General features: G+C 43.5%; 2 long non-coding RNA genes across 2 annotated transcripts; both read left to right on the top strand.

Moving 5' to 3' along the window:
* The first annotated feature begins 25,966 nt into the window (after window positions 1-25,966).
* On the top strand, window positions 25,967-29,443 carry LOC125512385. The gene is made up of 3 exons (XR_007285342.1): window positions 25,967-26,584; window positions 26,706-27,673; window positions 28,752-29,443. It is a non-coding gene; the product is annotated as an uncharacterized LOC125512385 (long non-coding RNA).
* A 20,703-nt stretch (window positions 29,444-50,146) lies between these two features.
* On the top strand, window positions 50,147-51,463 carry LOC125513192. The gene is made up of 2 exons (XR_007285738.1): window positions 50,147-50,663; window positions 51,358-51,463. It is a non-coding gene; the product is annotated as an uncharacterized LOC125513192 (long non-coding RNA).
* Window positions 51,464-72,089: the final 20,626 nt, after the last annotated feature.

Here is a 72,089-nt window from a genome sequence, read left to right as displayed (position 1 = left end):
AATGGCTAATGTGAAAGATTTGATCAATTTATGCATAATGGGGGGAGGGAGAGTTCATTGAGAGAACAACACTCCCCCCTATGTCCATGCCTACATCTAAACAAGACAACAAGTTGAGTATGGTGGGGTGTGCAAGGGTTCAAGCAACATCGCTCAAATCAATGATATTTAACTCATGCCTTAACTCGCGAAATCTTGCTTCATCCAACGGCTTCGTGAAAATATCTGCACGGTTATCATGAGTGTTGACGTAGTTGGGCTCGATCTCCCCTCGCCTAATGTGATCCCGGATGAAGTGATACTGAATCTCAATATGCTTCGTCTTGAAGTGTTGCACCGTGATGAGAGAAATCTTGGTGGCACTTTCATTGTCACACCAAAGAGGCACTTTGTCACAAATGACACCGTAATCCTTTAAAGTTTGCCTCATCCATAAGAGTTGTGCACAACAACTACCGGCCGCTACATACTCCGCTTCGGTGGACGAGAGAGACACACAACTTTGCTTTTTGGAAGACCAACTCACCAAAGAGCAACCAAGGAATTGGCACCCTCCGGAAGTGGACTTCCTATCCACTTTGTCTCCCGCCCAATCGGAGTCCGAATACCCTACAAGCTTGAAGTTTGCTCCTCTTGGGTACCATAAGCCAAAGTTTGGGGTATGAGCCAAATATCGAAAGATTCGCTTGACCGCCACATGATATTCGGTCTAGATGCACAAAGGTAAAGCAAGGATCCAATCATGGAGCGATATACCTTTCGATCCACCGCTTTACCATTGGGATCTATGTCAAGTTGGCACTTGGTGGGCATTGGAGTGGAAGCCGGCTTGACATCACTTAGCTTTAATCTCTTGAGCATGTCTTGAGTGTATTTGGCTTGGTTGATGAAGTTTCCTTCTCTTCTTTGCTTCACTTCGAACCCTAGAAAGAACTTCAACTCTCCCATGGAAGACATCTTGAACTTGGAGGTCATGAGAGCGGCGAATTCCTCATTGAAAGCTTTGTTAGGGGAACCAAAGATAATGTCATCAACATATAGTTGGCATACAAACAACTCCCCTTTGACCTTCTTAGTAAAAAGAGTGGGGTCGATTAGCCCAACTTCAAACCCACGATCTTGTAACAACTCGGTAAGGTGTTCATACCATGCACGTGGGGCTTGTTTAAGCCCATAGAGTGCCTTATCGAGTTGATACACATGATCGGGAAAGTAGGGATCCTCAAACCCGGGGGGTTGCTTGACATAGACCAACTCATTAATAGGACCATTAAGAAAGGCACTCTTCACATCCATTTGTTGCAACTTAAAGTTTTGATGAGAAGCATAAGCAATCAACAAACGAATGGATTCAAGGCGAGCAACGGGAGCAAAGGTTTCACCGTAGTCGATACCCTCGACTTGGGAGTAGCCTTGTGCCACCAATCTTGCCTTGTTGCGAATGATGGTCCCATGAGCATCTTGCTTGTTCTTAAATATCCACTTGGTTCCAATGACATTGTGGTTCCCCGTTGGCCTTGGCACCAATCTCCACACCTTGTTGTACTCGAAGTTGTTGAGTTCTTCATGCATGGCATTAAGCCAATCCGGATCTTCGAGTGCTTCATATACCTTTTGGGGTTCAACACAAGAGACAAATGCGTGATGTTCACAATAGTTTGCCAATTGTCTACGAGTGCTTACCCCCTTTTGAATGCTTCCAAGTACATTCTTCATGAGATGACCCTTGATGGAGAGATTGGAAGCAATCTTGGCGGCACGACGCTCCAATTCCTCCTCGGTGGTGAGTTGAGGAGCGGTCACTTGATCATCTTGAGCGACGTCTTGAGCTTGTTCTTGATCTTGAACTTGCTCGGAGGAGAGAACTTGACCTTGGGCATCACTTGGTGTGTCAACACCGTCTTGAGCATGATCTTGCCCTTGGTCTTGTTCACGAGGATGAGGGCCTTCACTTTGTTCTTCGGAAGCATGTGGGCCTTGGTTTGGTGATGGCTCCACTTGAGTGGAGCATTGTCCTTCTCCTTCGGCCACAAGGGGTTCCTCAATGGGTAGGATAAAACCAACACCCATTCTTCTTATGGCTTGAGGAGGAATTTCATCACCTACATCACAAGTGCCACTTTGCTCCACTTGGGAGCCGTTATTCTCATCAAACTCCACGTTACATGTCTCCTCAATAAGTCCTGTGGATTTATTGAGGACACGGTAAGCATGAGAGTTTGTAGCATAACCAACAAATATGCCCTCATAAGCTCTAGCCTCAAATTTAGACAACCGAACACCTTTCTTGAGAATGAAACACTTACACCCGAACACCCGAAAGTACTTAAGGTTGGGCTTGTTACCGGTGAGTATCTCATATGGAGTCTTGTTCAAGCCCTTGAGGAGGTAGAGCCGATTGGATGCATGACACGCGGTGTTTATGGCTTCGGCCCAAAAGTTGTATGGAGACTTGAACTCCGCCATCATGGTCCTTGCCGCATCCATCAATGTCCGGTTCTTCCTCTCCGCAACACTGTTTTGTTGAGGGGTGTAAGGTGCGGAATATTGATGCTTGATCCCCTCATCACTATGAAACTCATCCAAGGTGTAGTTCTTGAACTCGGTGCCGTTGTCACTTCTTATTGTCAAGATCTTTGCACTGTGTTGACGTTGTGCTTCATTTGCAAAGTCAATGACAGTTTGTTGGGTCTCGCTCTTCCTCTTGAAGAAATACACCCAAGTATATCTTGAGTAGTCATCCAGAATCACCAAGCAATACTTCCTACCCCCAAGACTATCAAAGGATGGAGGCCCAAAGAGATCCAAGTGAAGGAGCTCCAAAGGCCTCTTTGAGTAAATGATAGTCGTGGGAGGGTGAGCCTTCTCATGAAGCTTTCCTTCGATACAAGCACTGCAAGCACGATCTTTAGCAAAACTAACATTCGTTAGTCCACGGACATGGTCCCCCTTGAGAAGACTTTGCAAAGATCTCATATTGACATGGGCTAAACGGCGATGCCAAAGCCATCCCACATCAACTTTAGCCATTAGGCACGTCGCGGTCTTAGTGGGTCGCTCCGAAAAGTTAATCACATATAGACCATTCTCGACATGCCCAACAAAGGCTACTTTAAGAGTCTTGCTCCACAAGAGGGCCACTGTATCAATATCAAAGAAAGTGGCAAAGCCCATGATTGCAAGTTGACGAACGAAAAGTAAATTGTATGCAAGGGACTCAACAAGCATGACCTTCTTGATCGTGAGATCATGAGAGATGACAACCTTGTCAAGTCCCAATACCTTATAAGATGAGGCATCACCCCACTCGACATTGGTGGGCATAGATGGAATCTTGTGCACGTCCACCACCAAGTCCTTGCTTCTGGTCATATGATTTGTAGCTCCACTATCGAGCAACCATGATCCCCCACCGGAAGCAAACACCTACAAGAGATCAATGCTTGGTTTTAGGTACCCATTTTGTAATGGGTCCTTTGATGTTAGTAACAAGTGTCTTGGGAACCCAAATAGACCATTCAATGTACTCATGAGGAGAACCAACAAATTTGGCATAGACATGCCCATCACTAGCACAACATAACACATAAGAAGGATTAAAGTCATCGGCTTTGTTGGGAGGGGTGGCATTGCCCTTTTTGACACCGCCACCCTTCGCATTGTTCTTCTTCTCCTTGGAAGCACTCTCTCCCTCCTTCACAAACGTTTGCTTGAGAGGAGGAGGTCTTTTGGTCTTGTTATCCTTCTTCTTGTTCTTGGGGTTGGGTGCGAACCCAATCCCCTCCTTGGCCACAACTCCCTTTTGATTTCTCAAAAGGTCGTTTAGGTTCTTCTCACCTTGTATGCATGACACAAGGCCTTTCTAAAGTTTCTCCTTCAACTTAACATTCTCCTCAATAAGATGCACATGCTCACAACAAGGGTTAGTAGCATTTGCATTATCCATTAACACCATATGAGGAAAAGTGGCTTTCTCCTTGGTTAGCTTCACTTGGAGTTGATCATGAGACTCCTTGAGGGTAGCATGAACACCCTTAAAGAATTTGTGAGCCTTGTTGAGAATGTCAAACTCCTCTTTGAGTCTAGCAAGATCAACCCCAAGCTTTGCCTTCTCGGAGTTTAGCACACGAGAAACAACAAGCGCATGATCAAGATCTTTCTTTAATTTAGCATGATCATCGTTGTGAGACTCCTCAAGAGCCAAACGAAGACCACGCTCTTCCTCAAGAGCATTGGAAAGATCCGAAATCTCATCGGCATAGTCACGACTATGCCCCTCCATCTTAGAGATGGTATCTTCGTGAGCCTCGATCATGTCATTGGCTTCACCAAGTTGTTCCAAGAGAGCAAAAAAGTGCTTCTTGGATTTACCCTTGAGTTTACCCATAAAGGCCTCAAACTCATTCACCTCCACATTATTTCTCTCATGTTCATCAATGCTATCCATCGAAGAAGGATGATTAATGATGGTAGTTTTGATGTTGGGGGTTACCTTGTTGGTGGCTTTAGCCATGAGGCACTTGGCGGTGATGCTCTCATTGGGTGAGTCGAAGAGAGACACTCGTGGAGTCGTTGCAATGGCAACGGAGGCCATGGCAACCGACTCACCATCTACATCATCGTCATCATCCTCATTGTACTCTTCTTGTACCACCAATGCCTTGGGAGGAGTCTTCTTGGTGAAATTGCTCTTGTTGGGGAACGACTTGGCCTTGTCCTTTCGGATGAGCTTGCCACCATTTTCTTCCCTCTTCTCATAAGGGCACTCCGCAACAAAGTGGCTTACATTGCCACAATTGAAACAAGTCCTCACTCGTTGCTTGCCCTTTGTGCCATTTGAATTGTTCTTGTTGAAGTTGGGCCTTGAGTTCTTCTTGCTCCAAAATTTCCTTGAAGCAAGGGCCATGTGTTCATGATAGGCATACTTCGTATCTTCGAGGTTGCTCTCCTCTTCTTCCTCTTCGTCCTCTTCCTCCATACTAACCTTGGCCTTTAGAGCAAGGTTGGGTTTCTTTACTCTTTGAGAGCGAAGTACCGCATTGTCGGCGGTCTTGTCCAAGATGCTCATAGCAACGAAATCATCCAACACATCACTTGAGGACAAGGTGTGGAAGTCCGGCCTTTGACGAATGACGGAGGACATGGCTTTGTGGTAGGGCATCATTGCCTTCGGGAATTTGCGCTTGATCCAATTGTCATCCGTGTCCTTGCTTCCATGATCTCGGAGCGAGACCGCGAGTTTGGTTACCCTCCCATAGAGCTCACAAGGTTCTTCATCTTCTTTCATTGCAAACTCATCGGCTTCATCTTGCACCACTTCATAGTTGGAGCGTTGAATGCTTGCGCTTCCCCGGTAGAGGGAAACCACTTGGCGCCAAGCATCTTTGGCCAAGGAGTAAGGCTGGAGATGAGGAAGGTCTTCGGGTGGGATAGCTTCTTGAATGATGAAGAGAGCATTCTCATTGAATTGATTATCCACGGCTTCTCTAGGAGTGAAGTTGCTTCGGTCATGCGGATAGAAACCTTCTTCAATGATTCTCCAAAGGTTAGTGTTCACATGATTTAAATGACACTTAAAATGATAGTCCCAAGAGTCAAATTCAACATTCTTCTCAATCTTAGGGGCCGGCCCGGCATGATTAAAATGAGTGGAAGGGAGAGGTCCACCATAGACAAGTGAAGGTTCCACATGGGCAAAGATGCCGGTGCCACTCTTACCACTAGTAGGAAGGGCTTTCTCGCTAGTAGCTTCCCCATTTTCGGAGGTAGCATCCGTCACCTTGTTGGCGGGATCACCCATTTTCAACGGTGCGGTGGAAAGTTTATGCTCTTCTAAGAAATCTTTAAACATGCTTTTGACCTCGGTCATCATGGAGGTTTTCAATGTGTCCAACGCCACATTGAACTCCTCACGAGAGACCACGGTTCCCCCATCTCCAGTAGAAGATACCGGATTTGCACCGGAGTGCTCCTCCTCACCTTCTACGACGTCAACCATACTCTTCGGATGGTAAAGTCCTTAATAAAGAGATGAGGCTCTGATACCAATGGAAAGGATCGATATAGTTGACTAGGGGGGGGGGTGAATAGGCAACTAACAATTTTTAGCTTTTCTTTAACAATTTAAACTTTGCATCAAAGTAGGTTGTCTAGATATGCAACTAAGTGAGCAACCTATATGATGCAACAAAGATAAGTACACAAGCAAGCTAGAGATATATCACAAATAAGCTTGCACAAGTAAAGGCAAGAGATAACCAAGAGTGGAGCCGGTGGAGACGAGGATGTGTTACCAAAGTTCCTTCCCTTTGAGGGGAAGTACGTCTCCGTTGGAGCAGTGTGGAGGCACAATGCTCCCCAAGAAGCCACTAGGGCCACCGTATTCTCCTCACGCCCTCACACAATGCGAGATGCCGTGATTCCACTATTGGTGCCCTTGGAGGCGGCGACCGAACCTTTACAAACAAGGTTGGGGCAAACTCCACAACTCAATTGGAGGCTCCCAACGACACCACGAAGCTTCACCACAATGGACTATGGCTCCGCGGTGACCTCAACCGTCTAGGGTGCTCAAACACCCAAGAGTAACAAGATCCGCAAGGGATTAGTGGGGGGAATCAAATTTCTCTTGGTGGAAGTGTAGATCGGGGCCTTCTCAACCACTCCCGAGCAAATCAACAAGTTTGATTGGCTAGGGAGTGAGATCGGGCGAAAATGGAGCTTGGAGCAACAATGGAGCTTAGGGTTGGAAGAGTAGTCAACTAGAGGAAGAATACACCCCTTTTATAGCTTAGGACAAAAATCCAACCGTTATCCACCTACCAGCCCGCGACCAGCGGTACTACCGCCCCAGACTAGGGTACTACCGCAAGGCCATGCAGTACTTCTGCTCCTGACGAGCAGTACTACCGCAAGGCCATGCGGTACTACCGTGAGGAACCGCGGTACTACCGCAGCAGCAACAGTAGCTAGGGCAGACCTGAAGCACAAGGGCTGAGGACGGTACTGCCGCAGGCGCGGTACTACCGCTCCCCCTTGCGGTACTACCGCAAGGCAGGAAACCCCTAGCCTGGGAAGAGCGCGGATATAAATACATCCGTGCCTACTTCCGCTGGAAAACGGACGAAGCAAAAATCCGATACAATACTACCGCAGAGGAGCGGTACTACCGCCTGGCAGCTGAGCCAGGCCGCGCACGGTACTACCGCGCAAGGGATGCGGTACTACCGCGGTGGCGTGGATGTAAAAAATTACATCCGCCCCTACTACCGCGAAGGAGCGGTACTTGGCCTGGGGGCCACGGTACTACGACTCCAGAGAAGCGGTACTACCGTGGGCACCTGCGGTACTACCACGCCGAAGTATGGTACTACCGCTCAAGAAGGAGCGGTACTACCGCAAGCCCATCAACAGCAACCAGGACACGGTAAAGAGGATAAACGGAGGATGCTCCAAAGTGCAGGGGAAAGGAGGGGACAAGGAAGAAAATGTGTACGTGATGATTCCACCCAAACCTTTCTGACGCGGACCCCCTCTTAATAGTACGGCTTTCCTACGACTCAAATCCATCAAAAAGAAATGTAGAGAAAACACCGTCTTCAATAGTCTTCGAGGCGCACCAAACCGTCTTGTGCCTAGCGATGAAACATCTGGGAAACTAAAGGCACACGATTAGTCCGCAAAATCATTGTCATCAATCACCAAAACACCTTAGGGATAAATATGCCCTTACAGATGACAACATACATCTCATCAAAATATCGAACGAATTCCAAATTCACATGACTACTAATCGCAAGACTTCTCCCATGTCCTCAGGAACAAACGTAACTACTCACGAAGCATATGCATGTTCATAATTAGAGGGGTGTTAATATGCATAATGGATCTGAACATATGATCTTCCACCAAGTAAACCAACTAGCATCAACTACAAGGAGTAATCAACACTACTAGCAACCCACAGGTACCAATCTGAGGTTTGGATACAAAGATTGGATACAAGAGATGAACTAGGTTTTGAGATGAGATGGTGCTGGTGAAGATGTTGATGGAGATTGACCCCCTCCCGATGAGAGGATCGTTGGTGATGACTATGGTGATGATTTCCCCTACCCAGAGGGAAGTTTCCCCGGCAGAACAGCTCCGCCGGAGCCCTAGATTGGTTCCGCCAAGGTTCCGCCTCGTGGCGGCGGAGTTTCGTCCCGTAAGGTTGCTTATGATTTTTTTTCTCGGATGAAAGACCGCATATAGCAAAAGATGGGCATCGGAGGGCCACCAGGGGGCCCACGAGGCAGGGGGCGCGCCCAGGGGGGTAGGGCGCGCCCCCACCCTCGTGGCTAGTGGGTGGCCCCCCTCTGGTACTTCTTGCGCCCAATATTTTTTATATATTCTGAAAGGTGCTCCCGTGGAGTTTCATGACTTTTGGAGATGTGCAGAATAGGTCTCTAATATTTGCTCCTTTTCCAGCCCAGAATTCCAGCTGCCGACATCCCCCCTCTTCATGTAAACCTTGTAAAATAAAAGAGAAAAGGCATAAGTATTGTGACATAATGTGTAATAACAATCCATAATGTAATAAATATCAATATAAAAGCATGATGCAAAATGGACGTATCAACCACTCTGGTGCGGATCTTACTCTGGTTGACCTACGAGGTTCGGTAGTAACTTGATCTGAATATTCATGATCAACATCATTAACTTCCTCACTAATTGGTGTAGGTGTTACATAAACCGGTTTCTGTGATGAACTACTTTCCAATAAGGGAGCAGGTATAGTTACCTCATCAAGTTCTACTTTCCTCCCACTCACTTCTTTCGAGAGAAACTCCTTCTCTAGAAAGGATCCATTCTTAGCAATGAATGTCTTGCCTTCGGATCTATGATAGAAGGTGTACCCAACGACACATTTCTCCGATTTGGGTTCGAGCTTATCAGGTTGAATTTTTCACATAAAAATCGCAACCCCAAACTTTAAGAAACGACAACTTTGGTTTCTTGGCAAACCACAATTCATAAGGCGCCGTCTCAACGGATTTAGATGGTGCCCTATTTAACGTGAATGCAATCATCTCTAAAGCATAACCCCAAAACGATAGCGGTAAATCAGTAAGAGACATCATAGATCGCACCATATCTAGTAGAGTACGATTACGACGTTTGGACACATCATTACGCTGTGGTGTTCCAGGTGGCGTGAGTTGCGAAACTATTCCGCATTGTTTCAAATGTAGACCAAACTCATAACTCAAATATTCTCCTTCACGATCAGATCGTAGAAACTTTATTTTCTTGTTACGATGATTTTCCACTTCACTCTGAAATTCTTTGAAGTTTTCAAATGTTTCAGACTTATGTTTCATTAAGTAGATATACCCATATCTGCTCAAATCATATGTGAAGGTGAGAAAATAACGATACCCGCCGCGAGCCTCAATATTCATCGGACCACATACATTAGTATGTATGATTACCAACAAATCCGTTGCTCGCTCCATTCTTCCGGAGAACGGCGTTTTAGTCATCTTGCCCATGAGGCATGGTTCGCAAGTACCAAGTGATTCATAATCAAGTGATTCCAGAAGTCCATCAGTATGGAGTTTCTTCATGTGCTTTACACCAATATGACCCAAACGGCAGTGCCACAAATAAGTTGCACTATCATTATCAAGTCTGCATCTACTATCGAGATTCATCACAAATAGACCACTCTTCAAGGGTGCATGACCATAAACGATATTACTCATATAAATAGAACAACCATTATTCTCAGATTTAAATGAATAACCATCTCGCATCAAACAAGATCTAGATATAATGTTCATGCTTAACGGTGGCACCAAATAACAATTATTCAGGTCTAAAACTAATCCCGAAGGTAGATGTAGAGGTAGCGTGATGACAGCGATCACATCAACTTTGGAACCATTTCCCACGCGCATTGTCACCTCGTCCTTAGCCAATCTTCACTTAATCCGTAGTCCCTGTTTCGAGTTGCAAATGTTAGCAACAGAACTAGTATCAAATACCCAGGTGCTACTGCGAGCTCTAGTAAGGTACACATCAATAACATGTATATCCTATATACCTTTGTTCACCTTGACATCCTTCTTATCCGCCAAATACTTGGGGTAGTTCCGCTTCCAGTGACCAATCTGTTTGCTGTAGAAGCACTCAGTCTCAGGCTTAGGTCCAGACTTATGTTTCTTCTCTTGAGCAGCAACTTGTTTGCCGTTCTTCTTGAAGTTCCCCTTCTTCTTCCCTTTACCCTTTTTCTTGAAACTGGTGGTCTTGTTAACCATCAACACTTGATGCTCCTTTTTGATTTCTACCTCCGCAGCCTTTAGCATTGCGAAGAGCTCGGGAATTGTCTTATCCATCCCTTGCATATTATAGTTCATCACGAAGCTCTTGTAGCTTGGTGGCAGTGATTGAAGAATTATGTCAATGATACTATCATCCGGAAGATTAACTCCTAGTTGAATCAAGTGATTGTTATACCCAGACATTTTGAGTATATGTTCACTGACAGAACTATTCTCCTCCATCTTGCAGCTGTAGAACTTATTGGAGACTTCATATCTCTCAATCTGGGCATTTGCTTTAAATATTAACTTCAACTCCTGGAACATCTCATATGCTCCATGACGTTTAAAATGTTGTTGAAGCCCCGGTTCTAAGTCGTAAAGCATGGCACACTGAACTATCGAGTAGTCATCAACACGTGATTGCCAGGCATTCACAATGTCTGTAGTTGCCGGCGTAGGTGGTACACCTAGCGGTGCTTCCAGGACGTAATTCTTCTGTGCAGCAATGAGGATAATCCTCAAATTATGGACCCAGTCCGTGTAATTGCTACCATCATCTTTCAACTTTGCTTTCTCAAGGAACGCATTAAAATTCAACGGAACAATGGCATGGGCCATCTATCTACAACAACATAGACAAGCAAAATACTATTAGGTACTAAGTTCATGGTAAATTTAAGTTCAATTAATAATATTACTTAAGAACTCCCACTTAGATAGGCATCCCTCTAATCATCTAAGTGATCACGTGATCCATATCAACTAAACCATAACCGATCATCACGTGAGATGGAGTAGTTTTCAATGGTGAACATCACTATGTTGATCATATCTACTATATGATTCACGCTCGACCTTTCGGTCTCAGTTTCCATGGCCATATTTGCATATGCTAGGCTCGTCAAGTTTAACCCGAGTATTCCGCGTGTGCAAAACTATCTTACACCTGTTGTAGATGAACGTTGACCTTATCACACCCGATCATCACGTGGTGTCTCGGCACGACGAACTTTGGCAACGGTGCATACTCAGGGAGAACACTTTTACCTTGAAATTTAGTGAGAGATCATCTTATAATGCTACCGTCAAACAAAGCAGAATAAGATGCATAAAGGATAAACATCACATGCAATCAATATAAGTGATATGATATGGCCATCATCATCTTGTGCCTTTGATCTCCATCTCCAAAGCACCGTCATGATCACCATCATCACCGGTGCGACACCTTGATCTCCATTGTAGCATCGTTGTCATCTCGCCAACTATTGCTTCTACGACTATCGCTATCGCTTAGTGATAAAGTAAAGAAATTACAGGGCGATTGCATTGCATACAATAAAGCGACAACCATATGGCTCCTGCCAGTTGCCGATAACTCTGTTACAAAACATGATCATCTCATACAATAAATATAGCATCATGTCTTGACCATATCACATCACAACATGCCCTGCAAAAACAAGTTAGACGTCCTCTACTTTGTTGTTGCATGTTTTACGTGGCTGCTACAGGCTGAGCAAGAACTGTTCTTACCTACGCATCAAAACCACAACGATAGTTCGTCAAGTTGGTGTTGTTTTAACCTTCTCAAGGACCGGGCATAGCCACACTCGGTTCAACTAAAGTTGGAGAAACTGACACCCGCTAGCCACCTGTGTGCAAAGCACGTCGGTAGAACCAGTCTCGCGTAAGCGTACGCGTAATGTCGGTCTGGGCCGCTTCATCCAACAATACCGCCAAACCAAAATATGACATGCTGGTAAGAAGTATGACTTGTATCGCCCACAACTCACTTGTGTTCTACTCGTGCATATAACATCTACACATAAAACCAGGCTGTGATACCACTGTTGGGGAACGTAGTAATTTCAAAAAAATTCCTACGCACACGCAGGATCATGGTGATGCATAGCAACGAGAGGGGAGAGTGTCGTCCACGTACCCTCATAGACCGTTAAGCGGGAAGCGTTATGACAACGCGGTCGATGTAGTCGTACGTCTTCACGATCGACCAATCCTCAGTACCGAACGTACGACACCTCCACGTTCAGCACATGTTCAGCTCGGTGACGTCCCGCGAACTCACGATCTAGTAGAGATCGGGGAAGAGTTTCGTCAGCATGACGGCGTGGTGACGATGTTGATGAAGCTACCACAGCAGGGCTTCGCCTAAACACCACTACAGTATGACCGAGGTGGATTATGGTGGAGGGGGGCACCGCACACGGCTGGAGAGATCTCTATGATCAACTTGTGTGTCTAGAGGTGCTCCCTGCCCCCATATATAAAGGAGAAAGAGGGGAGAGTGTCGTCTACGTACCCTCGTAGACCGTTAAGCGGAAGCGTTATGACAACACGGTTGATGTAGTCATACGTCTTCACGATCGACCAATCCTCAGTACCGAATGTACGGCACCTCCGCTTTCAGCACACGTTCAGCTCGGTGACGTCCCGCGAACTCACGATCCAGTAGAGCTCGAGGGAGAGTTTCGTCAGCACGACGGCGTGGTGACGATGTTGATGAAGCTACCGACGCAGGGCTTCGCCTAAGCACTACTATGATATGACCGAGGTGGATTATGGTGGAGGGGGGCACCGCACACGGCTGGAAGAGATCAATGATCAACTTGTGTGTTCTAGGGTGCCCCTGCCCCCGTATATAAAGGAGCAAGGGGGGAAGGCCGGCCGGCCCTGTAGGGCGCGCTAGGAGGAGGAGTCCTCCTCCTAGTAGGAGTAGGACTCCCCTCTTTCCTACTCCTACTAGGAGGGGGAAAGGAAGGGGGAGAAGGAGAAGAAAAGGGGGCGCCCCCTTCCTAGTCCAATTCGGACCAGAGGGGGAGGGGGTGCGCGGCCTGCCCTGGCCGGCCCCTCTCTCTCCACTAGGGCCCAACAAGGCCCATTAACCCCCGGGGGGTTCCGGTAACCCCTCCGGCACTCCAGTAAAATCCCGATTTCACCCAGAACTCTTCCGATGTCCATATGTAGGCGTCCAATATATCAATCTTTATGTCTCGACCATTTAGAGACTCCTCGTCATGTCCGTGATCATATCCGGGACTCCGAACTACCTTCGGTACATCAAAACATATAAACTCATAATACCGATCGTCATAGAACTTTAAGCGTGTGGACCCTACGGGTTCGAGAACTATGTAGACATGATCGAGACATGTCTCCGGTCAATAACCAATAGCGGAACCTGGATACTCATATTGGTTCCTACATATTCTACAAAGATCTTTATTGGTCAAACCGCATAACAACATACGTTGTTCCCTTTGTCATCGGTATGTTACTTGCTCGAGATTCGATAATTGGTATTTCAATACCTAGCTCAATCTCGTTACCGGCAAGTCTCTTTACTCGTTCCGTAATGCATCATCCCGCAAGTAACTCATTAGTCACATTGCTTGCAAGGCTTATAGTGATGTGCATTACCGAGAGGGCCCAGAGACACCTCTCCGACAATCGGAGTGACAATTCCTATTCTTGATCTATGCCAACTCCACGAACACCGTCGGAGACACCTGTAGAGCACCTTTATGATCACCCATTACATTGTGACGTTTGGTAGCACAAAAAGTGTTCCTCCGGTATTCGGGAGTTGCATAATCTCATAGTCATAGGAACATGTATAAGTCATGAAGAAAGCAATAGCAGTAAACTAAACGATCAAGTGATAAGCTAACGGAATGGGTCAAGTCAATCACATCATTCTCCTAATGGTGTGATCCCGTTAATCAAATGACAACTCATGTCTATGGTTAGGAAACTCAACCATCTTTGATCAATGAGCTAGTTAAGTAGAGGCATACTAGTGACACTATGTTTGTTTATGTATTCACACATGTATCATGTTTCCGGTTAATACAATTCTAGCATGAATAATAAACATTTATCATGATATGAGGAAATAAATAATAACTTTATTATTGCCTCTAGGGCATGTTTCCTTCAGTGATCTGCACTATATTTCAGCATTTGTTGAACATCACCATCTCCTCTAATGGGAATCATACCATCTGACAAAAAATGATCATGCCTACACCAATAAATATTGTGCTCACTGGCTGGATATCCTAGCCATTTCAAATGATTTTCAATCAGTGAATATGAGAAAGTGTTTGCATTGCAGTAGTCCAGGATCTCAACAGTAGCACTTGTGTATCAATGTTGCTGTTTGGTGCACAGGAAAAACCATTGTGCTCTATTTCCAGTGTGAAAAAGAAGTGTCCACTGCCATCCCCATAGTTGCATCACACATTGCATTACAACAACAAGAAACACTCCCAAATCAGCATATAATGACAACAACATAATACACCAGCAGTTTAACATGCTGACAAAAAACAAGGCATGATCAAAACAGGGCAACATCACATTCACATCTATGCCTCTTCAAATCACATGGAATAGATTCACAGCAACAATTACATATATGCTAAAATAAGTACAAATATTGAACATTCATATTCACAACATATAAAATCAGTACTTTTCTTATGAATTCCACCAAAATTACAAACTTTTCTCTCTGAAAAAGCTTGAGGGCGCCAAACCCTAACCAGCATCTATCAGAACACGTACAAAACCACACCAAAGCACTACATGATGCGTGCTCGCCTATTCATTTGTCCTAGCCCGTTCATCCAACCGATCGCCTATTTATAGAACCCTACCAAACCCATGCCCCCCAAAAAGTACCCTAGAGAGAGGGAAAGATGCAGACTAAGGGCGTACCGTAATTAGGAGGGAAAGCTCCGGGATCCCGCACATAACCGACGGATTCAGGTGGCTCCATGGCCGTAAAGCTCACCGGCGACGTTGCCAAGGTGGCTGACGTCATCCGGAACTGCAATCGTCGCCACCGCGCGAGTTCAGCCGAAAGAGACGAAGGGACAAGGGCGGAAAATGGAGAAGGAAACGATACGAGCCCCTACTTGTATATTTTCCGCATGCAACTCAGCTGTAGAGTGCGGGTCAATTAATTCCAGTGCTAGGGGGGTTTCTGCAAAGTCACGTGACAACCGCCTCGGCCCGCCTGCGCCAGCGTGGCTCCAGATGTCGCTTCGGGATTGGGCTTGGTTTTTTTTTGCACATCGGAGGGGGGGTAGTTTCTGGGTGGCGGAGTGAGCTTTTGCAAGTAGTTGGGCCAGACCATCACGGGGCGGACAAGTTAGTGGGCCTACCATGCTTTTAACTCATGAAACAAATAGGATGAAACAACGACCAAATATCTTGGCTATACCAGCAACACAAACATGTGACATTCTCTACAACATCATTGCCCCTAACCTTCGTGGAAGATGCTTCAGTGGCCACCTATACTATACACATATCAACAGTTCCCAACGTGCTTCATTCAGAATATTGGAAGGTTGTGGCTGCCTGTACACGTAACAGCAGTTCTCTGGATGTTCTTCATGTGGAGCTCAGGGGAAGTCCATGAGGCTTAGATTCTGTCCATAGTGGCCACAGTCATACAGTGCCTTTTGGAGGTTCGAGAGTAGTTGCAAGCACTCAGTAATCATGATGGCTAGGAAGAATTCTAGCAAATGGGCTGCAGGGCGGGACCAAGTATTCCTTACCATCCTCAGGAGACCAAACACGTTGTTCCTTGAGGAGTCCTTCTCTCTCTTCCGCTCCAGTCTTGCTTTTTCAAGTATATCAAGTTGTTCATCTCTTGGGTCCGTGTAGTCCTTGTTAGCACCAAAGCATTTTCCACTTAAACCCGTCAGCATGCCAACTGTTGTAGGGTTGCATGCTAGGAAGCTCGATAAAGTCTTTGTACTTCTGACCTCCTTTCTGGTTCAGCTTCAACACACCTTGGTACAAAGTGATGAAGTGGTCGTATGTCAAGTCCGAGTCAAACATATAGATGTGATTCATCAGAAGAGCGTCATCCCAGCCACCCTCAATGTCATGCAACCAGACCCTGACATCCCTTGGCACCCATTTGAAAAGACCCTTCACCATTTTCACGACACCTTCTTGTCTGCCTTTCTACCTTCAGGTGTCAGCTCCTCATTAATGACATTGCACAGCTCTACAGTCTCATGAGGATCAGAGACCATAAAGTTCTGGCAGCCAAAGTTTCCTCCTAGGGATAGATTCTCCACGTGCAAACAACCAAGTGGAAGATATGATTTCCGTAGAACCCTTTTCAAGACTGGAGCAGTTAAGACCCAAGGGATCTCCTCATCTGGGTATTCGATAGAGACAACCCGGCTGTCGGGTTTAACATAGTTATCAAGAGAAGTCTTCTTGCCGGACTTGAACTGCAAGCAGCAGGCAATCTTTGGTTTAGAGATGAAGTTTGTTTCAACTCTCAGCTTTTTTTTACTGGTCGACTGTGTTAATCTACATGAACGGTAAATGATTTGTTTAGGATACTGCACCACCAAAACATAGCATAGATTCGGATACATTCTGACAACGTTAACAAAAGATTCGATAGGCAGTACAGTAGGGGGTAGAAAAGTATAGGAATGATACACCTGAAGTCGGGCAGGGGTCTGGTGGGAATGAAGATGAGATAATGCATGATAGATTGGAGATGCAGAAGATTGAACTAGCAAGGAAGAGAAAATCAAACAAGAAATGTTGGAGCGGAAAAAAGCACAAGAGGAAGCTGAAATTGTAGCACAGTCAAAAGGCCTAGAAGAGATTAACAGAGAGTTCGCCACAGATGCTGAGAGAATGGATTTCAGGAATGATGGTTATGTTCAAGAGCAGATAGATTATGGAGAAGACATGGTGGAGAGTACACAAGTCATACAGGATAGAGTGTTAAAGGAGTATGGTAATTATACAAAGGAAGTTCTGGATTCCCAACCTGAAAAAGTCACTAACAAAGTGGGCATTGTGACTGATGCAAGACAGGTTAATAGTACCGCCCCATCTTTGCTCTTGTTCACATCTTTAAGTTTTCCCCCATCTAGTTGGAACATCAAGGCACAGCCCCCTCTTGGTTGACATGTTAAGTGACTTGAAAATCTCAGTAAATTTGTAGAGCCGAGATGGCGACTTTTTCAAATACTTAACAGTTTGCCTGATGTTCTCAACGAGGGGTTCTATAGCCTTTAGGCCATATGATACTAAAAGGTTGAGTATATGAGTAGAGCATCTCACATGAAAAATTTTACCATGGAAAAACACACTTCCTCTGGCCTTAAACTTGGACATCAGTTGACGAGCAGCCACATCATTGGAAGAAGCATTATCAAGAGTTATAGTTGCAATTTTGTCTTCAATCTTACAATCAAAAAGGCACTCAAATATAGCCTAAGATATCACAATACTTGTGTGTGGTGGCTCCATTTCAAGAAAACTAATCACACGGTACTATATATATTCCATTCTGAATCAATATAGTGTGCCACAAGCTCATATAACAAAGAGTTTGGTTAGAGGTCTAGAGATCACATGTGAGGCTAATTTTGCCAACATGCTTAAGTTCCTTCTTCAGTGTTTCCTTTCGGGACTTAAAAATCTGCAAACACTCATTTTTTATGGTGGTTCTTGATGTCTCCTGATAAGAAGGATTCAAAGTCTTCATCAGCACATTGAACCATAAATGCTCGACCATGCGAAAAGGGTACTCATGGACAATTATCATTGTAGCAATAAGCTCATGAATTTTTTAATGATCATAGCCACTAGAGAAATTGACTACTGGAAGATCAATACCACATGCATCAGCCGCATCAAAATTCAGAGTGCCTTGACCTTTTTTGATGTTCTTCTCACCATGATGTGCAAAGAAGCCATCCAGATGCCTCTTCATTGTAGTTGTAGCTCCAGTCTTCGGGTACATGTACAGTTTGCTGCAAGCCTTGCACTTAACCTGTCTCTCTGTTTCTCCTTTTTTTCCTTCTTTGAAAGCACCTCAACCTACTCAAAGTGCCCCGCTCCCTCTCGACCCGCTCCCGCTAGGGTTTCCGCCGCCGGCCGCCCGCGCGCGTGCCCCGGCCCTTCCCACCCCCTCTTCCCCCCTCCCCTCCTCCCACCCCTCGCGTCGCCTCCCCGAGGAGACCGGGGGCTCCCCTCCCCCCTCCTCCTAATCCTCTCTCACCATCGTCGACGTAGGCCACCGGGCCTTGCTCGCGTGGTGCCATCGTCGCCGGCCCTGTTCTTTTTCCCCCGCGCGGCACTGCGGCTCAGGTGGTGGTGGCCGGCGGCGGTGTACCCAGGCCGGCGACGGATCCAGCGGCGGCTCGTCTTCGTGGGCAGCGCAGCTCTGGGTGGCGAGGTGGCGGTGGCGCGGCTGCTTGGCTACGGGGCGACGCGATGGCTGGTGGCGGCGCCCTTCCGGCCCAGATCTGGGCCCTTTTGGGCCCCATCTGGGTCTGGGCGGGCCTGGCATAGGCTTTCTGGCGTCATCTCTGGCGGACGGAGGTGTGGCTTGGGCTGGGGGTGGTGGAGACAGCGGCGCGTGTACTGCAGCTCGGCGATGGGAGCTTCACGAGCGTGCTTCGGTCTTGGCCGGGCAGGGGTGCCTGGTTTCCTCCCGAGCTGCGTCCGGCCTATTTCCGCCGAGGGTGGTGGAGGTTGTCCCCTCCCGCGTGGCTGCTGACCCTGTTGCTCCTCATTTTCGGTTGATTCCTCTCGATCCCACCGATCTCGATTCGCTTGCTTCAGGGAGACGACGATGGTGACTGTAAGACCGTGGTGGTGCACATAGGTGGGCGGCAAGTATGGTGGAGCGCGATGGATCGTCCGGGGCCATGGTTGGTTGGCGGTTGGGAGAAATCCTTGTTGGCTTGTCCAGCACCGACGTGGTGACGCCCACGGGCGCCGCTGTGCCTTCCTGAAGGGCGTCAGATATACCCCTTCCCCCACGGCCCTTCACGTACCGGGGGAAACCCTAGGACATGTCCGAGTAGCAGCGTCGTTGGCGTCGCGTTCCTTCTTGAAGGTGTTGCTTGGTATGCGGCGTTTCGGGGTGCTAGGAGCGTGGTGGAATTCTCCGGCGGGCACAGCGGTTGCGAGTCATCTTCATTTTCGTTGATCCGCCGTTGTCGGCATTTTTTTCCTTTTGTTTTGCTCTTTCTTTTCTTTTGGGAGTGCCTGTGCTGCTTCCGCCCCAGCACCTATCGTTGGTTGTATCGGTGTTGTCGCTTTGTAATACAAAGCGGGGGGAAACCCTTTTTCGGTCAAAGTGATCCCATACATCAGAGTGTTTCCTTTTTCCAGATGATTTTAGCAATTCATCATCCTCAACCATCACAACTTCCTTGGCATCCTTGGCTTCATTCTCACTGAGGACCTAAGATACAGAGGTATTAAGCATATGCTAACGAACATTAAGGTGCAAAGTATCAGTGATAAGGTTGTTCATGAAGATGCATTTTCTAGTACGTACTATATCAATTAAGCATATGTGAACGAACATTAAGATGCATATTCTAGTACGTAATGTATCAATTAAGCGATTGGGTGCACATCTAAAATACCAAAGATGAGAAGAACATCTAAATAGCCCTCAAAAAGAAGAACATCTAACTTACCAGAAAATGAGAAGAACATCTAAATTACTAGACATACAAGGTGGGGAACGAGGGTGATGAGCCGGAGGCAGACGCGTTGACTAACGGACAAGGCAGTGTTCTGGATCTGGTGATCTGCTGAGACCAGAGCGGTGACTAGACTGAGTAAAAGAAATGTTCACTTCGGCCTACAATACTCTGAATCATATGCACCCTATCCAAGAGTATTTTACACATGAACAATCTAACCATAAATCAGATCTTGAGAAGGAACAACAGACGTTGTTGATGTCGTTCATCTATAATATCTAAATAGTGCATCCCCACTAACTAATCCTCTTGACATGCAGTCTATCCACATCAGCAGCCCCACTATCTCATCATCCATACTGATAAGTTTGAGTTTCAGAAGAAGAAACCAGCAACTAAAAAACCTATAGGTACTTTTTTTAGTTTGTCACAGTATTTTCTATGATTTGTTTTGTTGTCATTAGTATAAGTCCATACAAAAAATATCAAACTAGTCGTTGACAAAACCAAAAAAAACAGGTCCTTCTAGTTCGTCAGCTGGCAAACAGAATGGCGCTAAGCGTCAACGGAAGAAAGCCCCTACCACATAGGGTGAAGGGATGTTGTAGTTCAGGAAGAAGATTATTGAAAAAAGTGAATGGAAAAGAAGACATGCAACACCTAGCAAAAAAAACCTTTCAAGAAAAAAGCTGTACCCGATACAAGAAAAGTACGTCATTGTAATATAAATTATGTGTAGTAGAACAAATTACTTTGATTGGTTGCTACTGTTCGTACCTGGATATAATACTTTGACAGTGTTGGTTCTTCTATATTGCTTGAGCTTTTTCATCATCGCACTTTCTTCCCCCCTCCTGTAATCATGTTTTGAAAATCCCCGTGTAAGAAAATAAGCAGAAGTGACAGAGCAAAAAAGAAAAAAAAGGGTTAGAATTTGCTGAATGGTAATTCAAAAAGTATTTTTTTTTCATTGTTGATCTAATTCAGTGAGCAGAAAAAAAAAGAGATTTTACCTGCATTTGTTTCACCTTTCTTTTGTCTTTGCGTAGTAGTTTGACAAAAAATTGAGACACTATCTTCTTTAAAAAACACACGAAAGAAAGAGAAGACGCGAAAATAAATAGAAAAAGCACACAGATTCTTTCCATTACCCCTCACTGCAGATGTTTTCACATGAACAAAAAATACTTTCCGTTACTCTGGTATATCCACATTGATTTTCTCAGATTACTCCTCAAGCGAAAACAAAAAAAATGTACAAAAAAAGAAGACTCTAAAAAATCTAGAGTATTTTCTTTAGTTGTTCATCCTTTTGCCTGTCTTCCTTGACACACTATGCCAAAAAACTTTCAGCTTCTGCCCCCTTGTAGATTAATGATGTCCTCAACTACTGACAAAAAAGAGAGCAGATGGAAAATAAAAATGTATGTTAGCTTATTTCCTTCCTCTGTATGTGATAATAAAATCTGTTGCTGTAAAAAAGAGGAAGAAGTATGTTGCTGTAAAATACCAGTTCATTGACCATAGTTCTTGACAAGTCTTTTGCCTGTATCAATAGTGTTGAGGGCTGAACAGGATATCGACAGCAAATCTGACCCTTGCATCAGCAAGGTCCTTCATCCTGAATTGGGGCTGGAGAGCATTCCACGAAACCCAAGTTTGCATCCACTTCAGCACAAAAATCCCGCAAGCATCCCTATGTTTTTTGCAGAAAAATGAAAAAAAAACATGAACAAGCATCTCTACATGTATTTTTGTGTTTCTACAAAGAAAGACCAGAATGTACCTTCCAATTTGCTTAGGCATATTTGGGTATTCTATACCAAATTTTCTGAACCCCATTCTTCTCTGTTTGGATTCTTCCCATGTTTTGATAAAATTGTTTATCTATAAAAGATTGAAGAATGGACATTTTTAGGAACACATGAATGGCTAGTTGTTGCAAAAAATACCAAAAATAGAAAAAGACAATGGACTTGCAACTAAGGTGAATACAAGAGTCGACAATGGACTTGAAGCTGGGGCGAATACAAAAACCACACCCCCTCGAGTTGCGACTCGGGGGTTGACTTGCAACTAGTATGAATACAAAACACCAGAGCTGCAAGTCGACGGTGGACTTGCAACTGTTGCAAATACAAAACTATATCCCTTGAGTTGCGAGTCGGAAGTTGACTTGCAACTAGGGCAACTACAAAAACTACATCCGTGCGTGTCGACGATGGACTTGCAACTGGGTCGAATGCACTACTACATCCCTTTCGAGTTGCGAGTCGGGGTGGACTTGCAACTAGGGTGAATAGAAAACCCCTGGTTGCGGGTTGACGGTGGACTTGCAACTGGGTCGAATACAACCCTTTGAGTTGCAAGGGGTGGACTTGCAACTATGGCGCGAAAAGCCAAATAACAAAACACCAATCTGAGTTGTGAGTCGATGGGTAGACTTGCAATTGGGGCGACAGAAAACCCCCTAGTTGTGGGTCAAGGGCCTAATTGCAAAAAACTACCATGAAATAAATAAAAAACAAAACAATGTCAACCCCCCTCCCCTTTGAGTTGCGAGTCGGGGGTTGACTTTCAACTAGAGCAACTACAAAAACTACATCCGCTCGAGTTGCGACTCGAAGATGGACTTGCAACTAGGGTGAATACAAAAACCCCAAGTTGCGAGTCAACGGTGGACTTACAACTATAGCAAATACAAAACTACATCCCTCGAGTTGCAAGGCAGGGGTTGACTTGCAACTAGGGCAACTAAAAAAACTACATCCGCTTGAGTTGCGTGTCGACGGTGGACTTGCAACTGGGTTGAATACACTACTACATCCCTTTCGAGTTGCGAGTCGGGGTGGACTTACAACTAGGGTGAATAAAAAAACCCTGGTTGCGAGTCAACGGTGGACTTGCAACTAGGTTGAATACAACCCTCCGAGTTGCAAGTTGAGGGTGAAGTTGCAACTGTGCCGCAAAAAAACAAATAGCAAAACACCCATCTGATCGTTGCGACTCGATGGGTAGACTTGCAATTGGGGCGACAGAAAACCCCCTAGTTGCGGAGTCAAGGGCCTAATTGCAAAAACTACCATGAAACAAATAAAAATCAAAAACAACGCCAACCCCCACCCCCCCAAGTTGCGAGTCGGGGTTGACTTGCAACTAGAGCAACTACAAAAACTACATCCGCTCGAGTTGCGACTCGGCGGTGCACTTGCAACTAGGGTGAATACACCCCCCGAGTTGCGAGTCAACATTGACTTGCAACTGGGGCGAATACAAAAACTACATCCCCTTGAGTTGCGACTCGGGGGGTTGACTTGCAACTAGTCTGAATAAAAAACACCCAAGTTGCGAGTCGATGGTGGAGTTGCAACTGTTGCAAATACGAAGCTATATCCCTTGAGTTGCGAGTCGGGGTTGACTTGCAACTAGGTCAACTACAAAAACTACATCCGCTCGAGTTGCGTGTCGACGGTGAACTTGTAACTCGTAAGTAGGGCAAAACAAACCCTCAAGTGGCGAGTGCATGGATAACTTTCAACAAAAAATATTACAAAAAAATAAAAATGATATTATTACAAAAAAGATAAAAATTATTACAAAAAATAATGTTGTTATTAAAAAAAGAAGTTCATACAAAAAAGTGAAAAAAAGAAAAAATAATAATTTTAAAAAAGGAAAAAATAGAAACATGTATACTGTTAAAAAATGTCTTTCACTTTTCGATGACATCAACTATTAGGAACATGTTGTCATCCTGCCGTCCTTTCTCAACTTTGAACAAAACAACACTCCCGATTCTTGAGACTGTGGGTATAACAAAAATCATGCCAGACTTCATCTATCATAGTCTCGTTGTTGTTGCTCCTTGTATATGTGCCAGTCATGGGTACACTTAGGAAACTATTTCATAAAAGAACTTGTCCTTCTTCATCCATTTCGTGAGAGTCAATGAACACTGTCGGAATAGCCTGTAATCAACAAACTTCTTTGAGTACCCGTGCAAAAAACGAGAAAAAAGAAAAAAAGGGCAACCCTAAAAACACTTTATCTAAACATACAAATTCATTCTCTTCGATATCTTCGTCAGTTAGCATGTGCACGAGATGATTCCTGATAGGCACACCGATTGCCACATCAATAAGGCCATGTCCAGTCCTACGTCGCCTTGATAGGGTGCCGACAAGCCCTCAGATAGCATCATCGGTTAGACTACGCAAGTCTGTGAAAGAAATATCTTGGAAATCACACGAACATCATCCGGGACTAGCATTATCCCTGTAAAAAAGGGAAAAGATGTAGAAAAAATTTAATTGAGAATATACACACACAAAATGAAAAAATATGAAAAACACAAAAAGGGAAAAAAAGTTTGACAGAAAAAAAACATAGAAAAGACATACCAGGACTGTGATTGTCCATCTTCTTATTTCCTTCTTCATCAAACACTGTAATGTTGAACTGATTACCCCAAGCTACAGACTCAAAACAAACAACATCACCAAACTCTATCTCGTGTGCTCACACAAAAGCTTTCCAGTAAGCTCCATAAATATGCGACTTAACATCCTGATCCTCTATAAAAAAATCATAACTTCTGTCGCCAGACGATATAGCTTGCATGCAAATTTCCAAGTGGGTCTTCAAGGTTTGTTTAAAATAGCAGGATACCACTTGATTATTTTTTCTTTGAGTGAAAAAGGTATATTATGGAAGAAGTAAGAAATAAATAAACAATTACCATTGAATGATGAAAACCTTTGATCATCTTTGTTTTGAAATTTCTAATTCTTCTGTCAGATCTATGATAGAATACCTTTGGCTGATTACAAACCAAGCATGCATTGGCCATACTCTTGCGTATGTTTTGAAAACTTGCAAACACAACTAAAAGCAAATAAAAAAAGTGAAAAGAAAAAAAAGAAAAATGACGTACGAAAAATGGCCAATGAATATGGTATGAAGAGAAATAAGAAAAAATGACATGAACAAACTTATAAATAAGACAAAAAGATGGGAGCCACCTCCTTCGTCCCCGATCAACTAACACAAACTTTGACAAAAAATGTGTTGGTGTGGGGTGCTCAATGTATAGTGGAGAGCCTGCGAGAAATGTGGCCTCTTCTTGCGGTTCTCATTCAATAGAGTTATTGTGCGGATCGCCTGGTTTTGTGCATGCAAAAAAGTCCACCTAAAAAAAATCAAAGGTACGACAACCGCATATTCTTTGCTTTATAGGGGGTGTGACCAAGTTTACTCGAACCAACAGTTGCGGGGGCGACTTAAAAAACCCTCCATTGTGCTCTTATTTGTCCATGTTTTAATTCTATATTATTATGTTCAAGTTAACTGATATTTCAGTGTTATAAAAGTTTGATGATGTCTTGTTAAAATTTCATGATGTGTATGTATTAGACAATGTACTTTGCATGGATGTATTCTATGCGGGTTCGAAAAACTACTCTACGTGAGACAATTTTTCTAAAAAAATTAAAACTTACAAAAAACTTGAAGAAAATGCAATTATTACACCCGCTATATTTTCTCACCATCGTAATGCGTTCCTGAGAAAAAAACGTATACTCCTATTTTTGTCAGGAACACATTACGGTGATGAGAAATATAGGGGGCATAATAATTGCATTTTTTCAAGTTTCTTTGTAAGTTTTAAATTTTTAATTTTGTAGAAAAATTGTCTCATGTAGAGTAGTTTTTCAAAACCCACATAAAATACATCCATGCAAAGCACATTGTCTAATACATACACATATTCTGAAATTTTAACAAAATATCATCAAACTTTTTTAACACTAATATATCAGTTAACTCAAATAGAATGATATGGAATAAAACATGGACAAATAAGAGAACAATTGAAGGTTTTTTTAGATCGCCCCACAACTGTTGGTTCGAGTAAACTTGGTCACACCCCCTATAAAGCAAAGAATATGCGGTTGTCGTACCTTTGATTTTTTTTAGGTGGACTTTTTGCATGCACAAAACCAGGCGATCCACACAATTACCTCTATTCAATGAGAACCACAAGAAGAGGACACATCTCTCGTAGACTCTGCACTATAAATTGAGCACCCCACACCAACACAATTTTTGTCAAAGTTTCTGTTAGTTGATCGACGACGAAGGAGGTGGCTCCCATCTTTTTGTCTTATTTGTAAGTTTCTTCATGTCATTTTTTCTTATTTGTCTTCATATTATATTCATTGGACATTTTTTTATGTCATTTTTCTTTTTTCTTTTCACCTTTTTATGTATTTTTAGTTGTGTTTGCAAGTTTTCAAAACATACGCAAGAGTATGGCCAATGCATGATTGGTTTGTAATCAGCCAAAGGGATTCTGTCATAGATCTGACAGAAGAACTAGAAATTTCAAAACAAAGATGGTCGAAGTATTTCATCATTCAATGATAATTGTTTATTTATTTCTTACTTTTTTCATATACTTTTTTTCACTCAAAGAAAAAATCATCAGGTGGCGCCCTGCTATTTTAAACAAACCTTGACGACCCACATGGAAATTTGCATGCAAGCTATATCGTCTCGCGGCAGAAGTTATGATTTTTTATAGAGGATGAGGATGTCAAGTCGCATATTTATGGAGCTTATTGGAAAGCTTTTGTGCGAGCACATCAGATAGAGTTTGTTGATGTTGTTTGTTTTGAGCCTGTAGCTTGGGGTAATCCAACGTTACAGTGTTTGATGAAGAAGAAAATGAGAAGATTGACAATCACAGTGCTGGTATGTCTTTTCTATGTTTCTTTTTTCTATCAAACATTTTTTTCCTTTTTTGTGTTTTTCATTTTTTTTGTGTGTGTATATTCTCAACTAAAATTTTCTACATCTTTTCCCTTTTTTACAGGGATAATGCTAGTCCCAAACGATGTTCGTGTGATTTTTCAAGATATTTCTTTCACAGACTTGTGTAGTCTAACCGACAATGCTATCGGAGGGCTTGTCGGCACCCTATCAAGCGACGCAGAGTTGGACATGACCTTATTGATGCGGCAACTGGTGCGCTTGTCGAGAATCGTCTCATGCACACACTAACTGACGAATATATCGAAGAGAATGAATTTGTATGTCTAGATAAAGTTTTTCTAGGGTTGGTGTTTTTTTTCTCTTTCTTTTTTGTACCGGTACTCAAAGAAGTTTGTTTATTAAAGACTATTCCGATAGAGTTCATTGACTCTCAAGAAATGGATGAAGAAGGACAAGTTTTTTTATGGAATACTCCCTCCGTCTGGAAAACTTGCCCCCGTGGCAATTTTGCGAAAACCCCCTCACGGTATTCCCAACAAGCGACACACTCCCCCACCCCCGCTCCTCTCCCCGCCAGTTCCCCCTGCTCGTATCCCTTGCCGAAGCCCTCTGCTCGGCTCCCCAAGAAGCTTCCGCTGGCGTCGGCGGAGATTCCCCGCATAGCTCCCTGCTCTGCTCCCCTCCTTGTTCCCCTCCTCCGCCGCGTCGCTTCCCCGGGCGAGGAGAAGCCTCGATTTTTCTGACCTCCCCCACAGAAGCCGCAGCTGCCCTGCTCCACCACCGCCGCAACTGCCTCCTCCGCCGCTCTCTCCTGCTCGCGCAGCTCCAGCTTGCCTTCCTCCCCTAGCTTCCCCCCTCCCTAGTGACCTCTGCTCTCTGCTCCAGCTGCTTCAGATCCGGCGTCGGCAAGGCTGATATGGTGGTTGCGAGGCCAGACGGCAGGAGAAGTAGCCGACGAGCCCGACGACAACAAGCTCGATGGCGGTGGAGACGTCTTCTCTACTGCGAGCTCCACCATACCTGCATATATTGTACTGCGAGCTCGACGACGGCGGTGGCGTCTTCTTGGTATGTTAAGCCTCCCTCCTTCAATTCCCCTCCATGATTTATGTGTCAAAACTGATTTTTTTACTGAAATTTGCTGCTTCTAACATTTGCTTAAGACTGCATGCCGGCCAACTGGTATTTCTTCAGTTAGAAAACATGGCAGACAAATCTCACTAGGGGATCACACTTGGCCTGACAACATGTGTGTAACTAGGGGATCACACTTGGGGACACAATGGGCTAATTGGCTAATTTCTTCAGCAGCTCATCCTATTTTTACCTAATTGGCTGCAACCTCAGTCTCCCTAGGGCATTACACTTGGCCTGACAACATCTGTGTGCAAACTGGAAATTCTAGCTTAGACTGAAACTTGAACAACTGAATTTATGCATTTCAACTAGCAAATGTGAGATAAGAGTGAACATTTATTCTCAACTAGCAAATGTCGGATAAATCAAATTACTAATTAGTTTTAGTGATGGATCTAGCAGGATGAGTCAGTGATTAAAATCATCCATGAATGAATTAGTTAGAGGGCGGCCGACAGTACTTGGTGTACTACTACTGCTGTCTAGTACTCCTTTCATGACAGAGGTAGATAAATGGAGTACTCCCAAGTAATTTTGTCATTGTTTCAGTTTCGAAGCTTCAGTTTTTCATCTCAAGTCTGATTGCCACTAAATTGAGTACAAGATCACTGAAATTTTGCTTGAAGCTTCAGTGTAAATGTTCTATTTTCAGAGTACAAGATCACTGAATACAGTTTCCTGGGGGTTCTATTTTTCAGTGTAAATGTTCTATTTTCAGTGTTGCTTGTCAAATCAGTGTGTAGAAATTTTAGGGCTATGTCTAGAAAATCATGTTAGTCCAACAATATCCAACTTAATCCACAATAACAGTAGATCAGAAATTGCTTCTACTCTAGGTGAGGATCAGAAATTATCCAAAGATTCAGTTAACTTCTGTTAACATTCAGTTAACTGATGAACATTGGACATTGAGGGACACATTCAGTTAACTTCTGTGTTATTTTTGCAACATTTCTGCAGAGTACATGATCAATTGTGTTTGAAATTAATGAACAAGTGCAATGTACAGAAATTGGAGCTTGGGTTCTTCTCAGCGGCAGCAGCACGAGCAGACCCGCCGAGGAGGAGCAGCAACTTGCAGACGAGCAACAGGTCGAGGAGAGGAGTGGGGGAGACAACAGGGAGCTCGAGGTTGAGGATGAACTTCAGTTCCAGGCCCGCCGGGAGCTCCAGGTCCAGGCGCTCGAGACCTAAGCTGGCGCAGGCCCTGGGTGGCGGGAGGGGATAGCGGCGCAGCCCTGGGCGGCGGAGGGGGTCACGGCGGGAGAAGATGGCGGCGGCGCAGCGCCCTTCAGCCGTGTTGCCGCCGCCCGTCGAGGTGGTCGCCGCAGAGTAGCAGGTGGACGACGCAGCTCGCCTCGGGCCGCACAGGTGGGCACAGGCGGCGGTGGTTCACAGCGGTGGCGCAGCTCGCCTCGGGCGGTGGTGGTTCACAGCGGCAGCGCAGGCCGTGGCCGTCGTCACGCGCTCGGCCCTACGACGGTGGCTTGGGCGACCACGGTGCACGCGGCCGACGGAGAAAGGAGGAAGAAGCAGGGGGCTGATTAGCAAGAGATTTGAAGATGAAAGGTTTTTTTTTTGCAAAATTAGAAATGAACTAAGCGCTGGACAACTTTTCTCGGACGGAGGGAGTATATGTTAAGGAAAAAGTTAGAGGAGGAACTTTCAAAGATTAATAAAGGGGAGGAGATAATGTGGTTACAGAGATCGAAAGAGAAGGAACTACTACCTTTCTCTCAGTTTATAGGGCATGCGTGTGCCCTTAGGTCGTCAATTTGACCAACCTAATGTAAGTCATATATTACAAAAAATATATCAATATAAACTTTAGATGTTCTATTTTTAAATCGTATAATTTTTGTATTGTATAGTTTATATTAAGGTGATAAAATTGACAACCTAGGTATACGCGTAGGACTTGTAAACTGAAACGGAGGTAGTATTAGAGGGTGACGCTTTAACTTCTTATTTTATATCTAAGGTTAGTAGTAGAAAAAGGAAAAACAGAATTACCCCTATTAAAACTGCTGCTAATGATGTGATCCAGGGGGACAAAGATTTATTGCTTTTTGCTACTTCCTTTTACAAAAACCTCCACCTGTAGGTATGAATAATATTTCCTTTGATATTAATTTACCTGTGGTTTTGAGTGATGCTGATAATAAAAATTTGGATAGGAAGTTTACTTTAGAAGAGATTAAGATTGCTGTTTTTGATATGAAATCTTACAAAGCACCTGGACCTGACGGATTTCCTATAGAATTTTATCACAAGTACTGGCACATAATTGGAGTGGACATTTTGGAGCTTTTCAGTGATTTTTATGAAGGAAAGTTAGATTTAGCTAGATTTAATTATGGTGTCCTTGCGTTAATTCCAAAATGTGCTGACGCTCAAACTTTACAACAATATAGACCAATCTGTTTGCTGAACGTGATTTCCAAGATTTTTACAAAAGTTCTAAATAATATAGCTATTACTGTAGCTGATACGATAGTAGCTCCTGTGCAAACAACTTTTATTAGAGGGAGGTATATACTAGATGGGGTTATTGTGTTGCATGAAGTTCTGCATGAAGTTCATAGGAAAAGAGAGTGCGGATTTGTTTAAAGTAGATTTTGAGAAGGCTTATGACAAGATTAACAGGGAGTTTTTGTATTTTGTCATGGAGAAAAAAGGCTTTTCATCTAGATTTATTGGTTGGGTCAAGCAGACAGTAGAGAGGGGTAAAGTAGCAGTCATGGTCAATGATCAAATTGGCCCTTTTTGGAGACGAAAAAGGACTGAGACAGGGAGACCCTTTCTCCCCCATTCTTTTTAATATTGCCATTGATATACTTAATTTGCTTTTAGCTAAGGCACAAAATATGGACCTTATCCAAGGGTTAGCACAGGATTTAATTCCAGATGGCATTAATATGTTACAATACGCTGATGACACCATTTTCATGTTTAGACACAATCTGGAAAGTGCTAGAAACTTGAAATTATTCTTTGTTTATTTGAACAATTGTCTGGCCTTAAAGTTAATTTTCAGAAGAGAGAGTTTTTTTGTTTTGGTGAAGCAAAGGACAAACAGGAAAATTACTCTACAATATTTACTTGTGCTGTAGGAAAACTTCCTTTTAGATATTTAGGTATCTTTATTAATGCAGTTAGATTATGTAATAGTGACTGGAATTGGGCTGAGGAGAAAATGGAGAAGAAGCTAAGTGTATGGAAAGGGAGGAACAAATCTTATGGGGGGAGATTGATTTTAATTACGTCTAGTTTAAGCAATATTAATTTGTATATGATTTCTCTATTTGAGCTACCCAAAGGCCCTAGTAAGAAGATGAACTTTTTTATGAAAAGAATGCTATGGCAAGAGGAGGAGGGGGTTAAAAAGTACCATCTAGTGAAATGGGAGGATGTTTGCAGACCTAAAGAGATGGGGGGTTTAGGCGTCTTAGATCTTGATATTATGAACATCTGCTTACTGTGCAAATGGATCTGGAAACTTGAAAATGGTAGTGGTGTGTGGCAAGATTTACTGAGAAAGAAATACTTAAGTAGACGTACCCTTAGAGATAGTAAGAAAAACCCTGGTCATTCTCATTTCTGGCAGTGCCTAATGAAGGTTAAACCAATTTTCCTGCAATATTGTAGGAAGATGGTGGGTAATGGGGAGAGGACTATGTTTTGGAGTGATGTATGGCTCGGAGACAAACCTCTTAGTGTGCAGTTCCCTAGACCTTATCCGCTGACCTTTAGTTTAGATTTTACTGTCGCCAAAGCTTTATCTGATAATATGAGTTTGATTAGATTTAGAAGAGTTTTGTGGGGAGACATGGGTGATATGTGGTATGAACTCAAAAATCTATGCAGTAAAGTAGTTTTAAATGATTAAGAGGATAGATGTAGCTGACTACTAACTAAATCAGGTAGATTCACTGTTAGATCTCTGTACCTTGCTTTAAAAATAGATCAGGTTGCCTAGCCTCATAGGAAACCGTGGCAGGCGAGGATACGGCTGAAAGTAAAAGTTTTCCTGTGGTTGATGTTTAAGAATAGTGTCCTAACTAGAGATAATTTGGCGGAAAAAAACTGGAAAGGAAAGGATAAAAACTGTAGCTTCTGTGATTACCCAGAAACGGCTGAACATCTTTTCTGTGCATGTGTGGTGGCTAAGTTTGTGTGGCGTGTGGTTAGGAATGTAACTGGAATTCATGACATTCCATGCAATATAGAAGAGTTTACTGTCTGGGTAGAAAAAATTCCTAAGAATATTAGACAAACAATAGTAGTGGGTGTTTCTGCGGTGTTTTGGACTTTGTGGAAAGCCAGGAATGCTGCTACGTTTCATCATGTTTACCCACATGACCCTAGTATGTTGTTCTTTCAAATCTCTTATTGGATGTCCTGCTGGACTGGTCTACAGAGAAAAGAAGGGCAACAGATGTTGCGGGCCGTCGCAGCACTGCTGGTTGATGTTGAGAACGGGTTCTTCAACAAGAGCAAAGGATGGGTGCCCATGATGAAACGTCTTGGCGTTGGGAAGTAATTCTGCCTGTACTGTTAGCTGAACTACTGTTCTCCCTGGAGTCTGTGGCGATGAGCGCCCTGTGTGGTTACCTCTCACCTGGGTGTGCATTCTGAGTGTGGAGTTCCTTTTTTTTTAGTTCCAAGCTTTATTCTCTTGGCTGTCTAGTTGCTGATGTCTGGATGTCACGGTAGGACATCTGGGCTGGATGGAATCTAAGATTACTCACTCTGTTTATTGGTTTCCTTTCATGCAATGAAATGAAATCGGGGGCATGCCCCTCAATCCAACAAAAAACATTAACAAAAGATGCGCCTACCAAGTAACAAGTCAAAATCTAAATTCAATGCACACTTGAGAAAAAAAAAAGACAACGTGCACTGTGAATAGTAGCTGATTTCAAATTGTGCTGTGAATAGTAGCTACTATTCACAGCTGAATTTCTCCTTTTTATTTCTGATGTGTGAATTGAATGTTGATATGTAATTTTGCTCCTTGGAAGACATGTGTTGTCAATGCTGTAAATATGTTTCAGAAATGTCCATGCTAATTGTGGTGTCATGTTCACCGGTTGCACAGGAAGCAACAAAAGGATAAGACAAAGGAAGGACATTCTGGATACAATTCCCAATAAGTAGACCCATCTGGAGCATCTGGGCTTATAATATCTGCCTTGGTGTAATCATACTATTTCTACAATATCAGATGAATGCAACAGAAAAAATGGTTACCTGTCTGTTCTGAAGCTCATTGATCTGCCATCAGGTGTTTTGGCTCCAGATGATTTGCTTCTTATCTCAGTTGGACCAGTCTCTGATAGATGAGCATATGCTCTTTTGAAATTATCCTCACATTGCTCTTCTTCTTGACCACTGCATACAAAATAACATAGCATATTTGAAAAGTGGAGGTCCAGCAGTTAGAGAAATAAACTGCAGCAACTTCTAAAACAGCAAGGTTGCCTGGCGTTTCTTTGTAAGCAACTGCAACTCCAGCTAGAAAGATTATCGATATTCACATACTTCTCGCTTGAAAAATTACAGAGGGTCGTATTCGTAGAAGCAACAAATTCTGGTTGAAGCGACAAGCATTGATTCATCTTTCAGGGAATAAGAGATATAAACTAGGACATTCGACATAAAAACAAGATGCATGGCTTACTTACGGTACATGATAGTTGTCACATGAAAGAATGACCCCTGCATTTAGGCTGCAAAGAAAAAAGGGATGTTTCAGAGAAAATATCCATGAAGTGTACTTAGTAATTTTGTAAGTGGCTAGTTAGATACGAGTACCTGTCACAGAGCCAACTATGATTCACAATCGGGATATCACATTCATCAGCTTTCTTGTAGATTTCACCAAATCAATCGAAAGCTTCAGCTATAAATTCTGAATGTAGCTCAAACTTGTTAAAAGACTAACATAAGAATAATATAGTATATACCATCAAACATATTGCATATGGCATGTGTAGCTTTTCGGTTCCATTTCTCATGGAAATTGCCTCCAATCAAATGAACCATTCTCTGTATGCAGCAGTAAAAGTGGAAAATGAGGGAGTACAGTTAGCGACAGCTCATTAACCACATATCTCATATCTGCTATGCCTAAAGCAATATATTTGTGTGTCTCTGTGCACGCACGTGTGCACCTTGATATCTTGAAGCTTTTTGTGTTGATAGCCCGAGCAACATATTTGTAACTTTGAAGAAACCAGAATTCCACCTCTCACAAAAGGTTTGTACATAACCTAGCATAAAAATAATTTCACCAATGAAAATGCATTAACTAGGCGAGCTACGTAACTGAAACGAATTCTAATCTAAACTAGATGAATCCCCGCGCGTTGCTGCGAGATTTCAAGGATAAAATGAGAAGGAGAAGTGACGAAGTCTCGATAGAGAAAAATAGACATGAAAAGGAAGCGTGGGTAAGAACTAAGAAACGACACTTACATGTAGTTTTCGTACAATATACAAATTGGCCTGGTTGACAAATTGGCCTGGTTGCACATAAGAGCACAAACTGTAGATGAGAGTGGATACCCAGTAGAGTGCACTGCCAAAAGTAAAAGTATAGAATGTTAACTGCTAGATAAACATTATGTTAAAGTAGCACTGCTCTAACCTGGGCTCGTAACCAACGCTCTGGGCATGCAGATCCTAACGTGTTGGAGGCACATCTGAAGTGTTGTGCTGGTTTGGAGCAAAACTGGAAGGGATGGAAACTTGTCCGCCGGCCAGCAGTCTGGAAGCCCAACTAACCAGTCAGATTCCATATTAACCGAATGACCGTTGGATGTAATCCCATTATCATATATATAAACATGACGCTGCAGCACTTAGACTTGGTTCTAAAATATGCAAACTGAATAAACAAAGTTTGGCATCTTACCATTTTTGCTTTGAACACAATGATACATGTTTTACTAAAGATAATCTGCATTGCAGTACCAACTTGCGTTCTGAAACATGTGACAAAGTTCTGAAATTTTAGATGTTCTTCCATATGTTAGGGGAAAACCGAAACACTGAAATTTCCAGATTGCAGCTGCATGCCGCATTTTCCCTGTAAAATATTTCAGTTCTTCAGAGGTCATATTCTGCCTCTTGGTCTTCGACATTAGTATTCCACAAGAGTGAATTGCAAAAAACCATCATATTTGAAGTTCACTTTCGGAATCGCCACCACATTTCTTGCGCGTCCCAAAAATCTATCAGTTTTCTTACAAATATTCTCAACAAACACTAATGACCGATTAGAACGATTTAATTCAATTTCTGACCAGTTAGACCCACTTGTAAGTGCTGACATGGCACTAAAATAAAAGTTAAAGAAAACAGTGTTGACTGTTCGTCAGGATCCTCTCCCACCCCAAGATGCCACCTCTCTGAAGCCGTCACCGCGTACTGCACTTGATGGCCGGCGCCGCCCAGCCCCTCTCTTTCCGTGCTCCGCCCCCTCCACCATCAACCACCACTTCTCCCTCCCAGCGCTGGCGAGATCCACCGCCCCACGCAGCCCCACATTGGATCTCACGTTGCGCCCCGTCCCCCTGCCCACGAACTCGCCGCTGGTCTCCAATTCACGCCCACGAGCTCGTCGCCGCCGCTATCCAGCTTGGAGCGCGCAGGTCCAGTGCTATTGGAGCGGCCGACTATGGGGGTTGGGCGTGCTTGAGCTTGTGTGCGGCGGTGCTGCAGTTCCTGATCGAGGCCGGCGTGCCCGCCGAGGAGCTACCGCGCGTGTTGCGGCCACCGCGCCCCGGGTCGCCGCGAACAGGAGCTTGCCCTGGTGCGCCGACCAGAGAGTTGCATGTCGTGCCGCCGCTCTCCTCGCCCGTGGCGGCGGACGTGGTCGCCTGAGTTGGCTTTCCGAGCCCCTCCACCGTCGCCCATCTCCCCTCCAGCGGTTCACGGGAACCCTCCCAAGGTCCAATTGTAATCTGATTTTGTTTCTAGGGTGCTTTGTGCAATTTTTCAGGGACCCTTTTGAACGTTTTATGCCATGTCAGCGCTTACAGGCGGGCCCTTTCTGTCAGAAATTGGATTAAAGCACCCAAAATCGGTCATTAGTGTTTATTGAGAAAATTTGTAAGAAGACTGGTAGATTTTTGCGATTCCGAAAATGAATTTCAAATGTGGTGATTTTTTGCAATTCACTCTATTCCACAAAGTATATACCAAGTCAGAAAGCATATGCGCCTGACTGAATATACCAGCTGAAACTTAACTGGAACTGAAGCGTACCTTCGACAGGTTACTATAACTTTGGGAATCATTCGGTGCTCCCAACAGAGAAATATACCTCCCGATTATTAGATGGAATGGATGCACCGGTGAGGACAACGGCAGGGGTCTTCATGGAAGTGCGACAGGAAAGATTGGGTTCCTGCAGTTTATTCGGTTTACATGGTTCGATTTATACGGTTTTTCAGTTTGTACGGTATTAATACTTCGGTAAATATGGTATGAAATTAAAATACGATTCAATTTCGGTATATATCAAATTATTTTGGTATGGTTTCGGTATATACCATAAAAACCAAAGTTGACGCGAATTTGGAAATGACGTAATAATAATTAGCAAATTTATGACTCAAAACCCATACTATTCTACACAAATAATATATGACTATATATATAAATATATATGCATGCATTGATTCATCTATTGATGGTTATGGACGTGCTTAGCATTTTAAAAATAAAAAAATGACTATGATACAAGAAAAAATTACGTGCTTAGTAGTGCATTTGACTCATGTACAAGAAAAATGACAAATTATATGGTTGTTCATCTCAAGAAATATAAGTGAATCAACTTGTGGTTGAATTGGTTAGGTGGACAGTGGTATCCCCAACCCACCAGGGCAGGATTTCCGGCGATGCGCTTTCAGTGGGAGGAGACGTTCCCGTTGACGACGAGGCGCCTACGGTGACTTCGTAAATCTCAAGATGATATGCCGGTTCAGTCTCTCGGAGGTGCTCATAGGGGTAGGGTGTGCGTGTGTGCATTCATAGGGGTGAGTGTATGCGCGTGTATATGAGCGCTTGTGTCTGTACTGATGCTAAAAAAAAACATCTCAAGAAATATAAATTTATTTTTTACTTCGGTTTATTCGGTTAACCGTTCGGTTTTTCGGTATATACCATAAAAACCAAGTTCAAATCGGTATGAAAAGTTCATACCATACTGAAATCAGAAACCATAAAAATCATAAAATTGGTTCGGTTCGGTTTATTTTCGGTATGGTTTTTCGGTTCGGTTTTTAAATGCACAGAGTGATCCTGCAGTATGCCGCGGGTATGACGCCTTCTCCCATTCGCGCGGGGTTGTGCCTGCATCGTCGTTAATCACTGTGATGGTCACTCCATCTTGTTTCTTGTGGTGTGTGAGACCTGCGCACTGTGGTATGGATCGCCGCGCTAGTAAGTGGAATATGGAGGGGGTCAATGGAGAAGAGGAGGGGCCATGCCTGCTGGGGGAGGGGTTGCACGACGGGTAGCAGCGAGCTTCTTGGTGGCCCTACAACGGCGCGGGGTGGGGTGTGGAGGGTACGTAGCCATGGCTTGGCGAAGCTGATGTGGATGATCAGAGGAGACTGGCTGGGCACAGCCGGCGGCGGGTTCTATCGAGGCACTGCTGGCGTGCGGCGGCGCCCTCTAGGAGCGGCGTGGTGGCAGGCATCGAGTCGTCTCCCATGCCGGAGCTCGATCCAAGGCGGCGGCAGATAAGAATAGGAGGCCTCGTCCGTTACAGGAAAAAGAAGATCCTAAAAATAAGGATACGGAAGAAGAAACGACCTTTTAGCGCTGGGAGATAGAGAGGGAGAGTTGTGGAAACAAATCTGGTACGACCGGGTCGCACGCAGCCAGACGTGAGACCACAGCGACCGCGTGACATGTGTAACTACGAACCTCAACGCAGTGTTCGCTCGAATTCCAGCCCACCCCGTTTCCCACGCCCCACGCCCCGTTCTTTCAGATCCTAATCAGACCACCTCTCTGTCCACGGCTACTCCAATCATGGTAAGTCTCAAGAGGCATCCCAAACCTCAATGAGGGTTCGGGCTATAACATCGAACTATGTAAATGCTCACTCTCCTAAAGCACAGAGAAAGAATGAAGGATGGTGCAGACCTCCTAAGGGTTTCGTTAAATTGAGCATGGATGCTTCTTTTGATCGTGATCAACTAGGAGGCACAGCAGGTGCTGTTATCCGAGATGACAAAGGAAACTTCATAGTAAGTGGTAACTGAAGGATTCAGTACTGCGCGGATGCCCTGACAGCAGAGGCGGTAGCACTCAGATTTAGTTTACTGTTGGCACAAAAGACGGGCTGCAATCGTCTAATCATCAATTCTGATAATATGGAGGTCATTGACACAATGAAGAACGGAGGACAGTCTGCGGGACCAGCTGCTGCAATTTTTAAGGATTGTTTTTTTATGGCCTGTGATTTTCCTCAAACCAGTTTTGAACATTGTAACAGGGAAGCGAATAAAGTAGCTCATGAGCTTGCTAGATTAGCAAAAGGTTCCATAACTAGGGATTGGATAGAGGAGCCCATGGAAGATCTTGTAACTCTCTTAATAGACGATGTAACAGTTATTTCTAATTAATAAAGTTTCAAGTTTGTTTTTCAAAAAAAAGTTTAGTCGTCAGTACACATGCCACAACAAGCACAACCTCTCTTTCTTGATTCAGTTACCTCTCAGCAGTTGCCAACGATTGAGACTAATAGCCAGCCGTGGATGAGCAGCACACTGTCAGCCTCCCTAGAGAATCCTCTCCGCCCACGGCTACTCCATGTTCCTTCCTTCCTGAAGCCTATCTTGATTGATTCTGCTACTTACACTTGCAGCAGTAATAAAAGGTCCAATGTAAAAAAGAACAAAATATGTGCTAGAGGGAGCAAAGAAAGGGGAAAAAAAGGTACCTTTAATTGTTCTATGTGAATAAGTAGGAAGGTTTCATTTCTATTTCTTATATGTACATACAATGTGCAGGAAAAGGTACAAATTATCCAGGAAAGGAGTCTTTGTTTGTTCCGTCCGCAGTTGGCACTTCGGAATTTGATTTTGCTGGTACTTCAAATCCATCAATACCCATGGCATCTGGAGAGTATCCATCATTTTTAGGCCCACCTATCCAAGGAGAATTTACAAGAAATTGCTTCAAGCTCATGGAGATGGCACAACACCGCCGGCCGCTCGCCAATTGGATTTCAACGATGGTGCTAGTACATTAAGGAGCCGTGACGAGCCGATCGTGCGTTGGTTCATAATGTCTTGTTGGTTCCTCAATGCTAGTTATCTGGGCATGTCAGCTATATGGTTTATGTACTTGGTGTAGCACAAAATTGGAGCTATCCTTTTATTTTGCTACTATGTGCCAGTGTTTCACCTGACAATGGTGAACATATGTTGTCAAACATATATTCTGTTAGCTGGGAACGTTTTGTTCATGCCAAATGGTGCTATTTACTTGCTGCGACATAAACTGAAGCCATCATTTTCTTCTGCTTCCATGTGCTAGTGTTTCATCTAAAGCTATCATCTTCTTCTGCTGCCATGTGCTACTATTTCACCTGACAATGTTGAACAAATTTTGTCAAGCATATGTTCTGTTAGCTGGGAATGTTTTGTTCATGCCAAATGGTGCTATTTACTTGCTGCAAGATAAAACTGAGGCTATCATTTTCTTCTGTAGCTATATGCTTTTGTTCCTAACTGACTTGACCAACACATATTGTCAAACATTTTGGATTTGTCACTTTGGCAAACCTTGACAGATTGTTCATGCCAAACTGTTGACAGCATATTCAAGGCAAATGCAAATGTCCCTGTACATTTATCCTAGAGTTGACAGCAGCACATATACGCTGGAAATGTCACAACTCACAACACATTTATACCAAGAGTGGACAAATTCATTTACAACATAGGCCACATCTTTCGTTCACTGGAAATGTATGTCGCAAGTTCACAACACTAAAAATGTCATTGTACTGTCACGGCTTTCATTCACACACAAATTCGTTTACAACGTAGGCCACATCTTGTATGAGATAAAATTCAGAAGAAAAATATACAGGAGCTGCCTTTGTTCAGTTTTTAAAGTTCAAATCACAAAAAAAAAATGTACATGAACTTGTTCTGCATAGTACGCTGGCGGCACCGTGAGTGTGGAGGACCATCGCCATGAACTGCGGTGGAACAAGGGCAGTGGCGCGGTGTCGCGAGAGCTATGCCACCGAAAAACATTGCAGGTGCCGGCGGGGATAGAGGGCCACGGGCATGAGAGTTTGTGGTCGGCGTCGTGGAGCACGCCGGCGAGCAGCTTCGACGATGCCGTGACCTGGGCCGCCATCGAACACGGCCGTTGCCCACGGGCATGGAGCACGCCGAGCAGAGTAGCACACCGACGGCGATGTGACGAGCAACCCGAGTGGATCACACCGGTGGCTGGAGCCTTTTTTTTTTGTGAGCATCGATTAACGGCGGGGATGTGGCGACCAGCCGGAGTGAGCACACCGGCGGCATGAGTTGGGGGCGTTGGAGAGGTTGGGCATCGATCTGGGCTAGGAATTTGATAACACGCTCGATCTACTCTCCGGTTTGGGATAAGGTTACGCTGTCTGCTTTGAGATTCGTAGTGACACATGTCACGCGGTCGCTATGGTCTCACGTTTGGCTGCGTGCGACCCGGTCGTACCAGATTTTTTTCCGAGAGTTGTTGTTTTGGAAACTGAACGCTGACGTGGCATTTGATGTGGAAATTGTGCATGTAAAGAGAATTGCTAGAAGTGGGGATCAACTTCTTAAGAATGTAAGATGTAAGATTTGCAGCAGATGCAATATAAAAGCAATCTGTACCTTCCCAGCAGGAATTAAGCGTCCTTGCTTGAGGCAATGGTCCAACCAAAGGTCATTGACAACTGCAGCTCCACCCTTTTCTTCCTTGGTGCACCACTCATTATCCTAAATATCATTCAGAAACTTGCTTTAGCATATAATGTGCTACAGGTAAAAAACTGAAACAGGAATAAGAGGTTAACGTCGTATGTTCATACAATCAGATGACTACACCCTGAATCCAACCCAACAAACTTAGATGATTTCGCTCCTCCGCTCTCCAAGGCGAAAGAATAAGAGGTTATACTAACTGAAACTGAACTGGAACTATTCAGTTTATTCAGAGGGGCAGAATAAATCACGATAGTTGGGACAGGAAAGGGTCGAGGATCAGTGGCAAAATATAGACATCGGTTTATTCTCGAATTAAGAACCATGGCCCCCCAATTCTATTGCTGAAAATTAATCAAACACATAGAGGTTTACAGGTTCACGCTATCAATTAGAGCGCTACGAAAATAGAACTTGACGAGCATGACTTGCAGAAGTAGAAATCGAAGTACGACACAACCCGATTTGGAGACGGCAGCAGAAGCAGGCCTGCGCCGCCCCACCGACGACCAACCACAGCGCCCCACTGAGGGTTGCGTTCCTACTAGTTCCGTGCGTCGATCCCGACGACCCTCGATCGGGTCGACGTCCTGATCAACGCGTTCTCGCTCGGCGAGTCTCATTCCCACGATCCTCAACCAGTCGAAGGCGGCGGCGGCGCGCTGAGGTCTTGCAACCGTGTTGCTTTCGGTCCCCGTCTCTATCTCTGATTCAACCACACGGCCGGCTCGGATTCTGCCGAGGTATATATGTGTTTCCCTCTTGTGTTCGGTTGCAAGCAGAGTCGGTTTCTTAATTCGATTTGGATTAGTTAGGCAGACAGGGTCTATATAACTAAAACATGAACCTGCAGATCAGGTCAAAGAAGCCCCCGTCAGATCGATTGCAGATTAGGTCTGCACCTGTTCCAGATCTGTCTTGTTTGTGTTGCCCTATACACCTCGATTGCGACCAAAATTGAGTCTTTAGACCAACTCGGAGGAGCAGATCTTGGGACGAGGGATGTCCAAGCGTCGGCAGGAGCAGGTAAACTACAGGGACCGCGCCGACAAAAAGTTGCGGTCTGTGCAGAGGCAGAAGCACCTCTATCTGGCGCTAGATGACTGGACCAAGGGCTTTGCTATCTACAAGATTGACATCGACACCTTGGACAGCAGCTCCGACCTGGACTTGGAGCCCCCGGTTCTCCGGCTAGTGTCAGCTTCACCTAGTTATCCCATGTACTTCGCTGCCCTGGGCAGCAATATCTTCATGGCGAGCAGCAAACACCCTGGCACCATGGTCTACAACACAGAGACAGCCGGATTGGCGATCGGCCCTCCTCTCCCTGATGGACTGCTCGGAGGCATTAAAATCTTTGTGGCTACTGCCAACATGCAGCTGTATGTGTTGAAGTATAGCTTCAAGGAAATGCGACAGTCATTTGAGGTGATGTCCGCTGTGGGCATCAAGGATCCACATTCTTCAAATCCAAGCACGGACTGGTGCTGGACAAGCGTGCCCTCACCACTGCCATTCAGCAAGGATGGCATCATCAACTCCTACGCCATGCACCCGGATGGACACACCATCTTCATGTCTGCCAGCAGCAGGCGCTATCTGCATCGCACCTTCTCCTTTGACACCAGGTGCCAAGAGTGGAGGTGTCTTGGGGAATGGGCATTGCCTTTCCAAGGACAAGGCTACTTTGACAGTGAGCTGGATGCATGGGGTTGGCCTTCACAAGGATGGGTACATTTGTTCCTGCCAAGTGGCTTCCTGCACCGACAAAGGTACCATGCAACCTGACTGGAAGATGGGCAAGGAGAAACTTTTCCTCAAGCACTCGGGTGCCACCCTCACATACATGGGGAGCACCATGTTTTGCCTTGTTGAGAGTTTGGTACGTGAAGAACTGGAGTTAGATGATGCCTTTGGTGACTGTAATGGCTTCATGCTCTGCATCACCATTTTTGGTGTCAAGTACAATCGTGAGGGAGAGCTGCAAATCACCATCCGCCGCACCACCAAATCCTATCCAGTGTCTAAGCATGTCTCATCATTTTCTCCTGTGGCGTTCTGGTTTTAGCTAGGAACTAGATGACCCGTTGCGCCAATTGCGCAAAGGGCGAGAGCGAGCCAAGTATTCAAACCATGCAAGTAAGAATATTTAGAGACCGAAGATCAAAAGAAGACGTCAATGGTGTGGTCTTTGAGAGAAGATCGGCATCTTTTCTCCCTATTTCAGTTGATTATATAAAAAACTAAATGCAGCCGCTTAGGGACATATTCTTAATAGCATCAAAAGGGAAGCACTAAAGATCCAAAAGCAAGTGCATATCTATTTGTAGTGAAAAGAAAATATCATAATAAGCAAGCAACACTATGCAGTGCAGAAATCATAACCAGAATTGTTCATAACTGAAACAAATGCCAAGTAGTAAAATTAAGCAACAAACATCATTGCCTAATCAATCATCCTTCAATTTTAGTTTTACTCTGCTGGGCTAACACGACCCAATCAGAAAAGAAGAATGGACCTGAAGGCTATAGGAAATGATTCAACATTGAAATATTCGGCATTGGAAGTTGAGTGAAACTAAAATTGGACAACAAAACGCCCCTGTTTCTGCAAGCTCAAAGAAATTTGGCAACCATATTAATACCTCACTTAGTATACACAGAGTTGTCTTTAAAGCACCAAAAGTTTACTTCCCGAATATTTACAGATGATCAAGAACTAACCATTTTAATACTTGTTTGTACTATGCAACCGAACAACCGCACGGGACACTGGACAATCTAATCTATCATGCTACCAAACCATGCCATTTCTTAATTTTCTTAAGAGTTTTAGAGAAGCCTCACCTTTGTTGGTGTTCGACAGCACCATGCCGCCCATGGAGAGCACCGCTACACACATACAGCTTGGCCCCAAAGAAGAATGGCTTTGGACCCTTCTGAGAAGCTTGATTTGAAAACCGAGCAAATCAGTCCTTTTTTTCTACAAATAACCTTAGAAAGATCAAATTTTCCTTTCATGAAGGTATATAGAAGCAGTAAGAAAACAAAAAAGAAAAAGGTTCTTTTATGTGCAAGCCTATGAGGAACACCAAAGCAAACAAAACCCATGAGGTAGTCGTTCAGATTTTTTTCACAAGGCCATTGAGAAACACCGAAGGAAGAAAAGCTATCAGCCAGCATACTCGAAAATCACACACTTTCCCCCTAAAAGAAGAAACCCAATGTCCTAGCTCAACCAGCCGGAGAAGATAAAGCACAAGCAGGAAAACAAATAACCTGACAGAGGCTGATACTCAAGAGGATGGAGCTAATAACAGAGAGCCATTATCTATCAATTAAAGCAAAGGTATACTGCATAAAGGTGTTTGTACAGTAAAGTGACCATGTTGTTGTTAGGAACCAATGGAGAACAACTAAAAGACCGATGGCTTTCTAGTGCAAGAATTAACCTGGAAGACTGTTAGCAGAAAATACCGCACCTAAGACCAAATGCCCTTTGTTCCCTTTTGCAGCACATACTTGGAATGGCAAATAAAATGCGCGTTATGTACTTATCCTGACAGAAGCTCAGTCTCAAAGGCATTTTCCAAAGTATATCTTTAACAAATACTCCAAAAGATGTAGAACTGAATGAACGACTTCTCGTGCAGCGAGAAATAAACTAAGCAGGCTGCTGTTGAGGTTGGTTATTAATAAATAAACTGAGAGACGCCATCCCTCAAAATGCTTCTGATTTCCAGCAGTGGTGGCAAGAGGCCAGAAATATAGTCCATGGACCTAGAAGGAATTCCTTGAACACTATGGTACCACTAATTATATGGAGTATATGGAGGGAAAGAAATGGCAGAATTTTTGAAAACTCGCACACACCGCTTCAAGGAATCATCAATCAGATCAAGATTGACGCGATGCATTGGGCAGAAGCAAGTCTAGATCGTTTTGTATTATTTTAGTTTCATTCTATTTGAGGATTTTGTAGACAGTTGTGGTGGTCAGGGTTTTGGGTCTTTTTGTTTGCTGAAATTTAGGTTGTCCTTCTTGTAACTCTGATGGGCGTTGGTCGTGTATTTCTCCTTCTATCTTTAATATAATACATGCAGTCCTCCTGCATGGTTCAAAAAGAACTGAAAGAAATTTTGTGGTTTTATTCAGAAGGTAGAATAAGAAGGCAATGCTCAAGCATGCTATTATATGTTCTTCTGTGTGAAGATGGTAACAAGAGATTACAACTGTATCACGTGCAACAGCCAAAAGGAGTTGACAAATAAACGCTCTAAAGGGTACAAAACATTTTTGAGTAGTTTGATCCCACATCTCATTCTGCTACAAATTAGCTCACACAAAAAGATGACGACAATGGAAATACAGTTGATCTTGTACAACAACGCCAACAAAAATGAGTAACTTTCAAGGAAACAAACAATTTATAAGTAACATATAATCTGACATATCATTCCCCCGAGATACTTGAACAAACATGTGATGGATAACCTGACTTTCTCGATGGAAACCTCAATCTCTGACAGGAAGCAAACTACCTCAATCCCTGTCGGAACCAGGCAACCTCATTGCAATGTTTTTGTAGAGATGAAGGCTTGTAACCACCAGGAGTAGTGCATAATTTACAACCACACTCACGACCTACATAACTATACATGGGCACTCTGCAGATGGCAGATAAGAAAATCATAATGAAAAGAATTGATGCATCGTTGTATGTTGATATGAGATAATATGAATGGAGTATTTTAGCACATATAAGCAACTTCTACCTTGCTACTGCACTGCCTACCACTGAAGCGCGACGACCATTGGCAAAGAGCTTGTCGATCAGGAGATTTGCAAGGATAACTTATTTTGCTAAATTTAATCAAGTCATCTGTGCATCGTCATTAGTGATCTACGTCACACAAATTCGGTACAGTTTAGTTGTAACTCTACATACTAATGGCGCGCCTCCTTAGCTTATTAACCAAGCACACCTACTCTGTCACCTCTTCCTGAACTCACACTGATGGCTTGCCTCCTTAGCTAACTATACGATCACGCGATCACAGAACGTCCTTCTCCAAGAAGGGTATATCTTGCGTCACTGCAACTAAAAAGGAAAGAATATGAATGAATTGAGAGGGTGGTGGATACATATGTTGACGCTGGCAAAGGAAGCAGATCACATACATGTTTGAATGAATATATAATCTATAACAGACCTTGCCAAGTAGAAACAGTGTGACAAGCTAGCAGAAGATGCATCAACTTATATATTATCAACCCCAGAAGGAGGGCACCAAAAAAACAAATGCACTAAATTTAAGAAGCAGACATAATGTAACTGAACTCGAGCTATATTTCAGTTAGAAGAAAAGCACCGAGTATTAACACATGTTTCCATGTAGGAGTAGCAACATATGAGGGCATGCATACCCATGAATGGTAGTCCTTTCTTTATAGGAAAGGAATTTCTAGGATAACAAATAGTGGATGTGATTTCAGGTTTGTAGTGTTATAAATTTGAATGGTATCAATTTTCTCTCCCGTAAAAGATTCTTCAGCATTTATTCAGCTCAGCAACAATCTTTTGTGGCATCCCAGCTCTACTGTGAGTTGCAGCAAAGTTGTCATGAACTGTGGAGATCCACAAGCAGCGCCGCATGTACATGGGCAGCAAATTTAATAAGAAATTTAGTTTTAGCCATGAATATCAATAGTAGTTGAGATATATATTTAATTCACCCAGTGTTCAATTAACATGTGAACACAACATGTGTAAGTGTGACCCTTAAAAAACTTTTTTGTATGTGAGAAAGAATAGTGTGCGTGTATCAGGATCATTCTCTAATGATGAAGATTTAACTGGTGTCACACATCATCAGATTTACTAACCTGCAATGTGCCTAACAATCAGAAGATTCCAATTCCATTAGCTCAAGCTAATACAGAAGCTGCTCAAACAAAAAATGCAGGCAGTAAACCAATCACCGCCACGTCACCTTCTTACCTGCAGCTTGGGAGCAGGCTGCCGCCATCGACCGCCGCTCTGCATCTTGGCGGCTGGATCCATCCCGCTGTGGTCATCGGTATCAATGGAAAGTGAGTGCTTGGAACGGCCCGCTGCCATCGACCACACTCACGTCACCTTCCCATGGTCTGCGAAGAGGTGGCCTAGGCGACGACACGGCGAAGAGGAGGAGGCCACGACGCGGCGAAGAGGAGGAGGTACCGTCAGATTGGGAAGGCTTCCTGACTCATGCCCCTCCACCCCAGCTTGAAGTCTCAATTAGCATAACAAGGAGACATGAAAAGCCCATTCTCAAATATGTGATATATCACGGCCTGTGAAGGCCAGAAATCTCATCTATGGAACTACAAAAGTGGAAACATCTAACAATGTCTGTTGTGTGTCCTTCTCATATACTTTATTTGTCAAATGGACTGTAATAAATAGTATTAGGTATCTTTTGCCGAAGAAATCACATCACATACAAAAAAGGCAAGTCTTCATCTATGTGCTATCCTTGTGAAGTCACTAAATCCATGGCTGTGGATTTTCCTCGTTAGCTCTGCACACAGGCCTCTACACTGCATTATTAGTGTAAAAGTGGCAGCTCTTAGAAGCGTTATATTGTTCGGTAAAGCTTCACCCAAGAATTGTGCAAAAACATGACTTAATAGACATTAAAGGTCTCATGTTCCTCACCAAGTGCATGAACACATGTCAGGCCCGAAGTTCTCAAGATTTCAATACACGTTTTATAGATAAAAATCCATGTTCACAGGACCGCCAACTACACAACAAAGCATGGAGATTATCTTTGTAACAACAGCGAAACAACAATGAAGTAGCAACCGTGCATTTAAGGGCAAAGGCCAAATTCTGTTGCTACTGAGTTGTATCTTGTCTGAAACTGCACCTAGATACAATTGGTACAATTTGGTTCCAGGTGTGTAAAGGAAAAGGTAACCTCCTTATTTTTCAGTTAATATCAAATATATGGCTCTACATAAGACTTAATAGACCTACAGTGGTAGGTACTGAGATACAAGTTTAGATAATTTAATAAGCTAATGCCACGATCAAAGTGTGTCTGTATGTTGTGCTAAGTACACTTTAAGGCTTGAAGAAAATGCACATATATGTCAAACGACGTAACAATGAGTCCCATTCAGTAAAAAAAATGCAGCCAAGTATAGAACCAGCAAATTAAGCAATATCTGGATCCATCCTCTAAGAATAGCTATTTATCCAACATCATACCTTAGGTCATTGGTGTAAGCTGACGGCAAGCTAGGATAGCAAATAAAGAATAGATCTGCTACTTCTAGTAATTCTACCAGACATCTGCATGGAGAAAACATGGCATCAGAGGTGAACGATCAAACACATGGCAAGCATCAAGCAAGGCCATCAACCATTTAAGTAATACATGAAAAGAACCACCATATATGTTAAAGGAGCGAGCTTTTGCGAAATAGAACATCGTTGGGGCAAGTTGGATAATGAGTTTCAGTTAGGATAGGATAAGAGTTAACAGTCAGTACATGATAAGAGTTACAGTAGCATGCAAGCAGTATCAAATGAATCTAAAAAAGCAAGCCCACAGGCCACAGGTAGGCACAAGCTGAAGCAACTCTCAGTTTGACGAATGTGTGACCTCACTTAAACATGGATTGGAACTTTTAAACTACCAAAAGGGGTGAAACACTATCATGGATTGGAGCACATATGTAGGAATATGCAGAAAAACAATTTGGCTTGAGCAAGTCATCAAATAAAAAAGTATCAAAAGGGGTGAAACAATAACCTGAGAGTGTGTGGGATGACAAATGCACGCTCATCATGAAGCGTATCGGCATGGTGCAGATTTGGTTTTCTGAAATAAAGCATTAGCAATTAACTTTTTTTTTCATCACACATGGCCAGAGATATGAATGACCAACATATTAAATCTCCTTCTTAAAGCATGCAAGCCGGTGATATAGGTAGCAAACCATCAGCTAAAGTAAGATATTGGACACAAAATTTTATTTACATAGCAGCAAAATGCTCTGCTGTACAAAAAACATATAGCATCACAGAAAATCTCCCCAAAAGAAGCTAGTTTATTTTCACATGGCCAGTTTACCTTTCTGATAACTAAAACAATGTGCCGATCAAACAAGAGAATAAAGTTATAACCAAATTGATCAAGAAACCTCTATTGCTTGCATATACACCAATGAAAGGTAGCTGGCAATCTGAAATTGCAAACCTGGCTAAAGGAAGTGAAAGCTCTAAACTGAAAGGAAACATGGGGGAAGCTGAGCAGTGATGGCACCATACCTCCAAGTGCCTCGCTGTTGTCGATAACTCCCTGTACCAAGAAGTAATCGCTGCTCTCTGTGGCCTCCTTTGAAGGATCATCTGAGACCACCGTACTGTATGCCAAGAAACAAATCAGAACGGGGAGCAAATATTTTTCAGATCAAGGACGACTCACCAGGGGGGAAGGAAGTGGAGCACCGCCAGCCACAACACGTGAAGGCCATGGGACGGGAACCTCCACCCCGTCCTGCTCCATCTGCTTGTTGTTTTCGATGGCATGAAACTAATCTAGCAAACTTTTTTTGACGCGTCAACGGCGGGCTTACGCCTGCCTGAACCTTTATTATCAACCGTCACGGGTGTTACATACCAGAGATACATGGGGTGAGAGGGTACAGAAACAAGGAAAAATTACAACAAGCGGTGGGATTATAATCTCCCGGCTAGGTGGAACAACATGGAGCCCTAGTCACGGAGACTAATTTGTTTCTGAATATTTTTACATCGGTGAGACCAGAGCCGAAGATCATCAGCAGCGGAGCTAGCAATAGTGTGGAGCTCGAGGTGTAAATTCCGGAAAACCTTGGCGTTCCGCCTTTTCCAAATATTCCACAGGACGGCCAAACTGAGCAGGGATAAATAATAGGCTATAGGAGTACATGTAGGCAGTGGAAGAAAACAACATCACACTGGTTAAAGTGCAAAGGAACACCCCTGGGCTAGAACGAATAGTTTCCTGTAAAGAAGCATCTTCAGACAGATAGATCCAAAGATGCACGGACATGCAAACAAATGACCTCTCATATTACGACACCTCTAGAAGCAGACTCCTCTGTACTTTCCCTACCAGCCACAACACTCCAGGCCGGACACAAGAGCCAGTTTCGATGTATAAAATTCAGAAAAATAGGCAGTGATACTTCAAAAAAATTCGGTTTATTTTTCTAAGCACCTAGTATTGTACAAGGCCTCATAAACCCCTGTATCTTCGCCTTTGTCTGTTCGTCTTCTTGTTATCGACACAGGAGGGAGCGACAAAGGAGGGAGCGCCGCCGGGGTGATCTACGCCGGATGGAGCCACGTCCTCGGGGCATCGGCGAGTTTCCTCCAGATTACGGTATGAAATCAAGTTCTGCCGCCCTTTATGTGATGATTCGCTCCCTGTCTCCCCTGTCTCCGCCTAGGGTTTTGATCGTGGGTGATCGAGCTTGAAATCAAGATGAGATGTGTTTCTTTTGGGGGCATATGATTCAGAATTGGGTATTGATCTTTGTGATGTGTTGATATGTACAATGACGTTCAGTTTTGCTATGACTAATCTCGCAAAGTATCAAGCATCAAGAGAGGTTAAATCAAATAGTGTAATGCCTTAACCAGTGGGCTAATGCGAACATAAAAGCTTGGCGGGTATGTAGAAACATCAAAGGCGCTATCACGATTCTTCTTGCCTATGTTCAGAGGTTGTGCTTGACGATTCTCTTTTATTTTATTTTATTTTCGTAGGTATGCTTGCAGTTTACTTCAACACATACAAATTGTTGGCCCTATATTCTGAAATCTTATTCCTTGGTGTTCAGCTGCAGACTGGGTTCAGATCGTCTTCGTGCCAGAAACGAAACAGGTAATTACTAATTCACATCTAGATGTTTTCTAAGGATATTACATCTAAGCTCTCACAAATACACATCAACAAAAAAAAAGGAAACTGAGACAAAAAAAAATAGACCACAAACATAGTGAAGATCAGGTTATGTCACATCTAGATGTGTCCTAGACAGACTGATTGATATAACCTCAGTAGCGTATGCTAAATTTCAAATAGAAGGTTGTCTAATATTTTACTTAGGTTCTTTCAAATATTTGTAGTTGATATGCATGTATTTCTTGTGTGTGCACACTTTGTTAATTATATATCTCTTTGATATTCACTTCTTAGGATGTCAGTTGCCAGCTTGGCTTCTTTTTAAATTTTAGCGCTGAGCTTGGCTTCTGTTTGAGGATACAGTTATGGTACCATATGCTCGTTCATTTCCATCTAATTTCCTTTTTGACATGGACATATACCATGTGGTATAATATTTAAGAAGAATGACTTGGAAATTTCAAGTAGATGGTTACTCTTACCCTGTAGTTTGTTTGGGAGTGAGATATGTATGCTGATATCATCTTAGAGATGTCCGCTAATCAATAAAAGAAGATCTGATGATGCGTTATATGTTGATGCTCTTACGTATATACTATGAGAAAATTAAGGCACATATGTTAATCTTGGACTGATAACCTTTCTTCTTGTCATATTTTTTATTCTCTAACAGATCCACCCCAGATGGTGCCGAGGGTGCAATGCAGTCTGTGCATTAGAGGTTTGGTATGGGATTCTGAAGAAAACAGTAGCCTCGTGATGCCCTGACTTTGATGCCATAAGATAATTAAAGTGGTTCAGGTAAGATCGGCTGCAATGGCCCCTCGTCCTCCCCTTTGCAACCCTGCGCTTGCCAGCTCCCATCTATCTTCGACGGTTCACATATCCTAACAGCTGGTTGGTGGATGTGGGGGTTCAGGACTTTTGGGTTTTCATAACTGCAGTATTCCCGGTTCGGTCTTGCTTGTGCCGGGGAGTGCAAACTGTGAGAAACGTGTTCTTTTTATACTGTAATAATGTATTCATGGATTATGTGGTTATAATTTGGCGATGCTGCTTTTCTTAGGTTTTGCTAATTTTCCATGCCAAGCACATGCGCTTTTCTGCACTGTGTTTACTAATATTGCATGCTTGATCATAATTTTATACGTTTATGGATCAGAACATCTCAACATCATAATGGAAAGAAAAAAGTCCACATTTCAACCCTGAGCTAACCATGCGGTTTAATTTACAACCCTAAACTACGAAACCGGTCAAAATAGACCCTCAACTAACCTCAAAGTTCACAACTCAACCCTGGTCTTGGTTTTAAGCCAGTCAATCGGTTTTGACCCGTAGTCAATGCTGACTGGGCACTGCCAACTCAGCATGCACAAATAAAAAAACAAAGCTTCTCTCTCGTTCCCGACATAACCCCGAGCACAGACAGCTGCCGCCGCCGCCCCATCCCTGAAGACGCATGTCCTGATCCCACATGCTGCTCGGACCGCGCGGACCGCCGGGCGCCGGCGAGCGCCGCCCGTCCGCCACCTTCTTCTTCTCCTCTCCTCCACCCGCCCACCTGCCTGCTATCTCGCTCGCACGAACCGGCGCCGCTGCCGCCGGAGGCTGCACCCCGAGCCGACCCCTTGCACCACTGCCCGATGTTGCCGTCAGCCAGCACACCTCCGGTAGCCGCGCTGCAGCTACCTCGCGGGCGCGTGCCACTGACCGCCGGGATAAGACGACCCCACCAGCCTTGCGGCTCCTTCTCCGAGCAGCCCCGCGACCTTGCCTACTAGACACTCGTGCAAGGTCGATGGCTCGCTCCGACTCATGCGGCACTGCAGCTCCTCCTGGACGAGTTCCTCTTCTCAGTTCTCACCATGCGATGGCAATGCCATCGACATCGCCACACTGCGAACCGTAGGCTGGACAATAGCTTCGGTGGGCTTCACATCCCTGCCCCGTGCAACGCCGCGACGCCTTGTGCCGTGCTGGATCGATTGGACCGTCATGTGTGGGTGTTGGATCGATTGGAGTGTGTTGCGTGTGTTGCTGGATCGATCCATTAGCCTCCCAGAGTTATCCCGAAGTTGTTGTGTGTGCGTTGGATCAATTGGAGGTTGATGTATCATGTGTGTGTGCTGGATCGGCTGCTGACTGTGGTCGGCACCGCGGCCGGGGATGACTTTTTTTAAATATTACTTCCTCCGTAAACTAATATAAGAGTGTTTAGATTACTAAAATAGTGATCTAAACGCTCTTATATTAGTTTACAGAGAGAGTATTTGCTGACTTGGCATTGTCCAGTCAATGTACAACATGGTTAAAACCACTTGACTAGGGTCAAAATCGGTTGACTAACTCAAAACCAAGACCAGGGTTGAGTTGCGAACATAATGGTCAGTTGGGGGTGTATTTCGACCGGTTTCGTAGTTCAGGGTTGTAAATTAAACCGTGCGGTTAGTTCGGGATTGAAATGTGGACTTTTCTCTAATGGAAATGAGTAGAAACGATGGATAACATTGTTGTCATCTTAGTTTACTACAGGATCATGTTAATTTGCTGCTTTTCCAAGTATATACATATACCCAAATTTGAACTAAATCTTTCTGGTGCAGATTGTAGATGGCGCGGGGCTAGAAGAGGTGATTTCTTTCCCTCGCGTTGTATTTGGACCTACCAATGGTGCATCATCTGGTGACATTATCAAGGAAAGGTATGGTAGCGCATTACAAATGCGATGCTCTAAGCTCTGAGCTAAGTGGGCTTACATAACGGAAATAGTGTAACAAATAGAAATAGGTATAGTATAGGAAATCCGTAAAATCTCAGATATTAGTTATTAATCTTAGCTATTAACTAGTTCTAAATTTGAAGTTCTACTTATAAAAATAAAAAAATACTAAAACATGATTTGTGCTAATAATTTACCACGAGAATTGAATTATCAATCGTTAGATACATGTGTTGTATTTTCCTTGAAGGATTCTGCATGCACTATTTTCTTCCGCCGAATATACGTAGTATATAGAGTGATCCACTGTAGGTTATTTTCTGAGTATAAGGCCCTGTTTGATAGCAAAGTATTTTCTAAGTATTATGAGAATACTACAGTTTTTGAGATTACCATAGTTTTAATTACAACGAGCTGTTTGGTTGCCACTAAAAACTGCGGTTTTAATATTGCGGTATTTAGGAAACCGTGGTTTTTTCTCTGCATAAAAAATGACCTCTGGACCTCTTTTTTTGTAACAGAGCAGCCGTAAAGAAACGAGGGGACACATCGTTATCTTCCCCCACTATTCGCAATAATTCCCCTCGCTTCCATGCGCGCGTTGCCACCGCCTTGTCGTTTCTGGAGTTCTCCCTCGGCGGTAAAATTGTACGAGGTGTCTCATGGCTCGGCACTGCTACCTGTGGAGGCCATGCATGACATGTTTCCACATGGGGTGCAATGGATCGCAGCTACCTGGATGCATGGATCTCTGCGTTCTTATGCATGATACGGTCAGCCAGGTAGAGCAGCGTTGTTCTTAGGCCGGTCTGCTGGTGGATGCAATCGCTAGCCAACCAACAAACAGCTAGAAAATAGGCTTATTTGTAGTGCTAACTGCTAGTCAGCTAATTTTTAGTTTTTTACCAAACAGGTCCTCTGTATCACGAATACTTCAAAATACTCTGTTATTTCAAAACTGTGGTATTGTGTACCTACTGACTAAATTACTGTAGTTTTCAATACTTTGGTTTTTATAATACTTTGCTATCAAACAGGGCCTAATATAGCACACACTGACTTGGTGTTTCTTTACTTCCATCAACAGAAGTTTGGGAGTCGGTAATGAAGGAAATATGCCCTAGAGACAATAATAAAGTTATTATTTATTTCCTTATATCATGATAAATGTTTATTATTCATGCTAGAATTATATTAACCGGAAACATAATACATGTGTGAATACATAGACAAACAGAGTGTCACTAGTATGCCTCTACTTGACTAGCTCGTTAATCAAAGATGGTTATGTTTCCTAACCATGGACAAAGAGTTGTTATTTGATTAAGGGGATCACATTATTAGTTGAATGATCTGATTGACATGACCCATTCCATTAGCTTAGCACCCGATCGTTTAATATGTTGCTATTGCTTTCTTCATGACTTATACATGTTCCTATGACTATGAGATTATGCAACTCCCGTTTGCCGAAGGAACACTTTGTGTGCTACCAAACATCACAACGTAACTGGGTGATTATAAAGGAGCTCTACAGGTGTCTCCAAAGGTACATGTTGGGTTGGCGTATTTCGAGATTAGGATTTGTCACTCCGATTGTCGGAGAGGTATCTCTGGGCCCTCTCGGTAATGCACATCACTTAAGCCTTGCAAGCATTGCAACTAATGAGTTAGTTGCGGGATGATATATTACGGAACGAGTAAAGAGACTTGCCGGTAACGAGATTGAACTAGGTATTGGATACCGACGATCGAATCTCGGGCAAGTAACATACCGATGACAAAGGGAACAACGTATGTTGTTATGCGGTCTGACCGATAAAAGATCTTCGTAGAATATGTAGGAACCAATATGGGCATCCAGGTCCCGCTATTGGTTATTGACCGGAGACGTGTCTCGGTCATGTATACATTATTCTCGAACCCGTAGGGTCCGCACGCTTAAGGTTTCGATGACAGTTATATTATGAGTTTATGAGTTTTGATGTACCGAAGGAGTTCGGAGTCCCGGATGAGATCGGGGACATGACGAGGAGTCTCGAAATGGTCGAGACATAAAGATCGATATATTGGATGACTATATTCGGACATCGGAAAGGTTCCGAGTGATTCGGGTATTTTTCGGAGTACCGGGTAGTTACGGGAGAAGCAATGGGCCTTGATGGGCTTTAGTTGGAAGAGGAGAAAGGGCCAAGGGGCTGCTGCGCCCCCCTCCCCTCTAGTCCGAATTGGACTAGGGAAAAGGGGGCCGGCCACCTTTCCTTCTCCTCTACTTCCTTCTCCCTTCCTCCCCTCTTGGTGGACTCCTACTAGGACTTGGAGTCCTAGTAGGACTCCACATCCTGGCCGCACCAATTGCCTTGGCCGGCCTCCTCCTCCTCCATCCTTTATATACTGAGGCAAGGGGCACCCTAGAGAAACAAGTTGATCCACGTGATCATATTCTTAGCCGTGTGCGGTGCCCCCTTCCACCATAATCCTCGATAATATTGTAGTGGTGCTTAGGCGAAGCCCTACGACGGTAGTACATCAAGATCGTCACCACGCCGTCGTGCTGACGGAACTCATCCCCGACACTTTGCTGGATCGGAGTCCGGGGATCGTCATCGAGCTGAACGTGTGCTAGAACTCGGAGGTGTCGTAGTTTCGGTGCTTGATCGGTCGGGCCGTGAAGACGTACGACTACATCAACCGCGTTGTCATAACGCTTCCGCTATCGGTCTACGAGGGTACGTAGACAACACTCTCCCCTCTCGTTGCTATGCATCACCATGATCTTGCGTGTGCGTAGGAAATTTTTGAAATTACTATGTTCCCCAACAGGTAAATGCTGCAACTGAAAGAATGGATTTGGAAGGGATGTTTCTGTTTTCAATGAACAAGCGAAACAAGAATAAGGCAGTAATGAAAGTATACAAATGCTCTGAAAATTTGATTCTCTTTTGTGTAACTTTAGTTAAGTAAACTAGATCATCCAGAATTAGTTTATGTTAGATGTAATATGATTGTGTGTGGGGTTTCCTTTTGTATTTGCTGTTGGGGAACGTAGCATAAATTCAAAATTTTCCTACGTGTCACCAAGATCTATCTATGGAGAGACTAGCAACGAGGGGAAGGAGAGTGCATCTACATACCCTTGTAGATCGCTAAGCGGAAGCGTTCAAGTGAACGGGGTTGATGGAGTCGTACTCGTCGTGATTCAAATCACCGATGACCAAGTGCCGAACGCACGGCACCTCCGCGTTCAACACAAGTACAGCCCGGTGACGTCTCCCATGCCTTGATCCAGCAAGGAGAGAGGGAGAGGTTGAGGAAGACTCCATCCAGCAGCAGCACAACGGCGTGGTGGTGATGGAGGAGCGTGGAAATCCTGCAGGGCTTCGCCAAGCACCACAGAAGAGGAGGGAGAGAGAGATGCAGGGCTGCACCAACGAGAGATCAAATCACGTGTGTTTTGGGGCAGCCCTAGGCCTCTATTTATATGGGGAAGGGGAGGGGCTGCGCCCCCTCTAGGGTTCCCACCCCTAGGGGGGGCGGCAGCCCTAGATGGGGACAAGGGTGGCGGCCAAGAGGGGAGAGGGGAGGGAGGCGCCACTAGATGGGCCCTAAGGCCCATCCCCTTTAGGGTTTGCCCCCTTCCCACCTCTTAGGCGCCATGGGCCCTTGTGGGAGGCGCACCATCCCACTAAGGGGCTGGTCCCTCACCACTCTTGGCCCATGCAAGCCTCCGGGGTTGGTGGCCCCACTTGGTGGACCCCCGGGACCCTCCCGGTGGTCCCGGTACATTACCGATAAACCCCGAAACTCTTCCGGTAACCAAAACAGGACTTCCCATATATAAATATTTATCTCCGGACCATTCCGGAACTCCTCGTGACGTCCGGGATCTCATCCGGGACTCCGAACAACATTCGGTAACCACATACAAACTTCCTTATAACCCTAGCGTCATCGAACCTTAAGTGTGTAGACCCTACGGGTTCGGGAGACATGCAGACATGACCGAGACGTTCTCCGGTCAATAACCAACAGCGGGATCTGGATACCCATGTTGGCTCCCACATGTTCCACGATGATCTCATCGGATGAACCACGATGTCAAGGACTTAATCAATCTCGTATACAATTCCCTTTGTCTATCGGTACGATACTTGCCCGAGATTCGATCGTCGGTATCCCGATACCTTGTTCAATCTCGTTACCGGCAAGTCTCTTTACTCGTTCCGTAACACATCATCCCGTGATCAACTCCTTGATCACATTGTGCACATTATGATGATGTCCTACCGAGTGGGCCCAGAGATACCTCTCCGTTTACACGGAGTGACAAATCCCAGTCTCGATTCGTGCCAACCCAACAGACACTTTCGGAGATACCCGTAGTGTACCTTTATAGCCACCCAGTTACGTTGTGACGTTTGGCACACCAAAGCACTCCTACGGTATCCGGGAGTTGCACAATCTCATGGTCTAAGGAAATGATACTTGACATTAGAAAAGCTTTAGCATACGAACTACATGATCTTGTGCTAGGCTTAGGATTGGGTCTTGTCCATCACATCATTCTCCTAATGATGTGATCCCGTTATCAACGACATCCAATGTCCATGGTCAGGAAACCGTAACCATCTATTGATCAACGATCTAGTCAACTAGAGGCCCACTAGGGACATGGTGTTTTCTATGTATCCACACATGTATCTGAGTTTCCTATCAATACAATTCTAGCATGGATAATAAACGATTATCATGAACAAGGAAATATAATAATAACTAATTTATTATTGCCTCTAGGGCATATTTCCAACATTTGCAACTATACTACTTGTTCTTTTCTATAACAACTACTAGATCGGAATCACGCCTTGGTGCGAGGGTGCCGGTCAAAACGTTTGTATGCACACAATATGCTGCTTAACAATGTATGAACATAGAAAGCATGTTTTGTGATAGGTTTAGCACCAAATATCTTAGGCATAGAAGATACGACAGCACATAATAACTTGCAAATGATCCGCAACTCAGAATAGATAACTAAAGTCTTAGGCATAACATAGTTTGTTAGGGCTACTTTTATGCATGCAAAATGTTGTTACTCCTAACAAATTTCAATAAATTTGAATTTAAACATTTAAAAAATTTAACTAAGAAGCATATGATGGTGTTGATATAATAAAGGCAAATGCTAAACCTACGGGTAAATTACAAAAATCCCACAGATCTTCTCCCACTACATCGTGATCACGCCTTGGCGCGAGGGTGCCGGTCCCAACGACGTGGGTAAAGATCAGATGCTATGATGCGCTAGTAGAAAGGATAGAAGTGCACAATTCTTCCGGCCTCCCTTGCTCTTCCATAATTTCAAATCGACCTCTTTTTTGTCCCTCTCAAGCAGCGGCGCACACAGATGCTGATCTGTATGTCGAGGTGCATAAAATGTATCAGAACACACAACACACACACACACACACACAGAGAGAGAGAGACTGAAAAGATAGAACATTCACTTAGTTATATGGATCAAAGGTCATAGCAATTTGAAAGCAGAAAATTATCCAATTACTGCAATGAAAGGTAGGCAAACTGATACTTCAAATCATTGACAAAGTTTTGTTAGTCATATTTTTTTCTATTGGAGTACAAAGGAACTAACAAACATATAATATAAGAACAGTTTAATCAATCTTAATTAGGTCTCTGTGAATGTTTAATCTCGAGCAAAATTTTAAATAAGGTAACATTAGTTCGGTTAAATACACCTCTGTTGTTACAGCTCTGTAAGTTTGGGCCTAAATACACCTCTGTTGACCACTATGTGAAACTTCAGTCACAAAATTAAATTTAAAATGTTCTAAAGTGAAGAAAAGAGGAATTGTTGCTTTTAGATCATGGGAAGAAACATATCCTTGTTTACTGTTGAACAAATAATATAGACGGAAAATGTAGAACCAATTTATGTATTCAAACTATGGATATCTTAAAAGAATCTTGGTGTGTGTGTGTGTATGTCACAAAATTTGAAGATGTTTCAAGGACAGGCAAATTTGACTATGTTCTGACAATCCAGATTCCAAAGGTACCGTTCGTGCAGCCGTTTAGTGAAGATATACCTTGATCATTTACCGGAAACCTCCCGACACAAGGAATACTTCAGTATTATTGGCTTTTAATGTCTTAATAAAATCAGCGTTGAGAAATCCTGCAGATACAAACAGATAAACATGTCAATGAACCAGGAAAATGAACAGTGCATATCCAACACAAAAATTACATCTATTGCAGTGCTGAATAAATGATTAACACATAACACCTTGGAATTATTCTGTAGCTAGAGATTTTAGGAAATCTCTAATTAACACACGAGGCAAATAAGTCAAAAGGGTTATTTTGTGGTTGCAGGGCACGTAATGGCCTAAAGGTCAAGACTAAAGTAGTATAGGCAGATAGTATTTTAATGTCTCATTTAGTGTTATTAAAATGAACTTGTGGTGGTACTATTCTGAAATCGTGTTTTAACTGTGGCACCAAACCAATTTTGCATATACTCATCTACTATTTTTCGTATTAGCTTAAAAAGAGAAGCCGAGTAAAACCAATCAAGCATTCCTAAGAGCATTATTATATGTTTAGCAACACATATCTAACCATTCCAATACAAGAACAACAGAGCCGGGGAATCTTAGAAGATTCAATATAGGAATGCAAAAGTGGTAGCTAAATAGTGATTAACTTATGAAATTAGCTTGGGGCTGGGACTTGTAAAACGTCACCTGGGTGGTCTCTTCTCCAAATGGTCCTCAACTTGGGACAGAGATGGCTTACTTAAAGAGATCCAGGCAGCAAGAGCCTCATCAAATGGAACGGTCCCTGTCATCGCCCTGAGAATAATAAGGCCAAGTAGTTTTTCGGAAGATATTATATGCTAAACAACTAACACATTCCAGAAACTGTGACAATTGCTTTGTCGTCCACTCGGCAACCGCCTGCCCAGCCCCACAAAAATCAGCAAGCTCATCAATACCCTCATCCAAGCACACAGTGCTATCCACATCGAAGCACACCGCATTGGCACTGCCATGTCTCAAGAATCTCTGGGCATAAGCAGGGAAACCATTGCATAACCTAACATCTATGCTTCTTGGAGATGTGCACGGTTAACCAATAAAGGAATTCTCGGTGATTAGGACTACTAACCTTTGGAGGGCTGGCGAGTTGCCAAACCAGAAGAGGAAGGGGCCTTGGAGACCTCCATTGCTGCTACCACGATAGATAAAGAGGTGGTGAGGAGTGGAGGCACTTGATCAAAACATGGAGGAAATTAAGTGTAAATGGCGGCTAGATGTTCTCCACAGCATGGCACCTGGCATCAAAGAAATAATTTTAGAACCTTTAAAACCATATTTGGAACTAAGGATACCTAATATTTTGTAAGGTCTGAGTCATTGAGAGCAAGTTTACTATCATATTGACTGAAACTATATGCAAATGTGCATGAAAACAACGCTGGTCTTGCATTGTCACTCCTCGCAGCATATACTGGATGCTTGTCCATAAAGCTGATAACCAAATAATCCCATAATAGCTATATTTTAGTAAGTAAACAAAATGCAACTCATCTAGATACGCAACTTTAGACCAGTTGACGTGGATACATATTCAGAAACATAACATAGAACAGATAGGAAGCATGGCTCGCTATGCATAAATGTGACTTCATCGATGGTGTTTGATTAGTGAATCTCATTTGGCACTATTATTCATTTAACAATGATTTTTTGTCTAACACATCTGATGCTCATAGCCAGCAAGGTAGAACGGTGTAGTGTAGCCAAACAAATGAGAAAATATGGTAGTTCATGTAATCTTAGAGCTTAGATTAGAGCAGAGAACCAGAAAATATGATAACTCATGCCAGAGTCTAATTCAGTCACCCAACGAGAGCTGATATCTGTAGAGTTCAACCTCTGTAACAACCGTTCACATATTTCTTCTATATCCATTGCTCTCTGCTGGAACGATTAGAATAGCAAACAAATAATTCTTGGGCATTGATATTAGTGAATTATTTGTTCACATGCATATGCTGAAATCCAAAGAGAGCATAAAGGTAATATGTTATAGCATGTACCTGTACTGCAAGTAACAAAAGAGTAGTCTCTTTCCTTTTTTCAACATAACACTCTACTTAACTGATGCACTTGGGCTAACAGGTACTTAAGAAAACACCAATGACTAATCATTTTGAAGTCAGCAGGGCTGAGTCCTACACATGGCTAGTCAAGTCCGCTTGCCAAGCTGAATGTTTCTTACAAATGCAGAAATATCCATAAGATTGCATCTCTCCTGTTGTACTCAAATAATATTTTGTATATATCAGTGGCTTCAAAAGCTACGTACCAGTTATCATTGGTCTGTTTTATTCTAGATCATTATCAGTATAAGAAAATGTTTCAAACATCACAATTGGAAAAAAAAGTCCTACTAACCGAATAAGAACTATATATACTGGAAATATTTATGAATTACTATGACTAATCAGACTACTTTAGTATGAGACTGTAATAAAGAATAATAATTGTAGGTGATCTGATAGTGCACAAAGCAATTCTGTTAAACATGACTCGACTGTACATTCATACCTAACATCAACATGTTTAGTCATGGAAGGAAGCATCACATTTATATACACGCCGAGGGAAACCTAATTTGAGAGAACATGCATGTATTGAACTCTTCCTCGAAATAATATATGGAGTTAATTACACATGCACCGATTTAAGCTATCTCTTTTCCAGATTATATAGGATATTTTAACTTCTAGCAAAGAATCCTGTGAAATAATACAAAGAAGATATGCTATATCAACGGAGGTAGAAATTAAGTAAAACCGTAAGAGTATACTCATAGTCTCATACCATTATTTATGATTTATTAGTGCCAAATACAATAATATTCCAAGCAGATACCGTTTAATCTCTACACATCATAAAGTAAAAGCCAGGAAAAAACCTATGAGAGGTATACAATATGGAGAGAAACGACCTTGACATCTAAGAGAGACAGGGATCATGTGTAGGTGCCACCTCCGAGTGTTGCCTCATTCTTAGGACAATTTCGATCTGGATAACAGAAGACAATCAAGTAGATACAATAGTTGGGAGACCCGCAGCTAGAGAAGTCCACCGTCTCGCCCTTCTGCTTCCTACAGAGCAACAACAAAAATAAATGGTCATGGGGATGTTGTTGTTACTGCTGCCGGAAGCAAGAGGCAAAGATTGTCGTGGGCTTGCCCCGAACTTGCCGGGGACCTTGCCCTTCTCCTTGTAGACGAAGGTGACGAACCCAAACATGTGGTTCTGCTGGTAGGGGATGCGCACATCGTGGACAGGACCGTAGATGCTGCGGTTCAGAGGACGAGCACGGTTAATCCTGGCGAGACTTCGAGGCGGAGCAGAGGTAGGACTGTGGTGTGTGAGCGAGCATGGTGATGTACCTGGAGTAGTTGGAGACGTCATCCTCGTGGAAGGTGCTGTCCGCCGGGAAGATAAGGTATATCTGTCGCTACCCCGGGTTCATCAACTCCCCATTCTGCAAATGAAAAAGAACAATAAGCTCGCTCACAAAGGGAACAATTATTATTGATTATAACTCACTCTGGAAAAAACAATGAGTGATAAATTCGCCCTAAACCGGAACCATTTATTACCACAAGCCAATGCTGAACAACACATAGCAATACTAAGCTTTCTACTGGGAAACATTAAGCACATTCCAGATCCACGTACCACCAAACAGAATAACTAAAGATGGGGGCACTTGATTGATTTGCATCGACGACCCGAGTCTGAACCACCAACAATGAGCGGAGGGGAGATTTTCTTCTACTGCTCGTACATCTAACAAATATATAAACAAATTCAGGACCCCGTTCTGCGACAGGACGGCCGTCACCTGCTCCTTGAGCACCATGTTTTCCTGATTTGCCAAGAAAAAAAGAGGATCTTGTCAGGCATCACTATTCTCTAATTATAATCCTAGGGCTATTTCCTACTCGAGACATTTATTTAGCGGCTCCTGAAGCAAGCTCTGTGCGCTTCAGCTCCTGCACCCTCCAGAATAGACTTCGTCAAGGCTTCCACAGCTCTTGAAGCACAAGCTTGAGCGCCGTCCCATGTCAGAAGCATTTGACATCTCTCTCACAAAAAGATCGACCCATTTAGGGCCACTATTACTTGGTTGATGGCTAGCTGTGGCAGGTTGGTGTTCAGTAGTTGTGTCCACACCTCCGCTGGTAACAACACCTATCAACATAAGAAACATTATTGCTCTTGTCAATATGATGATAAGCTTATGAAATTAACAAAATGGGGTAGGAAATAAGTGAGATAGACTAATCGTTATAGAGCAGTCATGTGGTATGTAATAGTGCAAGAAATTGAGTGTTTGGTGCTACTGGATAGACAGATGAACTGTTGTTCTAATCAACGCAAAACATGTAAGAATGGCCGAGGGTGCGGTGATCTGACTCTACGGGTAGACAATCACATAGAGTGACATGCATACTCCATAAGTTCATATGACACAAATGGATCCACGCATGTTCTCTGTTTTGAAATGACAGCACATGACCTTGTAGAAATGTAGCAATAAAACATAGGTAAATGCAACATGCAGGGTTTCTAGATATCTAAAATACGAAAATAATATTACTGCACTGTTGTGTGTGTGTGGTACTGCAACTGGGACAAATGCACGAGGAAGCACAATGTTGAAAATTACTAATATGTGAAGGAAATATGCCCTAGAGGCAATAATAAAGTTATTATTTATTTCCTTATATCATGATAAATGTTTATTATTCATGCTAGAATTGCATTAACCGGAAACATAATGCATGTGTGAATACATAGACAAACAGATTGTCACTAGTATGCCTCTACTTGACTAGCTCGTTAATCGAAGATGGTTATGTTTCCTAACCATGAACAAAAGAGTTGTTATTTGATTAATGGGATCACATCATTAGTTGAATGATGTGATTGACATGACCCATTCCATTAGCTTAGCACCCGATCGTTTAGTATGTTGCTATTGCTTTCTTCATGACTTATACATGTTCCTATGACTATGAGATTATGCAACTCCCGTTTGCTAGAGGAACACTTTGTGTGCTACCAAACGTCACAACATAACTGGGTGATTATAAAGGTGCTCTACAGGTGTCTCCGAAGGTACTTGTTGGGTTGGCGTATTTCGAGATTAGGATTTGTCACTCCGATTGTCGGAGAGGTATCTCTGGGCCCTCTCGGTAATGCACATCACTTAAGCCTTGGAAGCATTGCAACTAATGAGTTAGTTGCAAGATGATGTATTATGGAACGAGTAAATAGACTTGCCGGCAACGAGATTGAACTAGGTATTGAGATACCGACGATCGAATCTCGGGCAAGTAACATACCGATGACAAAGGGAACACCGTATGTTGTTATGCGGTCTGACCGATAAAAGATCTTCGTAGAATATGTGGGAGCCAATATGAGCATCCAGGTTCCGCTATTGGTTATTGACCGGAGACGTGTCTCGGTCATGTCTACATTGTTCTCGAACCCATAGGGTCCGCACGCTTAAGGTTTCGATGACAGTTATATTATGAGTTTATTAGTTTTGATGTACCGAAGTTAGTTCGGAGTCCTGGATATGATCACGGACATGACGAGGAGTCTCGAAATGGTCGAGACATAAAGATTGATATATTGGACGACTATATTCGGACACCGGAAGTGTTCCGGGGAAGTTTCGGATAAAACCGGAATACCGGGGGGTTACCGGAACCCCCCCTCCCCCCCGGGGGTTAATGGGCCTCATGGGCCCTAAAGTGGAGAAGAGGAGGGGCGGCCAGGGCAGGCCGCATGCCCCCTCCCCCTTTAGTCCGAATTGGACAAGGAGGGAGGGGCGGCGCCCCCCCCTTTCCTTCCTCTCCTCTCTCCCTTCCTTCCCCCTCTCCTACTTAGACAAGGAAAAGGAGGGAGTCCTACTCCCAGTAGGAGTAGGACTCCTCCCTGGCGTGCCTCCTCATGGCCGGCCGCCCCTCCCCCTTGCTCCTTTATATACGGGGGCAGGGGGCACCCCTAGACACAACAATTGATCCTTGAGATCTCTTAGCCGTGTGCGGTGCCCATCTCCACCATAATCCTCGATAATATTGTAGCGGTGCTTAGGCGAAGCCCTGCGACGGTAGAACATCAAGATCGTCACCACACCGTCGTGCTGACGGAACTCTTCCCCGACACTTTGCTGGATCGGAGTCCGGGGATCGTCATCGAGCTGAACGTGTGCTAGAACTTGGAGGTGCCGTAGTTTCGGTGCTTGATCGGTCGGGCCATGAAGACGTACGACTACATCAACCGCGTTGTTATAACGCTTCCGCTTTCGATCTATGAGGGTACGTAGACAACACTCTCCCCTCTCGTTGCTATGCATCACCATGATCTTGCGTGTGCGTAGGAATTTTTTTAAAATTATTATGTTCCGCAACAGTGGCATCCGAGCCTAGGTTTTATGTGTTGATGTTATATGCACGAGTAGAACACAAGTGAGTTGTGGGCGATATAAGTCATATTGCTTACCAGCATGTCATACTTTGGTTCGGCGGTATTGTTGGATGAAGCGGTCCGGACGACATTACGCGTACGCTTACGCGAGACTGGTTCTACCGACATGCTTTGCACACAGGTGGCTGGCAGGTGTCAGTTTCTCCAATTTTAGTTGAACCAAGTGTGGCTACGCCCGGTCCTTGCGAAGGTTAAAACAGCACCAACTTGATAAACTATCATTGTGCTTTTGATGCATAGGTAAGATTGGTTCTTGCTTAAAGCCCGTAGCAGCCACGTAAAACTTGCAACAAACAAAGTAGAGGACGTCTAACTTGTTTTTGCAGGGCATGTTGTGATGTGATATGGTCAAGACATGATGCTAAATTTTATTGTATGAGATGATCATGTTTTCTAACCGAGTTATCGGCAACTGGCAGGAGCCATATGGTTGTCGCTTTATTGTATGCAATGCAATCGCGCTGTAATGCTCTACTTTATCACTAAACGGTAGCGATAGTCGTGGAAGCATAAGATTGGCGATACGACAACGATGCAACGATGGAGATCAATGTGTCGCGCCGGTGACGATGGTGATCATGACGGTACTTCGGAGATGGAGATCACAAGTACAAGATGATGATGGCCATATCATATCACTTATATTGATTGCATGTGATGTTTATCTTTTATGCATCTTATCTTGCTTTGATTGACGGTAGCATTATAAGATGATCTCTCACTAAATTTCAAGATAAAAGTGTTCTCCCTAAGTATGCACCATTGCCAAAGTTCATCGTGCCCAGACACCACGTGATGATCGGGTGTGATAAGCTCTACGTCCATCTACAACGGGTGCAAGCCAGTTTTTGCACACGCAGAATACTCAGGTTAAACTTGACGAGCCTAGCATATAACAAATATGGCCTCGGAACACGGAGACCGAAAGGTCGAGCGTGAATCATATAGTAGATATGATCAACATAGTGATGTTCACCAATGAAACTACTCCATCTCACGTGATGATCGGACATGGTTTAGTTGATTTGGATCACGTGATCACTTAGAGGATTAGAGGGATGTCTATCTAAGTGGGAGTTCTTAAGTAATATGATTAATTGAACTTTAATTTATCATGAACTTAGTTACCTGATAGTATCTTGCTTGTTTATGTTGATTGTAGATAGATGGCTCGTGCTGTTGTTCCGTTGAATTTTAATGCGTTCCTTGAGAAAGCAAAGTTGAAAGATGATGGTAGCAATTACACGGACTGGGTCCGTAACTTGAGGATTATCCTCATTGCTGCACAGAAGAATTACGTCCTTGGAAGCACCGCTGGGTGCCAGGCCTGCTGCTGGAGCAACACCAGATGTTATGAACGTCTGGCAGAGCAAAGCTGATGACTACTCGATAGTTCAGTGTGCCATGCTTTACGGCTTAGAATCGGGACTTCAACGACGTTTTGAACGTCATGGAGCATATGAGATGTTCCAGGAGTTGAAGTTAATATTTCAAGCAAATGCCCGGATTGAGAGATATGAAGTCTCCAATAAGTTCTATAGCTGCAAGATGGAGGAGAACAGTTCTGTCAGTGGGCATATACTCAAAATGTCTGGGTATAATAATCACTTGATTCAATTGGGAGTTAATCTTCCAGATGATTGCGTCATTGACAGAATTCTCCAATCACTGCCACCAAGCTACAAGAGCTTCGTGATGAACTATAATATGCAAGGGATGAATAAGACTATTCCCGAGCTCTTCGCAATGCTGAAAGCTGCGGAGGTAGAAATCAAGAAGGAGCATCAAGTGTTGATGGTCAACAAGACCACTAGTTTCAAGAAAAAGGGCAAAGGGAAGAAGAAGAAGGGCAACTTCAAAAATAACAGCAAGCAAGTTGCTACTCAAGAGAAGAAACCCAAACCTGGACCTAAGCCTGAAACTGAGTGCTTCTACTGCAAGCAGACTGGTCACTGGAAGCGGAACTGCCCCAAGTATTTGGCGGATAAGAAGGATGGCAAGGTGAACAAAGGTATATGTGATATACATGTTATTGATGTGTACCTTACTAATGCTCGCAGTAGCACCTGGGTATTTGATACTGGTTCTGTTGCTAATATTTGCAACTCGAAACAGGGACTACGGATTAAGCGAAGATTGGCTAAGGACGAGGTGACGATGCGCGTGGGAAATGGTTCCAAAGTCGATGTGATCGCGGTCGGCACGCTACCTCTACATCTACCTTCGGGATTAGTATTAGACCTAAATAATTGTTATTTGGTGCCAGCGTTAAGCATGAACATTATATCTGGATCTTGTTTGATGCGAGACTGGTTATTCATTTAAATCAGAGAATAATGGTTGTTCTATTTATATGAGTAATATCTTTTATGGTCATGCACCCTTAAAGAGTGGTCTATTCTTATTAAATCTCGATAGTAGTGACACACATATTCATATGTTGAAGCCAAAAGATGCAGAGTTGATAATGATAGTGCAACTTATTTGTGGCACTGCCGTTTGGGTCATATCGGTATAAAGCGCATGAAGAAACTCCATACTGATGGACTTTTGGAACCACTTGATTATGAATCACTTGGTACTTGCGAACCGTGCCTTATGGGTAAGATGACAAAAACACCGTTCTCCGGTACTATGGAGAGAGCAACAGATTTATTGGAAATCATACATACAGATGTATGTGGTCCGATGAATGTTGAGGCTCGTGGCGGATATCGTTATTTTCTCACCTTCACAGATGACTTAAGCAGATATGGGTATATCTACTTAATGAAACATAAGTCTGAAACGTTTGAAAAGTTCAAAGAATTTCAGAGTGAAGTTGAAAATCATCGTAACAAGAAAATAAAATTCCTATGATCTGATCGTGGAGGAGAATATTTGAGTTACGAGTTTGGCGTACATTTGAAACAATGCGGAATAGTTTCGCAACTCACGCCACCCGGAACACCAGAGCGTAATGGTGTTCCGAACGTCATAATCGTACTATACTAGATATGGTGCGATCTATGATGTCTCTTACTGATTTACCGCTATCATTTTGGGGTTATGCTTTAGAGACGGCCGCATTCACGTTAAATAGGGCACCATCAAAATCCATTGAGACGAACGCCTTATGAACTGTGGTTTGGCAAGAAACCAAAGTTGTCGTTTCTGAAAGTTTGGGGCTGCGATGCTTATGTGAAAAAGCTTCAACCTGATAAGCTCGAACCCAAATCAGAGAAATGTGTCTTCATAGGATATCCAAAAGGAAACTATTGGATACACCTTCTATCACAGATCTGAAGGCAAGACTTTTGTTGCTAAATTCAGAAACTTTCTAAGAAGGAGTTTCTCTCGAAAGAAGTGAGTGGGAGGAAAGTAGAACTTGACGAGGTAACTTACCTGCTCCCTTATTGGAAAGTAGTACATCACAGAAACCATTTCTATGACACCTACACCAATTAGTGAGGAAGCTAATCATAATGATCATGAAACTTCAGAACAATATACTACTGAACCTCGTAGATCAACCAGAGTAAGATCCGTCCAGAGTGGTACGGTAATCCTGTTCTGGAAGTCATGCTACTAGATCATGATGAACCTACAAACTATGAAGAAGCGATGGTGAGCCCAGATTCCGCAAAATGGCTTGAAGCCATGAAATCTAAGATGGGATCCATGTATGAGAACAAAGTAGGACTTTGGTTGACTTGCCCAATGATCGGCAAGCAATTGAGAATAAATGGATCTGCAAGAAGAAGACTGACGCTGACAGTAATATTACTGCCTACAAAGCTCGACTTGTCGCAAAAGGTTTTCAAGCAAGTTCAAGGGATTGACTACGATGAGACCTTCTCACCCGTAGCGATGCTTAAGTCTATCCGAATCATGTTAGCAATTTCCGCATTTTATAATTATGAAATTTGGCAGATGGATGTCAAAACTGCATTCTTAGCGATGCTTAAGTCTGTCCGAATCATGTTAGCAATTGCCGCATTTTATAATTATGAAAAGAATAGTTGTATATGATGCAACCAGAAGGTTTTGTCGATCCAAAGGGAGCTAACAAAGTGTGCAAGCTCCAGCGATCCATTTATGGACTGGTGCAAGCCTCTCGGAGTTGGAATAAACGCTTTGATAGTGTGATCAAAGCATTTGGTTTTATACAGACTTTTGGAGAAGCCTGTATATACAGACTTTTGGAGAAGCCTGTAGCATTTCTGATATTATATGTGGATGACATATTGTTAATTGGAAATGATATAGAATTTCTGGATAGCATAAAGGGATACTTGAATAAGAGTTTTTCAATGAAAGACCTCGGTGAAGCTGCTTACATATTAGGCATAAAGATCTATAGAGATAGATCAAGACGCTTAATTGGACTTTCACAAAGCACATACCTTGACAAGATTTTGAAGAAGTTCAAAATGGATCAAGCAAAGAAAGGATTCTTGCCTGTGTTACAAGGTGTGAAGTTGAGTAAGACTCAATGCCCGACCACTGCATAAGATAGAGAGAATATGAAAGATGTTCCCTATGCTTCAGCCATAGGCTCTATCATGTATGCAATGCTGTGTACCAGACCTGATGTGTGCCTTGCTATAAGTCTAGCAGGGAGGTACCAAAGTAATCCAGGAGTGGATCACTGGACAGCGGTCAAGAACATCCTGAAATACCTGAAAAGGACTAAGGATATGTTTCTCATATATGGAGGTGACAAAGAGCTCATCGTAAGGTTACGTTGATGCAAGCTTTGACACTGATCCGGACGATTCTAAATCGCAAACCGGATACGTGTTTACATTAAACGGTGGAGCTGTCAGTTGGTGCAGTTCTAAACAAAGCGTTGTGGCGGGATCTACATGTGAAGCGGAGTACATAGCTGCTTCGGAAGCAGCAAACGAAGGAGTCTGGATGAAGGAGTTCATATCCGATCTAGGTGTCATACCTAGTGCATCGGGTCCAATGAAAATCTTTTGTGACAATACTGGTGCAATTGCCTTGGCAAAGGAATCCAGATTTCACAAGAGAACCAAGCACATCAAGAGACGCTTCAATTCCATCCGGATCTAGTCCAGGTGGGAGACATAGAGATTTGCAAGATACATACGGATCTGAATGTTGCAACCCATTGACTAAGCCTCTTCACGAGCAAAACATGATCAGCACCAAGCTCCATGGGTGTTAGAATCATTACTGGTAATCTAGATTATTGACTCTAGTGCAAGTGGGAGACTGAAGGAAATATGCCCTAGAGGCAATAATAAAGTTATTATTTATTTCCTTATATCATGATAAATGTTTATTATTCATGCTAGAATTGTATTATCCGGAAACATAATACTTGTGTGAATACATAGACAAACTAAACGTCACTAGTGTGCCTCTACTTGACTAGCTCGTTAATCAAAGATGGTTATGTTTCCTAACCATGACAATAGATTCATTTGATATATATGATGATGATTGACATGACCCATTTCATTAGCTTAGCACCCGATCGTTTAGTATGTTGCTATTGCTTTCTTCATGACTTATACATGTTCCTATGACTATGAGATTATGCAACTCCCGTTTGCCGGAGGAACACTTTGTGTGCTACCAAACGTCACAACTGATTATAAAGGAGCTCTACAGGTGTCTCCAAAGGTACATGTTGGGTTGGCGTATTTCGAGATTAGGATTTGTCACTCCGATTGTCGGATAGGTATCTCTGGGCCCTCTCGGTAATGCACATCACATAAGCCTTGCAAGCATTGCAACTAATGAGTTAGTTGCGAGATGATGTATTACGAAACGAGTAAAGAGACTTGCCGGTAACGAGATTGAACTAGGTATTGAGATACCGACGATCGAATCTCGGGCAAGTAACATACCGATAACAAAGGGAACAACGTATGTTGTTATGCGGTCTGACCGATAAAGATCTTCGTAGAATATGTAGGGAGCCAATATGAGCATCCAGGTTCCGCTATTGGTTATTGACCGGAGACATGTCTCGGTCATGTCTACATTGTTCTCGAACCCGTAGGGTCCACACGCTTAAGGTTTCGATGACAGTTATATTATGAGTTTATGAGTTTTGAT

Source organism: Triticum urartu, chromosome 6 (genome assembly GCF_003073215.2).
Source record: "Triticum urartu cultivar G1812 chromosome 6, Tu2.1, whole genome shotgun sequence".
NCBI classification, from domain to species: Eukaryota; Viridiplantae; Streptophyta; class Magnoliopsida; order Poales; family Poaceae; genus Triticum; species Triticum urartu.
This window is presented reverse-complemented; position numbering and strand designations above follow the sequence as displayed.